The sequence below is a fragment of the Pleurodeles waltl genome, chromosome 12, assembly GCF_031143425.1.
Source record: "Pleurodeles waltl isolate 20211129_DDA chromosome 12, aPleWal1.hap1.20221129, whole genome shotgun sequence".
NCBI lineage: Eukaryota > Metazoa > Chordata > Amphibia > Caudata > Salamandridae > Pleurodeles > Pleurodeles waltl.
In genome coordinates, this window is record NC_090451.1 from 373,685,252 (window position 1) to 373,757,340 (window position 72,089).

Sequence of the window (72,089 nt, forward strand, 5' to 3'; positions counted from 1 at the left end):
TTGTAAACACATATTGATGAGTTGGACAAAGGCTGAATAAGATTAGGTAGAAAAGTAATATGGTAGTTACCTGCCACTATGTGAACTGTGAAACAACTAACACACTCATTGTGTTATGTCATCAGTGATGTTGTCAATGATGTTACACTTGAGATATTATCAGAGATGTCATAATGATGTCATAAACCTTGCCATGAGTGATGTGATAAGTGAGGTCATAAGAAATGCATGATGGGGCACAAGTTATACTATCTAAGCTAACTATAACTGGTGAATTTCGGTGTTTTTGTTACTTTAAAACGTTAATGTTGTCACTGACAAATTCACCTAACTATAATGTTACTTTAGCTTTGTTTTTTCCAGTGAATTCCTAAGATTTTCTCTTTTAACAACAGATCTTTTTATCACACCTAACTATAACATTACATTAACATTTGCTTTTTAGTGACTATATATACAGAGATATATAGATATTTCACTCAAAAACACAAAGGTTAAAGGGACGTTATAGTTAGGGGAAAATGTCAGTTAACGGATACTGTTTAAACCTACAAACCACTAAAATGTACCAGCTATAGTTATCTCAGGGACTATAACTCTTTCCATAAGGTAACTATACTCTTACCCCCTCCATGCACTGTTTTGACATTAATTATGTTATTGTACATGTTTCTTTGATATCATCAATGATGTCATTGAAAATATTATGAGTGATGTAATATGTGGGGTAATTAGCAGTGCATAACAAGGGTGTGAGTAATAGCTACCTTAGGACATGAGTAATTTAACATTTTTTTTAGGTGTTTTGTGAATTATCTTTCCCCAAGTTCCCCCTATTCCTTCTTGTGGAAACTGTCTTTTCCCTTACTTTGCTTTACCTGTACCCAATCCTAAACCCTATAATTAACCTTAGTACCCTATACCTTTACCTACCATTTAACTAAGAATTCACCCTTAACTCCCTTTACATTGCTGCATCCCTAAAATAGAAATTACCTTCACCTGTATTTAACTCTACCCACTCTAAGACCCCAAAATCACCCATACCTCAACCCACCCCTTAATCCTAAAAACACCTTTGTCACCTTTAACACTACTGTTTGGGGCTAAAATGCCCAATTGAAGACCTATTAGCTGATATTTTAGGTTTTATTAGACTTATGTAAGGAATCCTGTCTTGGTGTGTCTGTTATGATAGGGCACAGTCTGTTTTTGTAGAGTGCTGCTGTGAGCACATTAATACCCTACTGTGAGAAATTTGGACAATCAGATGTTACAGAGCCTCTAGTGGAGTCTTTTTACCTCTGGTTTCCTGGGGATTTTATACCATGGACCCTCAAAGTAAGGATCAAATACTCAATTCAGCACTTGCCTCACAGAAAAGTAAAGTGAGACTAATCCAAGGTTTACTCCAGTAATTGCTCTGGGCTATAAACATCAGGACATATGAATATTGTTTAATAAATCAATATCCTGCCAGTGCTTTTACTTTAAACAGAGGCATGGGCTTAGGAAAACAGGGAAAATAAAGCATGAAGTGGTAAGGTAGAAAGAGTGTAAGATGAGGTAGCCTATGGTGGATGGGGGAGGGGAACACACTAAAAGTGTTAGTAATGACGAGGAAAAAGACTGATAAGAAGAGATAGAATTGGAACTGCTTGGAAGAGAGGAGCTCATTGTCTTGGAATAGATAAAATGATCAACTGACAAGAGGAACTAAAGGAGAAACTGCCACGAAAAGACTGAAGTGGGCTCATCACTGAGAGACAGGACCTTTGTTGGAGAGAACTAGCTTGCTTATTTCTCCGGATCTATCAGGTTTATGGTGCTTTGTGGAGAACTAAGCATTAGGGCCAGATGGAATTACAATTCAGCTTGCGGAATTTGTGGAATTTGGGTAACTTCGCACTACGTTTGCAATGTGAATTTCCTGCCAAATTTGGGCAATCAACACATGGCAGAATTGTTCTGTTGTTCATGGCGCTCAGGAACAATGTAAGGCTCCATAATGCATGTTTGCGGACACGAGCAAGATTTGCCCGCCCCAGCATGATTTCCAGCTCCATGGAGCCTTCCAGTGCCATTTTATAACACTGGCAGATATGAGCGGTGTGAGAAGGCTGCCATTCAAGTAGATTTGCTGGCACTTGAGTAGGTTTTCTACTTGAGTGGCAGCAAAATCAATTAAAATAACTCCCCTAAATTCCGTGGAGGGAAACTCTGTAAGTTCCACCCACTCCGGCTAACCATTCTCTAGTGGTCACATTATAGTGCTAACCTGCCTGATAGGTGCTTAGCAGTTAGGAAGTTGATATCTGATTGTGAGCCCTGGTTCACAAGGAGTGGTTAATCTCAGTTTGCCCATCAAGAGGTGAAGAATGTGTTTCACTTTTCCTGTCTGAAATAAAAGAAAGTGCTTAGGAGCCAGCTATTCTACTTTTGCTAAGCTGTACTAGTAACTAAGCAATTGCCTGTGTTAGAAATGGGGTCTTTGGTTAACAGTCAGGTTATCCCCTGTTCAAGCAAGGACCCTCACTCTAATCAGGGTAAAAGAGAATCACCCTCAGCTAACCCCTTCTAACCCCCTTGGTAGCTTTTCAGAGCAGTAGGCTTAACTTTAGAGTGCTAGGTGTAAAGTATTTGTACCAACACACACAGTAACTTAAGGAAAACACTACAAAATGACACAACACAAGTTTGAAAAATAGGAAATATTTATCCAAAACAAGACCAAAATGACAAAAATACACAATACACAAGTCAAGTTATCAATTAAAAAGCCAAAAGAGTCTTTATGTAGTTGAAAACACGCACTAACACTGTTAGCGTGAAAATGTACCTTGGGTGCGTCAAAAATAACCCCACACGGGCGAGTGTGCATCAAAAAGGGCTTGCGATGCGTTGATTTGACTCACGAGCGAGACCTTGCGTTGTTTCTCCTTTCGTCAGGTCGAGCGTGTCGTTTCTTCTCTCCGCAGGAGAGCGATGCGTCGATCTGGTCAGCACTCTCGAGTCTGGGCAGGTCTTGCATTGTTTTTACACGTCCAGCGGTACTTGCATCGGAAATTCAGCCACACAATGATCCGAAAACCACGCAGCATGGGTTTGCGATCTCCCAGCCTCCGTCAGCGATGCAGACCGTCGTTTCTCCAGCTACGTTCGCCGATTCTTCGGTCGCGTTTCCGGCGAGTGTCAATTTTCTGCCGCGGAGCCGGCGACGTGTCGTTTCTTCAGCCGCAGATCGGAGTCGCGTCTATCTTTTCCCCGAACGGCGTTCTGTGCGTGGATTTCCTCCTCTTAAGCTGCCAGCTTCTCCTTTCAGGGTCCCAGGAACTGTATGGGTACCACAGGGCAGAGTAGGAGTCTCTCCAGAGACTCCAGGTGCTGGCAGAGAGAAGTCTTTGCTGTCCCTGAGACTTCAAACAACAGGAGGCAAGCTCTAAACCAAGCCCTTGGAGATCTTCACAAGATGGAAGGCACACAAAATCCAGTCTTTGCCCTCTTACTCTGGCAGAAGCAGCAACTGCTGGATAGCTCCACAAAGCACAGTCACAGGCAGGGCAGCTCTTCTTCCTCAGCTCTTCAGCTATTCTCCAGGCAGAGGTTTCCCTTGTTTCCAGAAGTGTTCTAAAGTCTGTGGTTTTGGATGCCCTTCTTATACCCAATTTCTCCTTTGAAGTAGGCCTACTTCAAAGCAAAGTCTCTCTTGATTGTGAAATCCTGCCTTGCCCAGGCCAGACCCCAGACACTCACCAGAGGGTTGGAGACTGCATTGTGTGAGGGCAGGCACAGCCCTTTCAGGTGTGAGTGACCACTCCTCTCCTCCCTCCGTCCATGGCTCATCAGGAAATGCAGTCTACACCCCAGCTCCTTTTGTGTCACTGTCTAGTGTGAGGTGCAACCAGCCCAACTGTCAAACAGACCCAGACAGGTAATTCACAAACAGGGAGAGTCACAGAAATGGTATAAGCAAAAAAATTCTCACTTTCTAAAAGCGGCATTTTCAAACAAACAATTTTAAAATCAACTTTACTAAAAGATGTATTTTTAAATTGTGAGCTCAGAGACCCCAAACTCCACATGTCCATCCGCTCCCAAAGGGAATCTACACTTTAATCAGATTTAAAGGTAGACCCCATGTTAACCTATGAGAGGGACAGGCCTTGCAACAGTGAAAAATGAATTTAGCAATATTTCACTGTCAGGACATATAAAACACATTACTATATGTCCTACCTTAACCATACATTGCACCCTGCCCTTGGGGCTACCTAGGGCCTACTTTAGGGGTTTCTAACATGTAAGAAAAGGGAAGGTTTAGGCCTGGCAAGTGTACCCTGTAAAATCTAATTTACAGTTAAAACTGGACGCACAGACACTGCAATGGCAGGTCTGAGACATGATTACAGAGCTACTTATGTTGGTGGCACAAACAGTGCTGCAGGCCCACTAGTAGGATTTGATTTACAGGCCCTGGGCACTTCTAGTGCACTGTACTAGGGACTTACTAGTAAATCAAATATGCCAATCATGGATAAGCCAATTACATACACATTTTGTAAAGGAGCACTTGCACTTTAGCACTGGTTAGCAGTGGTAAAGTGCCCAGAGTAACAAAAGCAGTAAAATCAGAGTCCAACACACATCAACAACCTGGGGAAGAGAGGCAAAAAGTTAAGGGAGACCCCGCCAAGGATAAAAAGTCTAACAGTACCATTATAATATTTGCTCAAACACAGTAGCGGTTTGTTGTTTGCTGAATCGTTTGGTGTAAATCTGTTCAGCAGTTTTGGAAACATCTACAATAAAATATTAAAATAAAATATTGACAGTTTGGTTTGAGATAGGATTATTGAGCTCAAATTTAAACAAATAGAATGTGATTGTTTTTTTCACTCAAGTACTTTGCGGGTTAGGAAGCCTTAAGTGAAAAGTTGAGAAGCTTATGGCTGAAACTACAACCCAGTCCCATAAGTTAGCAGCTAACTGTGAATCCCCATTTTTTGTCACAGTTCCAACATTTCTAGTTCATGAGTCACATTAATATAAGGGAGTGAGAGGACCGCTGCAAGCACAAATGTTCCACTCAAATTTTAAAACTTGCTCTAGTTGCACTTCTCATGGAAATCAATGCACATAAGAGCAACTGACTTGAGCCTGTCACTAAAATGTACATTGGCTCCCGGGAACCACATAGATGGTCGAGGATCCACAAATAACAGCAGGCGCACACCTTGCACCCACTTCACCTAGGGAGTGCACACAACTCATATGGCTGTTAAATAACCTATTCGGTTTAATGCCTCAAGTTCCATTTCTACAATGAAACCCCAAATACCCTCACAGAGACACAATTAAAGAAGAAAAAAGTTTAACCATGAAAGGGTCTGCATATTCCTGTTAATGAACCAGAAATACCACAACAGTACACTACAATGAAGTCTAGCTATCTCCCTGTTTGCTCAGTGACCAAATTCTTGCTTTTGACCTAATACAGCTATCCATTGCCCTTTAGGCTACATTTGCATTGTGCAAATACCACAAGCGTTCATCCCCACAAGCAAAGGTTCTGCAACTAACTACACTTCCCATATAAAAATAAATTAGAAACCATGCCTCTCACAGGAGAATTTCAGGGAATAAAATGAACGGCACTTTTGAGTTTCTTTCAAACTCCTGAAGTTTGTGAACATTGAAAGGGAATGAAGAAACAGAGTGAAGTGTTGAACCAACAGCACACATAAAAGGGTTGGCACCCAAAGTGTGTTTCCTTTTTTCCACCCACAGCCTACTTCATACAGCTGATGCTTGCACCCACAAACTCTACGGTCCGGGCTACAGGGCAAAGACAGAAGTCATTCCCAATTATATCTGAGGGTAGGCAACAGATTCCGGGCATCTGATAGCCACAACCTGCATCCAGCACCCTCTAAGTGTGACCAAAGGTTTGTCCAGAGGGCTTTAAACTTTAAAGGCCAGGTCTCAGGTATGGGGAACTGTCAAGCCAAAGCTCTTCAAACAGAACCGGAGAGTGAGAAATTGAAGTATTAGCTGAGGGGGGTAAGTGCTCACCTCAGTTAATAACCTCAACCCTTGTCAGAGTGAACCACTAAAAGTAAATAAGCTTGAACTCAACCCACTGGTAGCTATGACACAGAGCAGACAGGCTGAACTGATAGGCAATGTGAAAAGTGTTTATGCAGTACTAAAACAGTGATAAAGTAAAAACACAGAGCAAGAAAAGTCACAAACCAAAAAAAAATGAATACATTTTAGTAAAAATGACATCAAAATAAAAAAATTCAATCAGGGAACCTGGAGTTATGATTTTTTAATGTTTCAATCTAAAAATACCATCAAAAAGTGTTAAGTGCAAAATCGGTCATCTAGGTGCACTTGATCGGGACCCAGGCGTAAGTTAAGGTCGGCTGTGATGGAGCACAGGCGGGATTCAGAAGCCAGGTTCAACCTATTCAGAAGTTTTACAGCCAAAATAAATGTCTGAAATGGAAGTCAAAAATCCTCAGCGGGCAAGGTAGAAGGCTGTGTCAGAAGAGTGCTCCATGATTTCGGATGGCCTCTGGGTCAGGTCCGGGTGAAGTCATTGACTTTTGGTGAAAAAGCTTTGAGCAGAAGAAATTTGAAATTTGTGACCAAGGAAGGTTACTTGCCAACTGACTGATACTTTTGGAACTTTCGCATCATTAAGATTTCTACCTTTGGACTTAGTCACGTTTTCAGAAGCCAGATTTTTCCACTGGGGCAAAACTCTAGCCAAAGAGAGCTCCAGACAGCTGGATACCTTCTCTGTGAAGTCCTGCTAAATCGGATTTGCACACTGCAATACACCTTTATCAGATTAGCTTGTCAGGTTGTTCCCGGTCGCCCAGAGGTTCTTAAAGCCAAGTGTTTGTAAGTCCCAGGTCTCTGAAAATGTTAGGAGAAGGACACTTTGACAGAGCCAAGGGTCCAGGACCTTGTGGATGGTTGACTGGGGTCAAGACACACTCAAGCAGAGAACAGCAGCAGGATCCAGAGAAGGTCCTAATGGAACTGGTCAGCTGGACAGTTGCTGAAAAAGGCCCTTTGTAGCTAGTTGTGTCACTGTAGGTTGAAAAGGTACTCAGTATTAAGACCCTTGGAGTTCACCTCTTGGTCCTGGGTACAAGAGGGAGAGCAGGTTCAATTTTCTAGGCTCTTTTCAGGTCACACACAGCATATCCAGTCATCTTCTGCTCAACCGCACAAGTCCTGAAAGAATTCCAAGGAGTGTAGTTTATGTGCTACATTTATGCCTGACACTTGTCTTTGGGTGGGAGTGACTCCTAGTTTCTCCCTAACCAATGGGGTGAAACTTTCCAGGGAAACTGTACCCACTTTTGCAGCATTAACTCTGTGCCCTATTGCAAACAATCCACAGTGCCCCTCTCGCTCTCAAACCAGGATGGCAGAGACCTTCTTCCTGTGTGTGACCTCCCCAGCAGGGAAAGAGCCCCACTACTCCATGGTCACTATAAACCAGTTCTGAGTAAGCATCTCCCCCACTGGGATTGATGCCTGTCTTAGGGAACAAAGGAGGGTCCTGCCCAAGTGTCAGCTAACATTTGTCTGTGACAGGGTAGGTCTCTTTAAAATTAAATAAGTTCCTGGGTTTAGCCCAGATGGTCACCCTGACGGAAGAACAGACATACTTTCCCACACCCAAGACCGTTCTCCCACTCTGATAGCAGTTCCCATACATCAAGAAGGGGATTATTGAGCTGCACATTGACAATTGGAACTTAGGCAAATGAACCTCCAGAGGCTTTAGGGATGGAAAATGTACCTTTGTAAAAGTCCTTTTTCCAAAATATTTATTATAAATCGGACTTTACCAGTCAATTGTGAATTTTATAAATATTTCAAAAAAGCTTGAGAACGAAATTTGTAGCAGTGTTCTACCTAGATATATTTACTACTGAATCCCAATGCTTTCCTTCGGAATTGGCAGCTTTCCGTCAGCGAAAATAGCTTTTGAGGCTTTTTCACTGTACGGACATGTGCAATATTAAACTCTTTTATGACCCTCTTTTAAATATTATGAACCCTGCTTTATGACCTACTTACAGGTGACTTAGCATTATTTAGAAGAAAGGGTTTCACCTTTCAAAAAGGGGTTATATTGACAGGTTGAATCTGAAGGCTATAACTGCACAACCAGACGACAAATAATAGGCTTGCAGTCATGTTTGCACTCTCACTGCATAGGGTCATGCAATGGGTGCTGCAGCTAACAAGCTCTCTAGTGACATTTAAATTACAGGCCTTAGGTACCTTTTGTACCATATACTGGGGATTTATAGGTAAACTGAATATCGCAATGAAGGGTATGCATGTTTCATTATGTTGAACACAGGAGCGCAGACAGATCACTATTGGTAAGAAGGGCTATAGTGCAGCGCTCTATAGCCAGCAACAATAGTCAATTCAAAAATCCCAGAGGAAACCGTGCAAATTATGGTCATTTTTAACACTGAGGAATATAGCCAGTGCTATACATTGCAGTCAAGGGGGGCAGCATCTGGGTAGAGGGCAAGGCCAAAGTCCATGTCCTGTGTTTGGTCACATTAGACACTGCAGAGGCTGGGTTGTTGGGGCACAATCATTAGGCATAGGTTGTAGTCAATTGCTAAAAATACTGCCTCGTTGTCTCTGAGAGCAAAAGGGCCAAGATGTTTTGTATGTCTTAAAAGCAAAAAACACATCTACCGAGTACTGTGCAAAAACCAATGAAATCCACCTAATAATCTTTATACACTTTGGATATGGTTTGCTATTAAAATTGAATTTATTTAAAATTAAAATTCAATGATAGAGTCCATTCGTCCAGTTATACTTTTGAAAGGCCAAATGTTTGTTTCATCAGCAATCCCTGTCTTCTTTTAGAAACCAGTGAGTATTTGCAAGACACCACTCATATGCATTGTCAAATGATGATTACCAAAGCAAAGTCATATACAGTCAAACACATTATGCCAAATGTAATTTTTATTATTTACTTCAAAATTCATGACCTGGTACTTTTCTTTTCCTACAATAAGCTTCAAGGAGAAGCACACACAATTACACCATTAATTCAGAGTGGCAGAAAAATAGGTGCAACTTTTGGGGCAGGGAAGTAGTAATGTCTTCCTTCTGCTATGAAACATGTACTTGTTTCACATTTGTTGGGTACAGCTGACATACTTTAATCACCTATAGAGAAAGGATAGAGCAAGATATGTGTCATGCACGTTTCTTTCTATTTATGAAGTCCAATGACTGCTAAAACTGGCCCCTGAGGTAGTCCTGCAAAGTTTGTGATGGTTCATCATCAGACACTTTATTCGGTATGAGAATATTGAACCATAAAAACAAATAACAATACAATACATAAAACCAATTAACAATAAGTCAGTGTATAAAAATGTCAATCCAAGATTCATTAAAAAGATAAAACATCAATATTGAAAATTATAAAAAACATTCTTAAAAGTGCTCTAAATTACTGCGTCAAGTGATAGCTCCCTTCAGAAAAGATCCCAGCCCCCGCCACACCAATACATCAAAAGACATTCCCAGCCACAAAAGGGCACGGCGATATTGCACAAAATCCTTGGGCCTCAGCTGGGGGAATAAATAACAACGCCTAAAAGGTGCATAAAAAATACAAAACAATGTAAAATGAACCAAAGTCTGCAAAGACCCACTGTCACAGGGACAAGGTCTAATAGATTTTTCATCATACTGGCCTAGCAGGAAGCATAAATTACTTCTAATAACCCCAAGGCGAAATTGTGTAATGAGAGTCCTTTCCCTCACATCACTTATCTCTAAAAGATAGGGCTCAGGGCCTGACCCCATCTTTAGCAAGATAAAATCCCTAACAGATTTTTTCCTTAAAACCTCCACCTCTCTTTTGGCCCCCAGGATTCTCAGAAAATTATCCTTTACCCAGTTTTTATCACGGCTTGTCAGACCCTCGGGAGCCTCAAACATGTCAGGTCGCCCCAGTTTGTAGGCCACCTTTCTTATATACATCAGCCAGGGAATATTCTTCACATGGTCACAAGCCAAGCAATCCCATAAAATCTCTCCATTAAAAGAGGCACATTCATTAATCCAAATTGAGATCCATAACAAGAGGAGAGCAAGCTGGATGGTATCTTGTAGAAACTCAAGATCTAATTCCAAGTGAAGGCAGAAACCAGAGGTGTTTTGACCAACTCCCAGTATCCTTCTGCAGAAACGATTTTCTTCTATAGCAGGGGCTCGGGTGTCCATATAGCCCCAAAGTGCAGCAGCATACAAAGGGACTGGGAGACATTTATGCCTGTAAACTTCAAGCAAAGACTTAATGGGTTTGTTTCCTACTCTAGCAGCAAAGTCAAATGTAGCACCAACTGTAGCTAAGAAAAGCGTTCCTCTTCTGGCAATACAGGTTTTCCATGTACCTTTATCATCAAAGATAACCCATAAATATGGGAAATTGTGGGCCCTGCTAATACCTTGCCCTTTGATCTTCAACTCCCCCACCCTGCTAAGAGGTTTTCCGCAGACCATAAAATGTGATTTTTTACAATTAATCTCTAAATCCAGAGCTGACATAAAAGAAACATAGGCTCTAACTGCTTCACGGAGGCCATTCATAGTGCAGGCCATAAGGACCGCATCATCCGCATTAATCAATACATGGACACTATTACCATTAACTTTGGGTACATCCCTACAGTGTTCCACCAAAAAAATCAAACAATCCATTTGTATATAAAAGAAAGAGAGAGTAGGGGCCAGGACACATCCCTGGTGTACACCCCTATTAAGCTTGAAAGCATCCAAACACTCCCCATTTGTCCCCACCCTCACATTTGCATTCATTCCTAAGTGGAGGTACCGAAGCAACTCCACAATCTTAGGATCCATCCCTAACTGATTAAGCCTCTCCCACAGTATAGCCCCATTTACCTTGTCAAAGGAACAGCTGAGTTCCATAAAGGCAAGATAAAGGATGCCCTTCATGGCTTGAGTATATTTCCCAATCACCATCAGCAGATTTTAGCACTGTTTCCGGGAACCAAGCCCTTCCCTAAAGCCTTACTGGGCCCGGCTCAGGATTTCATTATCGGCCATCCAAGCCTCAATGCACCTTAAGATAATCCGGCCCATGATTTTCGCTGAAGAATCAAGGAGGGAAATAGGGCGATAAGACTTGGGATCATTCCGGTTCCCCTTTTTAACCAATGGAATGATACAAGCCGATCTCCAAGAGGCGGGAATTCCCACAGTGACTGCTGCATTGAGAACATTTAGCAGAATAGACGCCCATAACTGAGGACAGGATTTATAAAGATCCCTGGGGATCGAATCCGGGCCTGGAGCTTTGTTGCTGGCGGTACCCTGGAGTGCCTCCCTGACCTCATGAAGTATGAACCTAATAGCTAGATTGGGAGACACATCAAACTCTCTATCCCAGTTATTTCTTAAAGGGCTTCCCAGAAAATTTCTACAGAAATAATTCACCCAGACCTCAGGGGCAATATTGCAGCCCAGGCCCTCAGATGTTTCAGTTTCAAAGGAGCTCCTATTTACCACCTTTCAAAACAAACCAGGGTTCTTCAGCACTGTTGCGCGCTCCAATTCCTCCTAGGCTAATTCCTTAAGTTTTAGCTTTCTGTCCCTCAGAGCACTTTTCTACTTAATCCTTGCATTTCTAACATGGGCCATATCTCTAGGGTGGTCTTTTAGGGCCTTCTTCAAGTTTTTCTTAGCATCATAACAGGCCTTACTGAACCACCCACACCTATGCTTACTGGGGGGATGAACAACTGATAACAGAAGTCTTTAAAGGCTATGTTTATACTGAGCATCGCAGCCATAACTTCCTTTAGAATGGGAGTCTCTGCCAGAAGTATACCTGTGATCAGATTTAGGATGTCACCCAGAACCCTTTCTACAACTTGCTCAGTATTTATCTGTTTCTAACCAACTCTCCTGCCCTGATCTTTTATCCTCACTGATGCAGGCACACTCCGTCCTAGTTTACATAAGGCCCCTGGGAGATTAAAGCAGACTGTGAGGGGGTTATGATCGCTAAGGTGCTTCCCTAGCACCTCTCCTCCTATCACCATATCTTTTAGTGGTGGGGACACAATGATATAATCAATTGTTGAGCCAGACCTTCTACCTACAAAAGTTGGGAGCTGGTAAATGTAACCACTTCAATGTCACAGATATTCAGAAGGCCCATCTTCCTTATACCCTTAATCAAAACCCTACCTCTAGAATCCTGTACACTTTCAGCCGAGCGATCCTCACAATCAGACTCAAAAGGATTTACCACTGTGCTATGCTGTCCTATCTTTGCATTAAAATCTCCTGATACAATAGCACAGAATTCCAGCCCCACCTCCTCCATTCTACACTTCAGTACCTGAAGAACTGAAAAAGAGCCCTGATTTGGCACCCCACATCCCATACAGCATTATAAAAATTAACCAAGAGAACATTGAAGCTGTTTGGAAAAATTACCCAGACAAGCAATATACCCTGATGGTTACAGTTAATGCACCCACTATTTTGGAAAAACGGATTAGGGTAAAGAAACCACCTTTAGAGCGGCCTCCAAGAGACCGAGCAGCCGGGACTGCAGATCTATTATATCCATCCCATGCAGCCTGCCCATCTGACCAGGTGTCTTGAAGCATAATAATATCATAGTTAGCCAGACACCTGACCCATTCCTAATCAGATAGCTTAGCATCATACCCTGCAACGTTCCATGAGATAAGGCAATACTGCATAGTCTTCCCCTCCTGCGCCACCCTAGACATATCAGCATTAGGGGATACTGCCAGGTTCACTGTATGTCTACTAGCACATCGTCAATCCACCCCTTCCAAGTCAGGGTCTCCAATGAAATCGACTCTCCTACTGCTTGACTGCTGGGCACTCTGACCTTGGGGGGGTTTCCTACCGATTTCAGGTAAAAACTCAGCACCCTGTCGCATATGATTATAAAAATAACGCAAAGGGACCATGCCAATTTTTCCCACTCTTGAGGAGGCCATGCTATATGTGGAGAGAAGCTGTTGGGCCAGGCCGGGATATATATATATATATTATCTTATAATAATACAATCCTCCTTACCCTCTTTTTTTTGGGGCCCAACCCAGTCAATTCTTCTAACAAACAAAATATCCCTAAGGTCCTTGCATGCAAAGTCACAATTTCTGCTCAGCCAATGGCCAGTCTTATTTTTTAGTTGGTCCGTGGATTCACTGGAGCCAGGGGCAAGAGCAGGAACGTTTGTCAACACCACCACATAGGAGGCACAGGCCGGGGGAGCTCCAAACGAACCAACGGGGAACGCTTCTTCAACAAGTACTGATTGTGATTTCTACCATTCTGTTGAGATTCCCACCAATTGCCACAAACCCACTATCAAGTTGAGTGCCACCACTAGATCTAGTTTCTGCCCTCACACCTGTTGATTGAACAATTGGCGGGGCCAGCACAGACTCAACACAGGTGCCCTGTGCCCCAAGGTTTGCAAAATTTTTCTGTTGCTGTGTCACTCTCTCCAAAGCCCCAGAAGCATCCTCCTGCAAAAACACCTCCTTACTTGGTTGATTCAAACAGCTGGGGGCCAGGTGTCTGCCTGTGAATTGGCTGGACGTCTCCTGCTCACATAACCGGGAGACTGCTTTCTCAATAGCCAGTAGTTTTGCCACAACTGGAGTCAAGCTGGCCTCAATCATCTCCTTAAATCTTAAATTTTGACAGTAAATTGGTTACATCACAACCCGAGGGCTAGCAAGAATCAGTACCATTATTCAGCCCCATAGAGCTTTCAAAAAGGGATGATTTCACTTTGGTCCCCGCTTTCTTCAATACCTTTTTCTTTCTCGGGGAGGGCTACAGCTATCCAGAGCCTCTTAATTTTCCTTGAAGGCCCCAGACCGCCAAGATCCCCTATTACAGCAGGTAGGGTGGTCTCAGGAGCAGCGCATTGTTCTCTCCCAGAATGAGCAGCCTCCTCATCCAGGGCCCCCGAGGCATCACTAACTACAGAGACATTGCGCCAATCGTCCATCTACATGGAAAGCCTCCTCTCTGCCATATCGATCTCCTTGGTCACAACCCCAACGGCTCTGGCGAGTAAGGAATCCAGTGTGGTATTTAAGATCCCCTGCCTTCCACCACCACTCAGGGCTCCAGTTTGCTGACCCCTTTTCCTACCCATCTTCACAAGAGATGCGTCCTACCTGGACAAGTCTGCAACAGTCACAAAAAAATGTAGTCAATAACTTAAATCTCACAAGGGATCTCAGGCACTAATAATAGATAGAATAGTCACAGACTCACCTTCCACATAAGAATTAAGGGGGGTGGCCCAGCCTGGCCTCTGTCGGTCGCTGACGGGTGAAGGACGGGCCCGCCCTTGGTCCAGGCTTCGCCAGGCATGGCCTGCACGAGTCCTGCGTGGCAGTGAAATGTTTTGCGCTATGTAGCGCTGACAGGGCTTGCTCCACCCCCTGCCTCAGCCACCTTCTGGGACACTGAGTCCCTGCTCCCAACAACAAATGCGCATCCTGCGCGGCGGTGAAAAGTTTTGCGCTATGTAGCGCTGAGAGGGCTTGCTCCGCCCCCTGCCTCAACCACCTTCTTGGACACGGAGTCCCTGCTCCCAACAACAAATGCACGTGTGATGATTAAAAACTTTATTTTACAGCCTCACTTGTATTGCAGCTCCCATAGCCACCGTCCAGACTGCCTGTCTCTTCTGAGCAGGCCCCTGGAGCGAAGGATGCACTTTTCTCTCTGCACCATCTGTGCGGAGAATATTGCATAAGCCCCAGCAGGCCACTGTTTTTGCTGCCTTCACTTAAGTCTCAGCAGCCCCATCGCTAGTGCAAGTCTTTTCTACAGCAATCTGCTCCCTGGGAGGTCCATGTCAGTCTTTGTCCCTTCCTAGGTTCTTTTCCACAGACTTCTCTAGGAAAGGTATTGATTCCCAACTGAAGATGGCCACCTCCATTCAGCCTCATATGTCTTTTCCAAAAACTTATGGACACTCTATATGTCTTTTCCTCACTTGTTGGTATTTTGCTATTAAATGGGAGGGAATGGGTTACTCCTTGTGTCACAAAGCTTCCAATAGTTGCCCTAGTATTTCCTAGTGCCAGGCTTCCTGAGGTTTCATGGGTTTCCTATTTCCAGTTCTTCTTGTGCCAGTTCTTCCAGTTTCAGGTCTTCTCCAATCAGCTGCCTCATTTTGAACCTTCACGACCTCAGCAGTCCTTCCTGAATCTTCAAGCTGGGCCAGCCTGCATTCCACTTTGCAAGGCTTCAGGAGGTTTTTTGCCAGGCCTATTGCCATGTTTTGCACTTAGGCTTGTAATCATTTCAGTACAAAATGCCTACTATGGAATCAAATGCTTATGAATACATGTTCAAATATGATCTAGTCCACCTTTAGGTGAGAGTCCTGGGTATCATTATAAAGGAATCCCTTATAGCCAACAAAACATATGCAGCTCTGCATTATAAAATGTATTTTTGACCCAGTTAAAAACATGCACAAATAACATTATTTTATCAAGAAGCTGTAACCACGGGATCAATATATCTGGTAATCTAATTTGTATATTTTAAACTGAGCTGATTTGAATTCAAAATTGATTTATATTTGTGCTGTCAATATTGCTATGTAGACTTCTGCCCTTATTTTTTACATAAATGTTGGTAATCTGCCCTCTCTGAAGGATCACTCCAAAGCATTTTCCTTACTCCACCTCTTTTTCTGACCTTGTTTGTGTTGACTTCAGGGATCTGGACACTTTACGACTGTGAACCAGTGCTACAGTGCATGTGCTCTCTTCCTAAAAGATGGTAATGATTTATTTCTAGAATCATAATCCATTTTTCTAGACTGGTGTGGAGCCTTTTCATGATGTTTTCACTGTGTTGCTGTATGAGTTTCTGCCAAATTCTTAACACATTGCCTTCTAAGTTAATCCTGCCTGCTCTGTGCCAAGCTACATGAGGGTGACCACAAGATAATTTAGGTTGTGTTGTGACTTACCCTGACTAGGACCGTGCTCCCTTCTTGGACAGGGAGCATAGCTCTGTGAACTAGAGATCCAATTTCTAACATTGGTGTTCAGAGGAGAGGATAGGACTTGTGTTTGTGCAGTGCCTCACAGTGACTTGTTGTACACTACCATCCACATTTAAAGACCATTACAAGCTGTTTTCTCCTTTTTCTCTCCATTGGTCCTTTTTTCAAGTTTGATTACTACCTCTGCTTCATAAACCTGCAACTCTTTTTGCTGCACCTGTGATACTTGGCAGATTGGAAATAGATTCCAGCTTTGCAGCAGATTACAATGTGATAGAACTGATCCCCATTGAAGCTCTAAGCAAAGTTAGGGTGAGGAAGTTCTGCAAGGATAGAGGGCTGGCTGTGAAAAAGTGGTTCGCCAAGTAGGTCCTGCAGGATGCCCTATATGCTTTCGAGTAAGCACATTGGCTGAAGGCTGCAGCAGAGGACCAAGAGGGTGATGACCCTGAAAAGGATAAGGAGGAGGAGGAGGAGGAAAATGACTTAGTAGTGGCTCCAAAGGAGAGAGGGGAATCCAGAGAGAGGAGGTCCCCTGCTGGATCATATGGAAGAAGCAGTGTTATTCCCACACCCTGTCCTCTGAGGAATTGAAGGACCGACAGGCTGAGAGGGACCTGAGGCTTCAGCTGGCCCAACAGGTTGCAATGGAGAGAAGAGCTGAGACTGACAAAGCCCTGGGGGAGAAGAGTAGAGCTGAGGCTGAAAGAGCCTTGGAAGAAATGCAAATCTTGTTGGCTCATGACCTGAGTCTAAAGGAACTGGACTTAAAAGCAAAGAAAGTAGAGTCCAGTGGTGGAAGAAAACGTACCATGACCAGTGCTGAAGGAAAGGTCAACACACCCAGAGGTTTGGTGCCTGATGTAAAGGAGAGAAATTACATAGACAGGTGGTTTGAGGTGTATGAGTTAATCCTAAAAGTGCACAGGATTTCTGAGGAGGATTGGGGGGGTATCCTATGGAGTCATATACTTGGTGATGGGTAGGGTGCCCTACTGGCCCTAGATGGGAGAGATAGGCTGAGGTATCCCACCATGAAGAAGACCCTTGACAAGAGATATGGCTTAACCCCAGATGAGTGCAGGTTGAGATTCAGTTGCAGTAGAAAACTGTCTCACAAGTCCTGGGGGATTTTGTGGGTCATGTTTGCAGTGCACTGGATTGTTGGGTGAAGGGTAGTATGGTAAATACTTCTGAGGGGCTACACGATTTGATTGCCAGAGAGCACATGTTCAGTCACTGTTTTCCAGGGCTACACCAACACCTGAAAAAAACAAACCAGTGGTGCACACCAAGCAAAACAATATCTCTACTTAAGAGATAGTCAAATATCTTGAAGAAACCAATTAACATATCATAATAAATTCCCCTAGAATGCTTGTTTGGTCCTCTCTCTTCCTTAAATGAACTAAACATTCATAAATCTGACCAGAACATACTGTAAACAAATATACAACTAACCAAAAGATGAATATGTCCATGCGAATATAAGTTTTAATACAAAAAGGAAAAATCTTCTTAAATACATAAACATATACATATATATACAAAACATGAAGAAAATAAATGAATAGCCATCAGCCGACACGTGTTTCGTCCTGACTGGACTTCTTCAAGGCTGAGAAAATCACAACAGACAACAATCAATACACGACAAACATATATATACAATTTTACACAAAAGTTAAAACATATTTACATTTTATCCTATTGTTTTCCAAAATCACCAAACAAAGGTATTCTTTTGGTCAGTTAGGTGTCCAACATATTCTATACAAATCATATTTATAATATTGATTTGAATCTAAACCAGAAACTACACAGGAAGAGAAGAGAACCACCACCACATAGTTTTAGTGGCAAAGTGTTATTTAATGTCCAAAGATATAGCATAGAATACTCCCCACGTCTCAAAAAATTGGTATATCAAAGCCATATCCAAAGTTCAACATGCCACATGCACACCCAAGTGTAAAAAGACTTCTTTTGTTGGCATTCTAACAGTTCATATCTAGAATTCATATTTAGTTAATATTAGACCGCTCAATGCCTCAAGTGACCCCTCCTTATACCATGGTGTAGAATAATTATGTACCTTTGCTCACTTCTATGTCCGTTATATTCATATCACATCTACCATACTCTATAACAAGAGGGGGGAAAGAAAGACCATTTCATTAACCTCCTTTTGCTTTGTCCAAAATACTCCTAAAAAATGTGGAAGTTACTCATTATAATGCCATTACTGACCTGTTTCAAAACCACAATCAATCACATCTTTTCCTTCTTCATAATCAATTTAAATACTGGACATTGCTAGTTTCGTCTATTGGTGAGTCAACTGGAATAAAGACAAATAAAATATCTCTAGTAACCTTTCTACAAAACCAAATAGCCTTTAGTTTCTATCTACGTCCATTCACCTAACAGAATTTATATCAGTGTCTCCATAGTTTCCAACAATGAAACAAACACATTAATATGGCTCAATTTTTCCATTACTTACACTAAATACCATTACCAACTAACGTGCTATTAACTTACCTATTCACCCCTCTTTCTATTCTTTTTGTTTACTCTCCAAGCCCGTCTGCTGATAAATCTCGGCAAAGAAACGTCGAGGGAAGTATGTGCCTCCTGTAAGTCTTCTGTGGGCCCGAAAATCAATATGAGCCCTTCGCCGGCATTAGTGCATGCCGCGTTTTTTCTTCAAAACGCGATCATATATAGCAATGACGGAGGGAATCGTGTGCCCTCCGTTAGTCCTCTGGCTATTATGTCCTGCCTGTAACCCCCGTGCCGGCATTTAAAATGCCGCGTTCAATTTCAAAGCAGGCTAATGAACAACAAAGCCGGACTTCCGCCTGTCCGACAGGACTATGGCGGCCATCTTAAAAAGGGTTCATTACTGAAAATAGAATTACTAAACAGCAAGGAAGGACTTGCCGTCTATTTATGTGTATATATGGCGGCCATTTTGATGTGGCAATTCCAGTCTATGGACATATTAAGTCCAAGGCATACAAGTACGGCGGCCATTATTATATGGCAATTATAGTACATTGTGTTATTCAACAAGTACCCCAGCCACAATGACAGGAGAGATTTCGATACAAAGATCATATGTATCTCCAAACAATCGCCGTTTTTACTAAGCCGGCAATCCACTTAAAGTATATGGAAGAATGCCAATTAGATCTATTTGCCAACAAAAGAGATCAATTTTCCCTTAGCTTTCGGACATCAAGTTCCATAATTACAACAAAATAAATGCCCCAAATGTATATAGAAGTGTCAAAATTAATGCACATGCAGAGTGAGGAAGTAAAGAGTCCCCCCAGTATATAGGGAAACTAGGGTGAAAGAAGGAAAAATCCCCCCAAAAATATGGTAGTACAATGTATATCACCAGAGTAAGTTGCTCATACATATGTATGTTATTCTTCATCAGTAGTATACCCAGTGAATACATTCAGAGGAAATGATACAATTCATCATCCAAGTTCATGCCCATTTCGATCGTTCTCAATTTAATGATCCATTTTGCCTCATTTTTTCGCAAATCCAATGTTCTATTGCCACCCCTAACATTTGTTGGGATGTGATTTATACCCATGTATTTTACTAATGGGACCTCAGTTCCTGGATGTTTATCATTGACATGCCGTACTAGTGGTGATGCTGTATCATAATTTCTTAAGGCTCTGATATGTTCTTGGATTCGTTCCTTTAAGGGCCTGATTGTACTGCCCACATATATCTGGCCACATATACATTCCAATATATATACCACAAATTTTGTATTGCAGTTGATAAATGTGGATATTTTGTATTTGTCACTACCATTGTAACTGAATTCAGAAGTTTTATGCAGTGCCATGTTGCACATATTGCAATTCCCACACCTATAGAAACCCACAATTTTTTTGGGAAGCCATGTTGCTTTGCTTTCCATTATCGGTGGTAAGAAACTTTTGCAGACTTCATTTCTAATAGTTTTGCCTCTTCTGTGGACCATTTTTGGTTTCTTAGGAAGTAGAGCAGCAAGTGTCTCATCTGTCTGTAGTACGTTCCAATGTTTACATAGAATACGGTGTATATTGTGACTATTCTGACTATACGCCGTACAAAAACGTATTGCTTTGTATGCTGAGTTATCTCGCATTTTCATATTTTGACCCAAGAGAGTGGATCTACATGTTTGATCAATCTTTTTTCTTGATGTTTTAATGATATGCTTTGAATAGCCTCTCTGTGTAAACCTATCCTCCAATTTATTTAATTCCATGTTACATACATTTGGATCACTACAATTTCTTTTTAATCTTGTCATTTCCCCAAAGGGAATGGCTGAAATTTGACTTTTGGGGTGCGCACTTTCTGCATGTAGTACAGAATTGCAGGCTGTTGGTTTGCGATAGATTTTTGTATGGATCTTGTTGTCTGTGATGGATATCTCTAGATCCAAAAAACAAACTTTATTCTTACTAAAATCATACGTCATTTGAATGTTAAAGATATTGCAGATGATATATTCATAGAATTCCATTAATAGTTGTTCAGATCCAGTCCAAATCATTAAGACATCATCAATAAATCTTCCCCAGAAGAAAATGTTATCAGTAAATACAGAAGGGCACTTTTTCCAAATATGTATTGCCTCAAAGAAACCCATATACATATTTGCATACGATGGAGAGAATCGTGAGCCCATAGCTACTCCTTGTGCTTGCTTAAACCATTGTCCCTCATGTAAAAATACATTATTTTCCAATGTAAATTCAATCATATACAGTATCATTTCAGTGTGTTCCATGTGAGATGCCGATCTCCCAGACAAAAAGTGTTGCACTGCTTGTAAACCTTTGTCTTTGGGGATACATGTATATAGAGAAGATACATCTAGAGTGACCAACATCATATCTGGAGTCCAATTCACGTCCTCCAGTTTACGTAGAACATCCTTTGTATCCTGTAGATATGAAGGAATGTTTTTGACAATCGGCTGCAAGTAGCTATCAATGAACTCAGAAAGTCTTTCCGTAGGCGATCCGATTCCTGATATTATAGGTCTGCCTGGCGGTGAAGTCGCACTTTTATGCAATTTAGGTAAAATATATATACATGGTGATGTAGGATAAGGATTAAAAATATATTTTAATTCTAGATCGGAAATCAAACCCTGATCACACCATAAAGATAACAATTTCTCCAATTCATCGACAATCTTTTTAATGGGATTACCTTGCAATTTCAAATATGCACTACTATCAGCCAATTGTCTATCAATTTCTTGAACATAGTTCGCTCTATCTAAAATCACAATATTACCCCCCTTGTCTGCCTCTTTGATCACTATGTCTTGGTTGCTCCCCAGTTCCTTCAAGGCCAATCTCTGTTTGTTAGTTATATTAAATGATTTATGAAAGTTGCCACATTTGATCTGTTTTTGAAGTTTAAACAGATCTTCTTTTACTAATCTCCCAAACACTTCTATGGCGTTATTACCAGGTAACTTGGGGGTAAACATAGATTTTGGTTTGAGGCCACTATTTATAGATGTATCCTGAACAATTTTAAGGTCATTTAGTAAGTCTAGCCTATCCATGTTATTGTAATCCATATTTTCCAAAGTCAGTAAAAGTTCAATGTCTGCAATATCTTTGATAGTATAATTACTCATTGTAGTACTCGTTGTAGTGTCAGGTGTTGCTTCTGTATGTATTTCTGTCTTATCTGCAAAATATTTTTTAAGTTTCAATTGTCGAAGAAATTTAAAAAAATCGATATGTACTTGTGTCATATCACAAAGATTAGACACACAGTAGCCCAATCCTTTACCTAACACTTTTAGTTGATCTTCAGTAAGAATATGTTTAGATAGATTTACAATCGAGATGCTGCTACAATCCTGTACGACATCTACCATGTTTTTACTGGATGTGGATATCAATTGTTCTTGATTTTGTTCCTTGCTGCTCTGGTCTGCATCCCCGTCACTGGCTGATTTTTGGCTTCCTCTTCTCCTTTTGCCTCTACGTGTTTTGGCCTTACATTTTGAAAAGGTTGGTTGTAAGCATACCTCTTGTTTCCTAATCTGTACCTTCTTGCTTCCTGTAAAAAACTGGTGGTGGGCATTTGGTCATCATTGAGATTTGGGTTAGTATTGTCACTAGAAACACTAGTGCTGTCTGATTCATCTGACGTAATTGAAATGTCAGATTCGTTGGTTATAGTTCCCAAAGTGCCCTTCACACTTGCAGTTTGCCCTTTATGGATGAAGTTATCAAATCTCCTGGCAAACGTGTATACCCTACCACTTTCATAGTCTCTATCATCTCTTCGTAATTTTGACATTTTTTTATTCTTGATATATATTTGATGTTTGTCAAGCATTTCTTTCAAAATCTTATCATTTTTTATTTTAACATCTGGCAAGTTTAGGGCCTTAATTTCATTCTCTAATTCCTGTATGTCTCTTAGTAGTTTTTCCCTTTTTTCCTCCGCATGTTGTATTAAGATTGTCATCATGCCCTTCGAAGTCTCGAAGAGCAGTTGTTCCCACTCCAGCATGTGTTTGACTGACAGATCGTCGAAAGTAGGGAAAATAATTACCCTAAGGCCTCGGGGGACCTTTTTTTCAGTAATGTATTTTTTTAGAACCGTGGCATCCCACCATCGGGATAATTCCTGTTTCCTCAGTTTTTCTAAACGTAGGTATTTAGATTTCATACCTTCTGGATGGTTACCTATACCTTGGGAAGTGTTACTAGTATTTGGAGTATGTAAGAACATTTCATGAAAAATTTTATCTCTCTCATCTTCAAACATCGCCATTTTATGGATTGCCTATTTAGCAACCCTTACAACATTGATCTAGTACTTTTTGAAGTGCAAGGATTCAATATGAACATATATAATCAAAAACAAATGGCAACTCATTAGTTGAAATCAATGCACATTCGAATTATGTAAGAAGAAACTTAAAATGGCCGCCATATATACACATAAATAGACGGCAAGTCCTTCCTTGCTGTTTAGTAATTCTATTTTCAGTAATGAACCCTTTTTAAGATGGCCGCATTAGTCCTGTCGGACAGGCGGAAGTCCGGCTTTGTTGTTCATTAGCCTGCTTTGAAATTGAACGCGGCATTTTAAATGCCGGCACGGGGGTTACAGGCAGGACATAATAGCCAGAGGACTAACGGAGGGCACACGATTCCCTCCGTCATTGCTATATATGATCGCGTTTTGAAGAAAAAACGCGGCATGCACTAATGCCGGCGAAGGGCTCATATTGATTTTCGGGCCCACAGAAGACTTACAGGAGGCACATACTTCCCTCGACGTTTCTTTGCCGAGATTTATCAGCAGACGGGCTTGGAGAGTAAACAAAAAGAATAGAAAGAGGGGTGAATAGGTAAGTTAATAGCACGTTAGTTGGTAATGGTATTTAGTGTAAGTAATGGAAAAATTGAGCCATATTAATGTGTTTGTTTCATTGTTGGAAACTATGGAGACACTGATATAAATTCTGTTAGGTGAATGGACGTAGATAGAAACTAAAGGCTATTTGGTTTTGTAGAAAGGTTACTAGAGATATTTTATTTGTCTTTATTCCAGTTGACTCACCAATAGACGAAACTAGCAATGTCCAGTATTTAAATTGATTATGAAGAAGGAAAAGATGTGATTGATTGTGGTTTGGAAACAGGTCAGTAATGGCATTATAATGAGTAACTTCCACATTTTTTAGGAGTATTTTGGACAAAGCAAAAGGAGGTTAATGAAATGGTCTTTCTTTCCCCCCTCTTGTTATAGAGTATGGTAGATGTGATATGAATATAACGGACATAGAAGTGAGCAAAGGTACATAATTATTCTACACCATGGTATAAGGAGGGGTCACTTGAGGCATTGAGCGGTCTAATATTAACTAAATATGAATTCTAGATATGAACTGTTAGAATGCCAACAAAAGAAGTCTTTTTACACTTGGGTGTGCATGTGGCATGTTGAACTTTGGATATGGCTTTGATATACCAATTTTTTGAGACGTGGGGAGTATTCTATGCTATATCTTTGGACATTAAATAACACTTTGCCACTAAAACTATGTGGTGGTGGTTCTCTTCTCTTCCTGTGTAGTTTCTGGTTTAGATTCAAATCAATATTATAAATATGATTTGTATAGAATATGTTGGACACCTAACTGACCAAAAGAATACCTTTGTTTGGTGATTTTGGAAAACAATAGGATAAAATGTAAATATGTTTTAACTTTTGTGTAAAATTGTATATATATGTTTGTCGTGTATTGATTGTTGTCTGTTGTGATTTTCTCAGCCTTGAAGAAGTCCAGTCAGGACGAAACACGTGTCGGCTGATGGCTATTCATTTATTTTCTTCATGTTTTGTATATATATGTATATGTTTATGTATTTAAGAAGATTTTTCCTTTTTGTATTAAAACTTATATTCGCATGGACATATTCATCTTTTGGTTAGTTGTATATTTGTTTACAGTATGTTCTGGTCAGATTTATGAATGTTTAGTTCATTTAAGGAAGAGAGAGGACCAAACAAGCATTCTAGAGGAATTTATTATGATATGTTAATTGGTTTCTTCAAGATATTTGACTATCTCTTAAGTAGAGATATTGTTTTGCTTGGTGTGCACCACTGGTTTGTTTTTGTAGTATTAGAACGGGTTTACTTAGAAACTCGGTTTTACACATCAGGGCAACGATGTGTTTCAGTGTATGAGCACCCATAAGTTTCTTCTTACATAATTCGAATGTGCATTGATTTCAACTAATGAGTTGCCATTTGTTTTTGACTACACCAACACCTGGTTGATTGTAAGTTCTCTGACCCCTAGGAGCCTGCAAAGGATGCAGACGTTTGGTTGAGTATCAGAGTGTCTGAAGAGGTATTAAAGAGTGATCCTAAGGTGGGTGGTTTAAGTCCCCTACAACAGATTGAGAGAGACGGACACAGTGACCATGACAGGTCCCAATATGGTAAGGGGGAAAAGGGTCCTGTGTTCCTTCTAAAAGTAGGAGGAGAGTTGGGTGGCCAGAGACCCAGGGTGTCCTATTTCCAACCCCAAAGCTTGCAATGGCCTCGACTGGTACCAGTTCAGGGTTCTGGGGGTACCACTCCCAAATAGATGATACAGGGTCCCAGCTGGAGGAGCAGGGTGAGGAAGAACTCACCCTGACCCCTGCCCAGCCTTAGGGTACAGGCCTTCGGTTGATTGGCCAGTATCAGGATACCACCCCTGAGCTGGAGGTTGGTAGAGTCGAGAAAGGGTGCAAGTCATCTGGGGCTACTGCCCCCCACTTTGAGAAACTTTAGAGGTCAGAGAGCCCTGCATGGTCTGGGGCCTGGCTCATAACACTGACAGCTGTCAGTGGCTTCTCTTGTTTGATGTAATTATGGACAGAGTTTTCCATGGGTTGGGGACACAATTCAGACCCAAGGGGTGGAATGGGCCCCATCACAACGTAGGCCATGATGGTACTGTCTGCCTACTGGGATGCATCTGTTAGCAAAATAAGGTTAGGTGCTTAACAGATGTGTTCCACAGATCAGGAGAAGGGTTCCCCATGAGTAAGTTCAGTGGCCCCAGAGAGTAAAGATAGAGTGATTCAACAGATCTCAGAAAGGCATAGAACTGGCAAGTGCCCCTGCAGAAGTGGGCCATTGTCCACATTCTGACACCCTAAGCAGGGAAGTCCATCAATGTATTGATTAGTCTACCCTGGTGTTAGGCTAGAGGGGGTTGTGTTAGAAAATGGCCCTCTCTGAATGGGTCACCCCAAACCTTTTGCCTTACTTTACACATTGTCTTCTAAGTTAAGCCTGCTTGCTCTGTGCCAAACTACCGGAGGGTGAGCACAAGATAATTTAGTTTCTGTTGTTACTTACCCTGACTAGGATTGTGCTCCTTACTTGGCCAGGGTGCATACATCTGCTAACTAGAGACCTAGGAGCAGATTTATGGAAAGTGGTGCTGCACTGAATGTAGCACCACTTTCCCTGCACCCCTTAGCATCTCCCTACCACCACCATGTGTGTGAAGCACACCATGGTGCATCGTAGGGGGTAATAGCAATAGCATCATTATTCATGACACTATTGATGTACTCTGCAGGAGTAGTGCCAAAATATTGGCACTACTCCTGCAGAGTACATAGGGCCCCACTCTAAAAAATGGAAGGCCCCTTTTAACGCCTGCTCTAGAGCAATAAAAATGGCATAAGGAAATCTCATTGATTTCCTTACGCCATTTTTTCCAGCTCCCCTAACGGTGGAACGCCCCCTTTGCATACATTATGCCTGGCGCAGGCATAATGTAGCGCAAAGTGTTACAGGGTGGCACAATGCATGCAATGCCATTAATGTTGTGAAAGTTGGCGCTAGGGCACTATAAATATGCCCCTTAATTTCTGACAATAACTCATTTATTGGGCAGAGGTGCAGAATACCAGTTTTCAGAGCAAGGAAGTTTGGATAATTACTCGTCAACATTGAAAAGAAAATATCGACCTCCAGATGGTCTTTCATTGCTGGCATGCCCAGACCAATGCACGTCCAATCTCCCATCAACTTATTTAAACATCTAATAGGGGTGTAAAACAACATCCAATTGTTATAAAGCTGAATTCACTGTAGATTGACCCGATGAATATTTCTGGTGCATGTGGCAGAGATTATGCCACTCATTGACTCCCAGCTTAACTTCTCGAGATATACTCATGTTAGCCCTTTGAAATGATTTCTAGGCCAATAGCCATGCAGCTTCATTGATTTATTATGTCTAACGTATTTATAACATTAACACATTAGTCTTATTTTCAGGGAAAGAATCCACACATGATAGTCTTGATGTGATCTGTGACAGAGCTTCAAGAGGCCAGATAGTGTCTGACTGAAATGAAGAAATGATGATCTGTGAGAACATCATCATTCCTCAAAAAATACATATGGTATGCATTTAACACCTAGTCAAGTAACATCACAGTTAAAAATTAAAAGCTAAATAAATAACTAAAAGTTTCTAACAAGATAGTTCATAAGACAGAAATAAAATATGTGGTAGGAATTGCATCTTAATGAAACCGTGATATAGAGAGTAAAAGGGCAAATATGTGAAGAGATGTAAAAATGTGCCATAATATTGACTAGGACCTTTTGTAAAGTTCATATCCAACCAAGACTTGTGCATGAAAGTCTCAAACATAGGCTAGATATACAAGGTCCTAAAGCCACTGGAGCATCACTTTTAGTGAAGCTTCAGTGGCGCTATGCACTGTGCCATATTTACAAGGTGGCACTAAACCACCTTGTAAATACGGCCCCTTCACATGCAGCACTTTGAATGGAAAGGGCGTGCAGTGGGTGTTGCTGTGGCTGTGCCACAGCAACACCCATTGCATTTTGATGCTGCCCCAGATTTAGGAGTTTTCGTAAACCTGAGGAAGAGCCAAAATCTAACGCCCCCCCCAGGGGTGACGTTAGCATGGTGCAATGAGGGGAAATGTTTTAATTTCTCCTCGTTTTTTGCTCTTTCTATGTGTGCTGCAGAATGCAGCACACATAGAAAAAGTAAATTGCAATTGAAGATTGTTTTTGTGCACGAAGTTGTCCCTCCCCCCTCAATTACAAAACCACCCACCAACCCTCTGTGCCAAATGTACAAATAACCCTCTCTGGCTTGCCACATGTCTTCTAAACTTACTGGGTCCACAGTCCTTGGAAATGGCATGTGGAGTACTGGGAACTGACAGCACTACAAATCACAGAAGGCTCTATTCCACCATAAAGTAAACCAGAACAGCGCACTACATTAAAAATTTCCTGTCTGTGAAACTAACAAGCAATGTAACCCATCATGAATGTTATACTATGAAACAGTTTATGGTAATGAGAACAATGCAATGACTCACTCCCACTACCATTACAAGCAAAACACAGCTACAGCTGAGTGCCCAATGAAACTGACCTTAGAAATAGTACACTAAGATTAAGATTTACTCACCTGGGTTGGAAAACTATGGCCCATATTTATACTCCGTCATTTTTTTTTACGCTAATCCAGTGCAAACTTAACACCATATTTAAATTTTAACGCTAGATGCGTCTAGCATCAAAATTTCTGAGTTTGCATCATTTTCTGGATGCGTGAAACCGCCTTGTGTCAAAGAGATGCAAGGTAGGTGCTCCGTCCAAAAAATGACTCAAACACCGTGCGCCATTTTATCCAACCGGGCAAAAATGACGCACAGCTGGGAAGCGGACCCGGAAAAAGGCGCAAATTTGCATCAAATTTTAACGCCTGGGTCAGGGCAGGCGTTAAAATGGGGCAAACACACCACTACATAAGGAAAACTCACACAAGCAACATAATTGCTCAAGAAGGGCGACATAGAGGTGCTACTCATGCAGGATGCCAGAAGACGCAGAGCACAGTACCAACAGTAGCAGCTACCACCACACCAACGTGGACCCCAAAGGCAATGTTGAAGGCTGGAGAGGCTTTTCAGGACCAGGACTACCCTCCTGGGCCTCAGGGAACATGATATCATCTAGAGATACAGACTCAACCGGCAAGCCATGCAGCATCTGCTGTGCCAAACTGAGCCACAATTAACAGCCAGCCTGCAGACCCCCCACATTATTCCACAGGAGACCAAGCTGCTAGCTGTCCTGCACATGTTGTCAAGTGGCTCATTTCAAACTACCGGTGCCCTGGTTGCCGAGGTCTCACAGCCCTCATTCTCCGCCTTCCTTCCCAAGGTACTTGATGCCATCATCTCCCTCACACCCCACCACATCAGCTTCCCCAACACACAACAGAAGCAGCAGAAGACCAAACAGGGGTTTTACCAAATTAATGGCTTCCCGCACTTGCTTGGTGCCATTGACTGCACACATGTCCGGATTGTGCCACCTGCTGCAACCGAGCACCTATATCGCAACATAAAGCATACCCACTCCATCAATGTCCAGGCCATTGTTGATCAGTAGGGATTGTTCACCAACATCTTGGCAAAGTATCCTGGGAGTGTACATGATTCCTTCATGTTCCGCTACAGCACCATCAAGCGGCACTTCCAGGATGGACGATATGGCAATGGCCTTCTTGTTGGTAAGTCCAGAAACCTAGTAATATACACACAGCACAGCAACCCTGTAGGACACACAAGACATACACCACTACATTGACACGTGGGCAGGAAGACACTGAGGTGTGACACTGGTAGTTGTGTTTGATATCTCAACCCAATGGGATTCACACCTATGGACAAATGACGGCTGCCAATAACAATAAATGCCTCCCTAGAGCCACAAGGGACCAATTTAAAACCACACAGTGACAATGACATGGCCTTAACTGGCAGTACAACTTGAAAGATTAACCATTCAATATCACATAAGGCCACATAGTCAATCCCACACCCTTCCAAGCAATATGTACTGTGTAAGGGATGTGCAATGTGTGTTGCTGCAGGTCAAACACCATGAGACACATAGCATGATGATGCTGACTCAAATGAAGGTGACATGGAATTATTGAGGCAGTACCAACATCTCACATCACTCCTGGGGTGACATTGCCAGCTAGCAACAAGGAAGTGGACTGTTCAATAAAAACATGTTGATGTGACACTAATGCAAAGTGCACACTGAAAAGACAATTCCCCATTTACATAACAGATGTACAGGGAGATGGACCTTCCCACACAAATACATCCACCTCCACAACCAAGTTAGCCAGCTCACCTGGAGCAAGTTCAGTAGTGTAGGTGCATGGTTGCACATGAGCCAACTGGGTGAGGGAACAAAAACAGGTTTGCATAGAACTAGTCACACATGGGACGATTGTGCACTGTCAATACTGAACACCTCAATGCTGCCAACTTATGGAGATGTGTTGTGCATTGTCACCCAGCCAAACTAATAGGCCTCACTGTTGCATTTAATCTGCAATTACATATGTCTAATTGGATGGGATGTCCAGGCCATGTAGTGGAACCATGTTACCACCACAGTGGAATCTATTGTGTGTGTGGAAGTATCATGTCACCTCCAGTGAATGCACACAAAAACATCTTGCTGGCTACATAACACATGGGAGATACACAATGAACTACAAGTTTAAAATATACCAGATATATCAGGTCAATTAGCCAAACACAAGTTTTTAAAGTCAAACAACCCAATGCAGAAAGAACCTCACAGAAGCCTAGGATCCCACACAATACCACAAACACATATGAGTCACAGACAACATAAGATAAGAACTGCCATGCAAAATGACATTCCTGGTGCAAGCAACCACAAAATACTTACCCCTGTTTTCTCTTTCAGCTGATCAGGGTTATGGGATCCAGCCATGGATCATGACCCTATTTACCAACCCAAGCACAGCAGCAGAGCGTGCCTATAATGAGGCAAATTGGAGGACACACACCATAGTTGAACGGACGTTTGGCATCCTGAAGTCCAGATTCAGGTGCCTGGACATCACTGGAGGCAGCCTCCTATATTCCCCAGAAATGGTCTGCAAGATCATTTTGACCTTTGCCATCCTGCACATTTGTGTTAGGAGGAACATTCCCCTATATGAACCTGAACAACAGTTGCCTGAAGAGGAGGAGGATGCTGTCTGGGAAAATGAGGGGGAACATCCTAACACAGCTTCAGGAATGTGTCACAGACAACATATAGTACAACAAATGTTCCAACAATAGTCACTATCACCACTTTGTTACAAAATGGAATTAAACAGCTCACCTTCTCAATCATGCTCTGGGTAATTATTTATGCATCACATGATCTCTAGGAATCAAAATCAGAGTATTACCTCAGGGAGCATTGCAGAAAGACAAATTTGCATACTTCTGATGCCACATCACATTTGATGGGTATGAATGTACAGCAAACATCACACACAGTTGTTATGAAATAAATATCTTCTATTTCAGATTTGAAGGGCAAATTCATAGGACCACAGCTATGAGACACATCCATGTTGCCAACATGGTCCATTGCTGCATATGATACCCAACTATGACACCATCAATCATAAGGTAAAAAAGTGCATCATACATGAGGCAGTGAATGTGAATTTGCATTGGTAACAGGAATCTATGACCAGATCCTTGACAGCAGTAAGTGTGACATCAGCTATGTCTGCAACAAGCATGTGTGACAAGAAGTGCATCAAACCTGAAAATGGATAGCATGAGTGCCCCAGGTATGACATGCAATGCTCACAAGACATGCCCTGCGCAGTCCATCCCAGGTAATAAGTCCTGCCACTGCCACGTTTTATGTCTCTGCCCTCCCTTCTCTAGGGGCACTGTAAATGGACTATATGTACCCGGGGAATCATCATCTACACTCACCCAGACTCCCATTCTGACTCCTGTGTGCTTCCCTTGTCAGCATGGCTTGCCATAGTTCTACTTCATCAGCCTGCGTGGACTTCAGGTCCCATAATGCACTGCCTGATAGTCGGTAAGACCTGTAGTCTGTTGTCCATTGCTTCCCATGGGAAAAGTCCAGTTGTCCCCTTATACTGCATTCTCACCTCCAGGACTTGTGAGAGACTGAAGCTGCACACACCTGTGAGGGAGATTGGGTGACAAGTGGAGCATCAATACTGTAAATGGATAGCACAAGTGTCCCAAGTATGACAAGCAATGCTCACAAGACATGCCATGGGAAGTCCAGCTGAGGTATTAAGTCCTGCCATTGCCATGTTTTAAGTCTCTGCCCACCCTTCTCTAGGGGTCGCTGTAAATGGACTATCTGTAGCCTGGGAATCATCATCTACACTCACCCAGACTCCCATTCTGACTCATGTGTGCTTCCCTTTTCAGTATGGCATGCCATGGTTCTACTTCATCAGCCTGCATTGACGTCAGGTCCCATATTGTACTGCCCGGTAGTCAGTAAGACCTGTAATCTGCTGTCCATTGCTTTCCATGTGATAAGTCCGGTTGGTCCCTTATACTGGATTCTCAACTCCAGGACTTGTGAGAGAATGAAGCTGCACACACTTGTGAGCACTCTCATGCAGCCCAGCCATTTGACTCTGCCCTGTCCTTGCCGCTGCCTGGAACTGCCTAGATGCTGCCATTCCCTGAAGCTCTTGTTGTGCATTGCAGAACCCTTGTTGGATTGTGTTACAGTACTGAGTACACCTGAAACTGCTCTTTGTTTCCACAGTGTTGTTCCTGCTTATTCCAGTCAGACTCTGCTCACTGTTGTTCTGCCTTGTTCATGCATGTTACTGACAGAGCCTGCTTCCTGTTAGCCAGACTGGTTCCAGTCTTTGCGTTAACCAGAGACTGCGTCTACATTTGCCTCATAGTTGGTTTACATGGCCTCTATTTCCTCTTGGGGTATTGTGTCTGGTAAGTCTACGATCAGTCCTCAACTGTATAGAATAGTTTAATTTGTTTTCTTATTTTTTTTTGTTCCGGGACATGTTTTCAGGGGACAAATCCAGCCCCCATACTTTGTCTGGTTTTGCATGTATTCATTAGTGCCAAACAGTGACAGTGTGCTTTGGCTGTATTCCTGGTTTTGGTACTTTGCCTCCAGCCCAACAAACAAGAGCAGCTAATGTGTATGTAAGGACAATACATGTTTGTACCCTGACGGTCCAGACACAGATTCAATTTTGCCGCCACCTTTCGATGGGGCTTGCGTGGTGACTAGCTGTGAGATTAATCTGCACAGAGGCACTGATGTTCCCTGTTGCTGTGGAAAGTTCAGAGCCCTACCCTGTGTACAAATGTAGTGATGAAACCTGCCTGTTTGTCTATTACTGATCCATAACATATTTGACCACAACAAGGTTGCTCTGTCATCACTGTTCTGTAATTTCTGCTCTACCATAGCTGCCCTATCCTCTTGTATGCCGTTAGCTTATATTTGGATTTAGGTCAAATCTGCTTTGAAGGATACTCTGTTCATTCAAGGGTTGGCTCCACAGACTCCTGACTAGACCTGCACGTAACCGTTACACCATGGAGGCCAATACTCACACAGGGTACACATGGCCACACACTTGAAATGGACACTTTTGTGCAATGAACCATGGGAAATATGTGAACACATGCAGCCTGGGCTGCTGGTCCACCACAGCCACAGGAGCAACCTAGGTCATTTACATTATCAAACTGTGGTGTACATAACAATGTTATGATTAGATTTGAGGCTCTGAGTCACAAACACTGTACCTACCTAACATGTTCAAATGCCTGACTCATGGGTAGTATACACACAAGTGAGTATGAAGTGGTAGCCAACATTTCATGACAAGTGAGGGGTAACATATCTGACATAGCCCTCTTCAGTCATCATCAATCTTTTCTGTGTATTGTTTGTCATGGGAAATGTATTGTCCCGAAGTCAAGCAACTACACACAGCAAAAGAGGCAACAGATATTACAAACACATATCATGACTGTTGTACCTCATTGATTGGCATCTGATGGTGATACCCATTTGTAACACATTCACACATGAACATTACACCAAACGTATTGCATGTTGTTCAAACAGAGGCACACAAATAGTTGTAACAGTCAATTCACACAAAAAACACACAGGCCATGATTCATATTTTTGTATCGTAGCCTTGCTGTCCTCTATTGATGCAACACCTGCGCAAACTTAAAAATTCAATTTTAATTTCCAAAGTTTGCACTGCTGTTGCATCAATTAAGAGAGCTAACCCTGCACACCGATATGAGTATTGTGGGCCGCAGTAGCATGGTCTGCCACATGTGCCCATACACTAGAACACACACTGCAGGTCATACCATCAAATCTTTGTCTAGTTATAGGCTGCATGCATGCTAAAATTTGAAAAATGACGCAAACACAGTTTGAGTCAGAAATACTGACACAAACGCGTCACAAAATGACGTGAACGCACAATATATATCAATGGGTCCCTAGCGTTAATTCCACCAGCGCACCCCAGGCATGCGGATATCCATTGAAAATGTATTGATCCATGAATGGGTGGGATTTTGACGCATATGCGTAAAAAATTGACGCAAACTACGGAAGCGTCAACAATTTACACGCAAGACAAAAAAACGGGCCGCAAATGAGACAGGAAGTGATGTAATAGGATATCCTGTTTGCAGAAATGGTACAGTGGGTGTACTTTCACTTTCACTTTGCAGTCTGTGATTTTTCTAGACTGTTTAGTTGTGTGTTGGATTGTTTCTCTGTGGAGTTTTTGATTTTGTCTCCTGTGTGATCTATATTTTGTCTTCTGGTGTTTAGTAAGTGTATTTTGTATCCTGTGTAAGTGTTTTTGTGTCTTTAATTGTAGTTAGATTTGTATTTGTACTGTTGGGAGGCTGTTGGTGGGTAGGATTAACTGGGGTAGTTTGGGGCTTTCATTGGGTTAGATAAGTTTCCTTTTTCTACCTCCTTTCCCTGTTTTTCCCTCTTTACTTTGGAAATACTGTTTTGTATGATGTCATGAAGGCCACGGCTAGGGCTCATGAGTGAGGAGGAGCTTGGGGCATTTGTGTGGCTGGTGTGCCACTGCCTCCCCATGATGTTGGAGGCTGGGGGCCGTGTGATACAGGGGTATTACTGGGAGGCAATACGGCTGCGGTGGGCAAAGGTGCTGTTCCAAATGAGGCAGATTTTCAACACGCAATTTAATGATCATTAGCTGAAGCATCGCTGGGCTGATCTGGTGGCCCGAGAGCAGGACCTGCTGGACCACCTGAGTGTGGTGTTGGTGAGTACCAAATTGACTAATGTGTACAGTAGAATGCTCCGGAGTGACAGTAGCAGATGTTGTGACATGCTGCATGCAACGTTTGTGGGCATGTGGAATGCAAGTTGAACAAACTATAAGTGTACCAGGAATGTGATGTATTACACATGGTAATACAGGGTAACAATGCAGTCCACAGTTTTGTGGAACCATGTCCGAACAGTACTCAGGGCCATGCGTACCAAGCTCTTCATAACCTTCACTATTATCTTAGGCCCATATTTCTACTTTTTTTTGCACTGCATTTGCGTCATTTCAGGATGCAAAAGTAGTGGACATTTGCAACATGCAATTTTTTTTTTTAAATTGCGCAGCTGTTGCATCAAAAAATGAAGCAAATGCAGCACTAAATAAAAATATACATCTGGGCCTAAGTTCACTGTATCCGTGTGTTTACATCAGGACAAATAATCATTCACGTGGCCAAACCCAAATGGGCCATTATGCAATAAGATTGCATTATCACAAAACAGGGTCTTCTAGTGGCACTTCAGATTAGGCGTTAAAATCCTATCATTGAGTAGCAGGCCCCTACGACATTTTTTGCTTGGCCACAATTGCCGGGACTGAGCTATTGCAGTTACCATCTGTGTCACATTGGTGCCAACCCATTTTCAAAAGTGAAAGGGTCAGCATGGGATCCCTGCTCTTTGTGAATGCATGGTCACACACTATTTCTGAGCATGAAGATGTGCAATGGACCACTGACTGCTTCCATAATACTATTTTAGTGAATAAATAGGTTGTTAAATTACTTTCTGTACACCCCTGCTGAAATATTGCAGCATTTCTACAAATGTAAACATCTCAGTATGAAGGCAGTCACAGACATGGTGGTCTGCTGAGCTGAGCAGGCCAGCATTCCAGTGATTGCCGCCATTCCCAAGGAGTTTTCAAATAGAGACCTACCTCATCATGATTGAAGAAGTAGGACCTTTGCTACCCCATTTTCCATTTACAAACAGTGTCATTTTGGTGTTCTACCTCTGATTATCCAACTTGCTAGTTGCTGAGCTTTGCACTGTGTGATTCACAGTACCTGATATAGGTACACATGGCCCTGAGTGACACATTTCAGGTGCAATGACTACACCGGTGCCCATGCATTTTGTCAACGATGATCAACTAAGACACTGTCAGCATACATTATTTTGCAGTTTTGGAAGAGAAAAGTGGCCAATCCATGTTTAGCGTTACATTGTCATCATGTCACACACAGGATCCCTGCCATTGTGTTGTCATAGAGGGCATATACGGCTTAGGGGACACTACCAATGTGGAATATGTAACCTACATATAACACTGGCATACCTATTATGGACCACTGAAAGCATAATAATTCCTGAAAGCAAATCAACCCACATGTCCATCACACAGTTACTCATTGTCCGTTGATGCACAAGCCACAATACCTGAGTCACTGGTATTGCAGTGCACCAGGAATGTGGCATTGCATGTTATTCTCCCAATTACAAATGATGAAATGGAGTACCATCTGTAATGTATTATCCACAAAATGTTGTAGTCAGGTTTGGCACCACATGATTGTTAGGGCCAGTGCATGTGTGCATATGTGTGTCTATCACTCACTGGAGTTACAGTGTCAATGCATGTTTGCAGTGGTATGTATGTTGGGGTGTATACATTCCGGATGTGCAGCTCTATCATATAAAATGTCACACACAGTGATTTGTTGTTCCCACGTTTGTACAGTGATCAGACATTGAGCATATCACCCTTCCATGTTTTACAGGTGGACCAGCCCCCTACACCATAGGTGAAGTGGCTCAATTCGAGAACCCAGACGTATCCAGTAAGTGTGAAAATGTTTGTCTGTGTTGTGTTTTCAGCTGTTGTGTGATTGACTCCTGTGTGTTGGACTCATTGCAAGATATGATGTGCTGGAACGTGATCTGATATGTGACTTGACAGGAGATTTACATAGTGTTCCATGGAAGAGTTAGACATTCACTGGCAGAGAGTCATATATTGGGAGTCTAGTGCTGCGCAATAGGCATGGGCAGGTGAACAAGGTGATTTGTAGCCACATGTATGCCCACAATTGATTTGGAGGTGGCCAGCATCATAGTTTAGTCAGCAAGTCATACCCTAATTCACACAAAACAGTGATAAATCAGTTTTACACACAAACCTGCTCATCCCGGTAATGTAATGAACCTGCAGGACTGTATGAGTGACTGTCCCCCAGCATCTAGCCCCACATGTTGTACTCCATTTACATGGCACTTAAGTGATATATTATAGGCGTGCATGCAGGTCAAGGCCAGATGTGAGTTTGCATCAATGTGGTGGATTTAGGAAATGTGTCAGTGAGATTTGATGTTGATGGTTGTCCACAAATGGAAACATGAATGTAGATGTGATTGACCAATGGTTGACTCACTCCTAGTTGACAAGCCTCCTTACCTGTGTCACACTGACTAAATCCATGTACAGCTGGACAAAGCTTCATGGTTGTCCTTGACTTTTGAAAAATGTATGGCATGCCCATCCCCCCTGAGGCACAGGGTTAGGGGGAGAAAATATATGTAGCTAGGTGTGATGGTCACAGTGGAGATGACAGACATGTAATTCAAGCATTCATTTGTGCCAAACTACAATGACCCCTTATGATTACCAACTGCATACCTGTCTGCCAGGTCCATGTACAAATCACAGGTCTTGTGTGCCTTGAAGTTGATCCAGAAGATAGGGATTAGTTGGCCTGGCACATGTCGAGTACTTGCAGCATTTGCAATGTGACCAATAGCACTACATAGAGGCACAGATCAGTTAATTAGTACACACCTTGTTGTGCATTGCAATGCTGTTAGATAGTTGATGGGTAGGCTGGGTTGGCATGTCATTCCTCAGGGACATTCTATCATCTGTACTGTGATTTGGACTGCATGTGCTATTTGTGAGGAAGTGTTAGATTATCATCTGTACATGTATCACATAATGATGACGCTAATGTTTGCCTGTCTCTTTTTTACAGCTGCCCACATGAATGCCCAGGAAATTTGTGAGTTTCAGAGGCGGGCAGTGCGGTACAGGCACATCCTCGATGTGGAGGCTGGGTACCACATGATGGGAAGGTGGTATCATCACGAAAGAGCCACAGGTGCATGGAGGGCTTTTAGCCAAGGGGGGGCCAGCATTGGCCACAACAGCCATCACCACACCGACTGCAGCCACAGTGGACACTGGGATATCAGCACCTCCAGCTGGACCCTCAACATCAGCAGCACAAGGCCCAACTGCTGCACCATCTGTACCACCACCTCCAACCACGGCACCAGCACCTGCAACAACGAGTGCAACACAAACCACCACAGCATGTGTTATGGACATGGCAGCATTGCACCACCTAAAACGGGACATGCAACGGATGATGAGGCACATGGACAGTCTCCAGCAAAAGGAGGCCTGCAACAGCAGGAGACTGAGGTCAATCAAAACAATTCTGAGGAGGACAAACCTCTGAATACATTGTTCCTCACCCCTAATTCCATCCCCTCCCTCCTCTTTCCTCGTACTGTTTTTTAGTGGATTTAGGGGGTTTAGTGATAGGTTAGAGTAGGCTATTAGTTTAGTTAGGATAAGTGGGTTGGGGTGGAGGAGTTATATTATTACATGTTGGTTTGTGGGTGGGTGGGTGGGGTTTGATGTTGGGGTTTATGTGTATTCCCAAAAAAAAGCAAAGAAGAAAAGAAAAAAAAAAGAAAAAAAAATACAAACAAATATATATTTGTTTAGGATTATTTAGTATGTGTTTAGGTTAGTATAAGTTGTCCTACACGTGTCTCATCATAAAAGGGGGGTGGGGAGTTGATATTTAGAGTGTTTAGTTACATGTGGTAAGTAAGTTTAGCATAGGGTAGTTAGGGCCAGTTGTGGGTAATGTATAGTTAGGATAGGTTAGCTTAGTATAGGTGTTTGACATAGTTTAAGTTTCCTTTCAAACAGCTTCAAGCATGGTGTATAGAAGTAAAAAATCAGAGTCTTATCTTGTTCTAACTGAGAATTGGTAGAAGCTGTCATTATCAATTCTGGGGATCATGTTAATGCAGTGTGAGCATCTCACTCAACATCACTACTCAAACTTAAACATCACTGCAGCAATTTTGTGTTCCACTTTTCCAACAAGTAACCTTGCCTTTTGCCACCATGGAGAGGATGCCAGAGACTGCCATTAACCCTCTTGATGAAGACCCGAGTGAGGTCAACACCCCTGGATGTTTGGACACTAATGACGAAGCTGGCCCATCAGGGACACCTGGTCAGTCTACAACTTTCAGCCTTGGCCTGCCCACATTTACTCCTCCCAGCCCTAGTAATGATTCATCAGGCCCTTCAACAGCTGCTAGTGGTATGGAGACCCTACCAGGGGAAGGACATGCCTCAGACACCATCCCACTAAAGCAGAGGAAGTGAACCTCTCCTGATGGGTTCCCCTTGTGTGCCACAGATACACCCTGTTGACAGTTCTGAAAAGTAAGTCAATTTTCCTATGGTGCTAGGACACTGGACATGTGCTTCCAAATGGTGTAGCAGCTACCCTGATGATTTCTTCCGCCATGACTGAACCATTTACTGTTTACGTTCTTTAATTTCTGTTTCAATTCACCCATATTGTTTTGCACTCACCAATAAATACTACTTAAACCCAGCTCTTGTGTAACTGTCAGGTATCAACCATGTACAACTGTCATGTATGACAACTCTTGTACCAAAATGTCCTTCTGTATTGTACAACCTTTGTTATGGTTATCACATGTGTACTGTATAACCAGGATACACAATACATTGGGATTGTAACACGGACATGAACACATTCAGCTGTATTATACATCTCCAAACATTTATTTGTAGATTTTATATCAGCAGATAGAGTAGTACTATCGGTGACTTCAAAATGTCAGCTTAGGTGTCATACACTACTAACCCACAGATACTGAAGCGAGGGACATGTTAGCCTGTCTACAACTCAGGAGGCAGGCAGGTTGTTTCCATGTATCACCAAGTAAAGCCTTATCACATACCCATACCTTAGCTTCCTGATAATCATACCCCATGATACAGAGATCAGTAATGATCTCCCAGTCCTGGAACATTTCACTTACCATGGTCAGGTACCTGTAGGCTTGCCACTCACCCATGTCAGTCCTTAGAGACATTCACATTGGGCTACAAAGTAGTAACACACTGACAGTATTGTACAAGGTAGGTCATATACAATAGAAACCATTGTGTTGGTAGAGGCCTTGGTTCAACATTTTGACATGTGTCAGACACATATGGACACACATGGTACCATTTGACCACCTCCATTGCCAAACAGGTCTTATTGGTGGGAAAACACTCTTCTATCACAGTGTCCTGACAGTCTGCCCACATAAGTGACAATCCACAAGCTCATGCTAAACAGTACCTGATGTCATCTATGTCCACTTCTCATGTCTGCCTGCAAACCCCATCTGCCTCTGACACTGTCAGTGATTTACCAATGAGATTGAGCCAAATATAAACTCAGCTAATCTGTGATTGACAAGGAAAAGGAAAATGACATATATGTAAACATACATCACTTTGACAAATTATCTGTACAAGTGTGACTGCTTGTGCAGTAACAAATAATTACACTGTATACCACACTGTTTAGTACACAATGCCAAGTAACAATCTGCATACCTGACTCTTTGGCATTGGCATTGGCATCTGACATATGGTGGTAAATGGGAGTTGACATGCCAGGCATCAATTGTACAATACACTATGGAACTCCACATTTAAGAACACATCCCAAACCTTACTCATTGGTGAGATCTACCCTGATGTCTCTAGCTTCATCTTCATCATGCTCGTCCTCACTTGGCAAATCTGCATTTTCACCCACAGGTTCTGCCTACTCCCGCTCATCAAGTATGTATAGTATCTGACATCTCGGGGCAAGGTTGTGGAGCATGCAGAAGGCAACAATTACCTGACATATCTTCTTGGGTGAGTAGAGGAAGGCACCTCCAGATCTGTCCAGGCTGTGAAATCTTGCCTCCAGGAGCCTAAACGTCTGCTCCACGACACACTGATGGGAGGTGACCTCTGATGAGGTCAGCACACTCTTGCATGCTGATGTCATCAGACGTCACTGGGGGGGTCAGCGGGGGTCGGGGTGGAAGGGGAAGCGATTCCCCTTCCAGCCCTGACCTTGGCTCTCAGGGGAGTGCTAGCACTTCCCCCGAGGGCTGGTAAATGGACGTAATGGTGACGTCCAAGGCGCCTCACAGGCGCAGCCATGGACGTAACCATTACAGCCATGGCGAGCAAGGGGTTAAAATATAATAGCCTGTGTTTCTTATATTAGAGGCAGATCTTAGAAATTCTTGCTGACTTTGAGGTAAGAAGACGCCCTCAAACCCCTGATTATCTCCACTGCAGAGGTGCCAAACCTTTATGCCTGTGCATTCCTTTTCTCTCAACAGACATCTTCATTTGGTGTTCTGAAGCTGACATTTTACCTGATTTGCTTTATTTAAATGCCATTCTCATCCAAACCTTCTTTAATTCATATTGGGGATATTCCTTTTTGCGTACACTTGTTGCATATTTTACATTCTATTTGTTATTCCTATGAATATGCTATTTTATCTTATTCTGAAATATTGACTTTTAGAGTGTGTGTACCTGTAGTAATGAGATATAAATTTGAATACTTAATGAACTAATGATTGGTTTGAAATAATGTGATAAATAAATCCCTTTAAAACTAATTTCAATCGTCTTTGTCATTTTCTCTGCAGTCTCAATTGCTCTTCACTGTTATGGTAATTAATCTAATTGATAGCTCCTTATCACCCTCCCTATAGACTAAAAAAAAACATATGACCAATTGCAGAGGTTATTTGATGATTATACCTGCTGTCTGAGATATCCCCATTCCGGCAATCCTGATGGTGGGTTTTTGCTGAAGTGAGTTTCGGTCCATAAGTGTTGTCCCTGAAGTCATGGTTGCCTTAGAAGAGACCATGAGCAAGTGCCTCATAAAGTCTGAAATATTGGGACTCTTAACATTTTTGGACTTCCAAGGCCTCTGACGAGTCAGCTGGCCTTCATGAAATAAGTGGTAGATTTTGAGAGGACATAGGGCCTGATTCTAATGTTGGCGGGCGGCGGGAGCCGCCCGCCAAGCTACCGCCGCTGAATGACCGCACCGCGGTCAAAAGACTGCGGCGGCCATTTAGACATTTCCTCTGGGCCGGCGGGCGCTCTCCAAAAGAGCGCCCGCCGGCCCAGAGGAAATGCCCCTGCAACGAGGACGCCGGCTCAGAATTGAGCCGGCGGAGTTGCAGGGGTGCGACGGGTGCAGTTTGCACCCGTCGCGTATTTCAGTGTCTGCTTAGCAGACACTGAAATACTTTGCGGGGCCCTCCTATGGGGGCCCCTGCCGTGCCCATGCCATTGGCATGGGCACGGCAGGGGCCCCCAGGGGCCCCGCGGCACCCCCTAGCGCCATCCTGTTCCTGGCGGGCGAACCTCCAGGAACAGGATGGCGGTAGGGGGTGTCAGAATCCCCTATGGCGGCGCGGCAAGCTGCGCCGCCATGGGGGATTCAAAGGGCAGCGGTAAACCGGCGGGAGACCGCCGGTTTGCCTCTTCTGACCGCGGCCAAAGCGCTGCGGTCAGAATGCCCTGCGGGGCACCGCCGGCCTGTCGGCGGTGCTCCCGCCGACCCTGGCCCCGGCGGTCCGCCGGGGTCAGAATGACCCCCATAATCAGATTTGGCGGCCTGGATATAGGTGGTCCAACCACCAGTGCCGTCAACACTGTGACCACCCATCAAGCATACTACAAGCACACATTTGCGTGGTGGTCCCTTCATGGCGGTCAGCCAAGGGTGGTCAGAACCACAGCAGTTCATGGTCAGCTAAGTAACAGACAAGTGACACACATTGCCACAGGGGGGACACCTGCAAAAGACACTATAAAACACACCTCTTCCCAGATCACAATCCTTTGCACTTGCACAGCAAGACACTGAAGCCAGAGCTCCTTTTTTCCACAGAGTACATATGTTAGGCACCCCTTTTTTTCACCATCCCATAAAATAATCTGACTCACTTTTGTCCATTCACACCCGTTTGCACTTCCCCTGTTTAGTAGGTCACCATCCCCATGTCGCATTAAAAAAATTTAGGTTTTTCAGAAGATGAGTTAAGAATCATGGTGGATGAAATCATAAGAGTACAGCCACAATTGTTTGGAGCACAAGTCCAGCATACTTCTCTCAGCAGGAAAATGGAAATGTGGGACAAGATCATTGACAGAGTGAATGCTGTAGGCACAACTCTGTGCACAGAAGAGGACATCAGGAAGAGGTGGAACGACTTCAGGGGCAAGGTCCATTTCCTGGTCTCCAAGTACCAGCTTCAGGCCAAGAAAACTGGTGGTGGCTCTTTACATCACTTTCCCTGGAAGAAGAAGGTCTTGGCTGTCCTGCATCATGAGGGCTTGATAGGAATACATGGGGGATTGGAGTCTGATAAGTCACAACACAAAATAATGTCACCAAAACACAATGTCATGCCTGCTCATAGCTCACCTTTACACGTTGTCTTGTTAATGTACCCCACCAACATTCAATACCCAGAGTATCTGGGTGTTGACAATATCAATCTATATTGTTGGACCCAACATCTTAGCTACTAAGGCCCATCACATGCCATTGGTCCAAATGGGGCCTGTATGTCTTTCAATATAAAATAATAATCCCAGAACTCATGGTATGTCTCAACAGGTAAATGTATGCCCAAACCTAAATGCAGTCTGCATACAGATATGTAAACCCATCATTTGGATAGTATTTGCAGTAGAGAGAGTCACCTGACTGCAATTCCCAGGAGACACTGTTTCTCTAATTCCAAACACCAGCCCAATGTTTACTTGTCTATAGACAGTTTCTGTCAACTCTCAATTGAACTTTTCAGACCTGGGAGGATACCGTATGTATAGTGAATGTAGTACAGGGAGTGACATGACTGCTAAGGCCACGAGGCTCTGTTCCTGTAATTCTAACTACCAGCTCAGTGTTCAATTATCCAAATATTCTTTCTATTGATGTGACTAACCTGGGAGAATACCATGTGTATAGTGTGTGTAGTAGAGAGAGTGACACAAATGCAACTCCCAGCAGGCACTTGTTATGTACCTACAACAATGTACCTTCACTTGCCCGAATACACCTGTTAGTGAACTCTCAAATGAAAATGACTGCTAGGGACAGGTGGCTCTGTTTCTGTAACTCCAAACACCAGACCAGGGGACACTTTTCCATATACATCTGTTTGGCAACTCCCAATTGAAGTGTATTCATCTGGGAGAATACTATTTGGCAAGTGTGTAAAGTAGAAGGAGTGACCTGCCTGTAACTCCCATGAGGCCCTGCTACTCTTACTCAAACCACTAGCATGGTGGCCACTTGTCCAAATACCCTTGTTTGTCAACTCTCAAATGAAGTATACTCACCTGGGAGTGATCAAGCACAGATCATGCCCAAATCAGAGATGTATCTGTCAAAATAGCTCCACCTTGACTTGCTAACCCAACATGAAATATTTGAGGACAGGTATGACACCTAACCCAGTGTGAATAACAAGCACTCATAAGGCCAGAAGAAGCCTCAACAGATTGGGATTGGCAGCAGACACATTCACACTGTACTGTGCACATGATGACTCCAGTCACATATGCAACAAAGACCTGGGTTTGCCTGCATCACACTCAACTAGGCCTCCAAATGAGCAAAGCCATATCTTGGCTGGTCAGATGGCAACAGTGAGTGTCACTGTGCCCACAACTTCACTTCTCAGCTCAGGTGCCTCAACATCACAGGCAACCATTCGTCTCCCAACCTGTGTACCTAGCACTGTGTCTACCATCTCATGCCCCACATGGCCTGAATCCTGAGTTGCAGCACAACACGTCTGATAATGAGGATCCAGGAACAAGTTAGAGTGGGCATCCTATGTCAAGGACACAGGCTCGTGGGGGTGGGATGTGTGGGAGGGATGCTGTGGGCCAGCAGGGTGAGACCACTGGGACAGCTCTTGGCCGGGACACCATCAGCCACATCTTGGGGATCTATCAGGAGTCCTAATGCGTGATGGGCCAGGTGCTGAACGAACTCCGGGAAATCAATCAGCACAGAGGGACATGCACAGAGACATGCAGAAACAGATGGAGGCCCACAATAACAACATGACCTCCCTAACAGGTGTGCTGAGATGCATACATGCCACCCTGAGCCGGGCTTTTCAACAACAGTCTACCCCTTCCTTTGGTTCATCAGCACCAGACACATCAACATTGGTGCCTGACACTGGAAGGGAGGCCCAGCCAGAGTAAGAACCAGTCCCAGACACACCTGCCTCTGTAGCAGCAAATCCCCACGCAAGTGGGAACGTCCAACAAAGAAGTCAGGAGGTGCAGATGGCAAGACACCCACCACTGCTAGCAAGTGACCTCTTCCAAAAGAACCTCCTTTGTGTGCCACATATTTACTTTGTGGATTGATACGGAACCACCTACTGGTCCCTATGGGAGGAGTACTCTGGACTTTGGTCTCCTAATGGTGTGGCATCTACTCCAATTATTTCATTCACTATGACTGACCCCTTCAATTGACATTTTAGTTTCTTTCTGTCCAAAATGTATTTTCTGCATTAGCATTGTAATAAATTCACCCATCTCAGACTCATTGTCTGCTTGCTTAAACTTCTCAATTAGCTGTGTAGAAATGTAAGACCATGTAAACCATACGATGAAGATACAAGTTACTTGTGCAAGCAGGGATGTGTTCCAAGTACACTATGGCCCTCATTACAACCCTGGCGGTTGGTGTTAAACCGGCGGTAAAAAAATTGAATTATGACTGTGGCGGAAATTGCCAACATAGACAGCCACTTTAACATTCCGGCCGCCACGGCGGTACAAACAAACAGCATGGGGGTCACCGGCAACAGACAGGTGGAAGGCAATGTCCCGCCCACACTATTATGACAGGCCAATCTGCCACCTTTTCCGGGGCGGATTCAACACAAACAAAAACACTGCAGAAACAGGCATTGGAAGGGGAAATACTCACCTCTACACATTCCACGAGGAACCAGGACGCCATGGAGCCTGAACTCCAAATACTCCCTGCGATTGTCTTCCTGCTCCTCTACCAGGAGCACGACCGACGGCGGCGACGACCACGGTGAGTACTGCACCTATGACACAAGGGAGGGGGGAGGGAAAAGAGAGTGACACACACACGCAACACGCAACACCCCCACCCTCACCCACAACAACACACACACACCAATATATGCTGAAACATTACATTTACACCCCCCAACCCCTCCTGGAAGATCGCAAGGACAAAAGGAAATGAGTTGAACGATTGTAATCATGTAAAATCCATTATTCAAAAATGTATATACACTATAAACAAATATGTACACCAAGAATTAAATTCCAGGTACTGCACCAATATAGTCCGTGGACCACTGGGCCCAAAATGCATGGGCGAGGCCCACACAAGATACCCGATCGAAACGGAGTGAATACTGCAGGGGCATCAGATCGAAAAAAACACAGGCACCTCAGGGGGGAAGTGAAGGGGGGGCACCTCAGCTGGATGAGTGCACGACACCACCTCCACGAGGGGGCTCCATGCCCATTTATGTATCCTGGGGAGTGCAAAGCCACAGTCTCTCAAGTCCCTCCAGTGGGTGGTTTGCCCACTGCTTTATCCTGGGGAGTGCAAAGCCACAGTCTCTCAAGTCTCTCCAGTGGGTGGTTTGCCCACTGTTTTATCCTGGGGAGTGCAAAGCCACAGTCTCTCAAGTCGATAACAGTCTCCACTGGTTCTGGAGGGGGCTTAGTGCCTAGAGTGCTTCTTCCTGCCAAGGACTGAGGTAGTGGATGCCTTTCTCCACTGGTTCTGGAGGAGGCTTTGTGCCCAGAGTGCTTCATCCTGCCAAGGACAGAGGTAGTGGATGCCTTTCTTCACTGGTTCTGTAGGGGGCTTTGTGCCCAGAGTGCTTCATCCTGCCAAGGACAGAGGTAGTGGATGTGATACTCCACTGGTTCTGGAGGGGGCTTTGTGCCCAGAGTGCTTCATCCTGCCAAGGACTGAGGTAGTGGATGTGACACTCCACTGACGGTGGTGCAACATGCAAGAGGACCAGGGCCCTGGATCTGACCACCAGCCTCGTACGAATGACCACAGGGGATGGCAGCCATGTCTGCGGTGGTGCCACTGGCTCAGGATGTGGCGTGTCCGCTGGCGGTGCTGGCGGCGGGCTCAGTAGCGGTGACGCTTGCGGCGCTCACTGGGCAGCGGTACTGGTGTGGGGCTCACTGACCTCGGTGCTGGCGACTGTGTCCTGAGCGGCGGTGCTGGTGGGGGGCTCACTGGCGTCGGTGTTGGCGACTGTGTCCTGAGCGGCGGTGCTGGTAGTGGCCTCACTGACCTTGGTGCTGGCGGTGGTGTCCTGAGCACCAGTGCTGGTAGTGGGCTCACTCACCTCGGTGCTGGTGACTGTGTGCTGAGCGGCGTGCTGGTGGTGGGCTCACTGACCTCGGTGCTGGCGACTGTGTCCTGAGCAGCGGTGCTGGTGGCGGGCTCACTGACCTTGGTGCTGGCGGCGGTGTCCTGAGTGGCGGTGCTGGTGGCGGGCTCACTGACCTTGGTGCTGCTGAAGGGCACAGTGTCTGCGGTGCAGGTGAAGGGCTCAGTATCTTGGGTGCTGGCGATTGTGTCCTGAGCAGCGGCGCTGGTGGCGGGCTCACTGACCTTGGTGCTGGCGGCGGTGTCCTGAGCGGCGGTCCTGGTGGCGGGCTCACTGACCTTGGTGCTGCTGAAGGGCACAGTGTCTGCGGTGCAGGTGAAGGGCTCAGTATCTTGGGTGCTGGCGGCAGTGCCCATGGCGGCGGTCCTTGTGGCGGTCTTGACCGACGTTGACTTGCCTTTCTTTTTCTGGCCCTTCCCCAAATTGGATGGTGGCGCAGCTGTCTTGCCACTCCCAACTGTTGTCCTGGCTGAGCCCTTAGTGGCAGGTGTTTTGGCCTTCTCCCTCCGGGATGTGGGCAACTTCTTCTGTTTTGGAGGTGGCTGAATGTCCTTGGCCTCGCTCCTTGGGACACTGGCAGCCCTGCTCCTTGGTGCACTCCAGAATCCGGTTACTGCTGGCACCACTGTGCCCAGTGATGTGGTGGCTGAGGTGCTGGGTTGGGACCTGGAAAGGCGGGCCCTAGGCGATGGAAGGGGTGGGGGAGTTGAAGGGAAGAGGTCAAGGTTTGACAGGAAACGTTTCTTAGATACACTGGGACGGGTAGAGGTAGTGGTTGTAGGAGGTGTTTGTTTTCTGACTTTGGGTGAATGGGCTGGAGGCTGTTGTGAGGTGGATGGCCGTTGGGTGGGTGTGTGACTGCGTTTGTGTAGTTTGGGAGGAGGGCTCACAGACACACTTGTAGAGGACACAGGGGATGTGTGAATGGTAGTGGGGGTGGTGAGTGCACGTGAGCGGGGTGTGGTGATGGGCGTGCTGGTGATGGAGGTAGTTGCTGAGGATGTAGTGCATGCAGGTGTGAGTGGAGATGTGACAGGGAGGGAGGAGGGATGGGTGGAGGAGGGGGACACAGTGGAGGCAGTGGATGTTGTTATGTGTGCATGGGTATGATGCTTGTGTGAGTGCCTGTGGGATGTGTGGTGCTTATGTCTGCCAGAGCTACCCTTGTGTGTTGAGGTGTGTGCATGCTGGTCTGATGGTGTGCTTTGGATAGGCTGAGGTACTGAGGATTGGGTCTGGGTGGAGGAAGTTGGAGGGGGGAAGTTGGACACAGGGACAATGGCTGCCATCAGTGCTGAGGCCAGAGTCTGAAATGCTCGCTGTTGGGCTGCCTGGCCAGAATGAATGCCCTCCAGGTATGCATTTGTCTGTTGCAACTGCCTCTCTACACCCTGGATGGCATTCAGAATGGTAGACTGTCCAACAGTGAGGGATCTCAGGAGGTCAATGACCTCCTCACTTAGGGCAGCAGGGCTGACTGGGGCAGGGGCTGAGGTGCCTGGGGCAAAGGAGATGCCCACCCTCCTGGGTGAGCGGCCACGGGGCACACGCTGAGGGGCTTTAGTGAGAGCGGTGCTGGTAGGGGGGGTGGCGGCTGTACCTGTAGATGCGGGGGGCACAAAGGGGCCTGCCACCGCAAGGGAGCTCCCATCAGAGGAGTACTCATTGTCACTGGTCTCTGCTCCAGTCCCCGCCGTGGAGCTCCCCTCGCCCTCCGTCGCACTGGTGAATTCTGACTCTGTAGTGTCGCCCTCCAGGGCCATGTGGGATGCAGCTCCCTCATGCTCCGGTGGCACAGCTCCTCCACCTGATGATGCTAATGCACACAAGAACAGGGAGACCACAAAAAGGGGGGGGGGAGATGAAAGACATGTTCAGTGCATGCAATACCGCTACCGTTGGCGGACACTACAGACACAGCAGCCCTCTGCACTACGCCATGCACTTAGAGTTCCCTAATTATTCACAGGGACATGGGGTACGAAGCCTATGCCCGATTGCTGCACACATGGAGGTCACAGGAGCCTGACTAAGTGTAGATGGCTCTTACCACTGGTGGGGTTGGGGTGCCACATAGCTTGCCTCACAAAGGGTCCTTGCCTACCAAGTTTGCCCTGGCCTAGGGGTACCCACTGCCCACCTCCCCCACCCAGACACCTCCTAATGCCCGCAGAGTCAGCTGAATGAGAGTATACTCACTTCCTTGTGGCTGCTGTGATGCACTCAAGTGTCCATCCAACTCCGGATATGCCACCGCCAGGATCTGGAACATCAGGGGGGTCATGGTGCGAAAGGAACCCCTCCCATGTTGGGAGGCCATCCCCAGCTGGGCCTCCGCTATCTTCTTGCTCCAGCGGCGAATGTCCTCCCATCTTTAATGGCAGTGGGTGCTCCGTCTGTGGTGGACCCCCAGGGTCTGGACGTCCTTGGAGATTGCACTCCAAATATCCTTCTTCTGGTGGGCGCTGACCTACAGGAATAGTACTGTCACAGTCATTGGCCCACGTTCCCACCCTTGCTCTGACGCACATACACTCACCGTCGGATCATGCACGCCTCACCCCCCCATCTCCCGTCCACACCACTCCAAACAGGCATTGCCCATACAGCATGCTCCCAGTGTACTCACCTGTTTGTCTGGAGGACCGTAGAGTAGTGTGTACTGGGGGAGGACCCCATCCACTAGTTTATCCAACTCCTCTGATGTGAAGGCAGGGGCCCTTTCCCCAGACACATGAGCCATCGTCGCTTCCAGACTGAGGTCACAGCAGCACTTGCAGTGTAGGTCCTCTCCTGTAGAAGATCAGGTATCAAGATGAGTGAACAGATAGAAAATGGCGGTCACGTCTGCGGCGGTGCGTACCGTCACCGCCGGCGTACATCGTCATTGGCTCCTGGGACCCATAGGGTCCAATGTTAACCAATGCAGGACTGCGCTGCGGTCTTCGACCGCCTACCGCGACGGTGTACAACGCCAGCGCAGTTACCTCATATCCCTTTGTCCCACATTACAGGTCAAGCAGCCGCCATTTCAGGGGGCCACATGGCATGATTTTTAAATGCGTCACACATATCTAGGCCTTGCATACACACTAAGACAGGCACATTGCGGATTGACAAATGTGTGCAATAAAGTTGTTTTAGTAGCTCAGTGTTGGCTGATCCTCTGCTCGCTGTTCTCATCCATAGGGCACGTCCACTGGGGCAGGTGATGAGATGGCGCCATCCTCCGGCGTACAGACCGCTGGTGGACCTGTCGACAATGGAAGAGCGACATGTGATTGTCACCTACAGACTTGATCCTGCCACAATCCAGGAACTGTGTGCGCAGTTGGAGCCAGACCTAATGTCAGCTAACCGCCATCCCACAGGAATGCCCCCTCTAGTGCAGGTCCTGTCAGCACTCCATTTCCTGGCATGTGGGTCTTTTCAAACAACAGTGGCCATAGCATCAGGGATGTCCCAGCCTATGTTCTTAAACATGGTGTCCAGAGTGTTGTCTGCCCTGCTGAAACACATGCCCAGCTACATCATTTTCCCTCAGGTGGAGGATTTGCCTACAGTGAAAAGTGACTTCTATGCCCTGGGACATATCCCCAACATCATAGGTGCCATTTATGGGACACATGTGGCCTGGTACCCCCTGCAGAAGGGAACAGGTGTACAGAAACCGGAAGAGCTACCGTTTTATGAATGTGCAGATGGTGTGTTTGGCCAACCAGTACATCTCCCATGTGAATGCCAAATTTCCTGGCTCAGTGCATGACGCTTACATTCTGAGGAATACAGGGAGTGCAGAATTATTAGGCAAATTAGTATTTTGACCACATCATCCTCTTTATGCATGTTGTCTTACTCCAAGCTGTATAGGCTCGAAAGCCTACTACCAATTAAGCATATTAGGTGATGTGCATCTCTGTAATGAGAAGGGGTGTGGTCTAATGACATCAACACCCTATATCAGGTGTGCATAAATATTAGGCAACTTCCTTTCCTTTGGCAAAATGGGTCAAAAGAAGGACTTGACAGGCTCAGAAAAGTCAAAAATAGTGAGATATCTTGCAGAGGGATGCAGCACTCTTAAAATTGCAAAGCTTCTGAAGCGTGATCATCGAACAATCAAGCGTTTCATTCAAAATAGTCAACAGGGTCGCAAGAAGCGTGTGGAAAAACCAAGGCGCAAAATAACTGCCCATGAACTGAGAAAAGTCAAGCGTGCAGCTGCCACGATGCCACTTGCCACCAGTTTGGCCATATTTCAGAGCTGCAACATCACTGGAGTGCCCAAAAGCACAAGGTGTGCAATACTCAGAGACATGGCCAAGGTAAGAAAGGCTGAAAGACGACCACCACTGAACAAGACACACAAGCTGAAACGTCAAGACTGGGCCAAGAAATATCTCAAGACTGATTTTTCTAAGGTTTTATGGACTGATGAAATGAGAGTGAGTCTTGATGGGCCAGATGGATGGGCCCGTGGCTGGATTGGTAAAGGGCAGAGAGCTCCAGTCCGACTCAGACGCCAGCAAGGTGGAGGTGGAGTACTGGTTTGGGCTGGTATCATCAAAGATGAGCTTGTGGGGCCTTTTCGGGTTGAGGATGGAGTCAAGCTCAACTCCCAGTCCTACTGCCAGTTCCTGGAAGACACCTTCTTCAAGCAGTGGTACAGGAAGAAGTCTGCATCCTTCAAGAAAAACATGATTTTCATGCAGGACAATGCTCCATCACACGCGTCCAAGTACTCCACAGCGTGGCTGGCAAGAAAGGGTATAAAAGAAGGAAATCTAATGACATGGCCTCCTTGTTCACCTGATCTGAACCCCATTGAGAACCTGTGGTCCATCATCAAATGTGAGATTTACAAGGAGGGAAAACAGTACACCTCTCTGAACAGTGTCTTGGAGGCTGTGGTTGCTGCTGCACGCAATGTTGATGGTGAACAGATCAAAACACTGACAGAATCCATGGATGGCAGGCTTTTGAGTGTCCTTGCAAAGAAAGGTGGCTATATTGGTCACTGATTTGTTTTTGTTTTGTTTTTGATTTCACTGGTAATGATAAATAATTGAAATGGGTATATATATTTTTTTTTGTTAAGTTGCCTAATAATTATGCACAGTGATAGTCACCTGCACACACAGATATCCCCCTAACATAGCTAAAACTAAAAACAAACTAAAAACTACTTCCAAAAATATTCAGTTTTGATATTAATGAGTTTTTTGGGTTCATTGAGAACATGGTTGTTGTTCAATAATAAAATTAATCCTCAAAAATACAACTTGCCTAATAATTCTGCACTCCCTGTAGCAGCATCCCTTATGTGATGGGGCAACTCCAAAGGCACCCTGTGTGGCTATTAGGTGAGGACAAGGACCCTATACAATGTGAATAGTTGTCTGGATCTGGGGTTGTCCCCAATGGTTAATGTGTGTCTAACAGTTGTCCCTCGACATTTGCAGGTGACTCTGGCTACCCCAACCTGTCATGGCTACTGACCCCAGTGAGGAATCCCAGGACAAGGGCAGAGGAACGCTACAATGAGGCACATGGGTGAACTAGGAGGGTTATAGAGAGGACCTTCGGCCTCCTGAAGGCCAGGTTCCGGTGTCTCCATATGACAGGTGGTTCCCTATACTACTCACCAAAGAAGGTGTGCCAGATCATCGTGGCCTGCTGTATGCTGCACAACTTGGCTTTGCGATAACAGGTGCCTTTTCTGCAGGAGGATGGTCCAGAAGGAGGTCTTGTGGCAGCTGTGGAGTCTGTGGACAGTGAAAAAGATGAGTCAGAAGAGGACATAGACAACAGGAACACAGTGATCCAGCAATACTTCCAGTGAGACACAGGTAAGAAGACATCACTGCCTCCTACATCTGATAAAATTGTTCGATCTATCATCTGTCTGTCACATTCACCCAGTGTCTGGACCCTAATTTGTCACTTTGCCTTTCGATTTCACAGATGTGGGTCCCACTGTGTGACCTCTGCTATGTTACCTCATGGACTGGAGCTATGTGACATAGGTATGTTGACAATAGAATGGACATTGCTATTTTCCTCAGTTATTGCAAATACACATTTGTGAAAGCACCGACTGACTCCAGATTGTTTTGTGATTCAAGGGTGTTTATTTAAGTGCTAAATAGTGGAAGGGGTTGTAAAATGGGTAGGGGTGATGGTGGAGATATGTCCATGGCAGAGTCCAGTTATTAGTCTCACAGGTGCATTGTCCAAAGGGGCATAGGAAGTGGAGCTAGGGTAGTTTAAGGATGACAGGGTGACAAAGTGGGACAAAAGGATGACATTCAGGGTGGTCTCATTTTTTGGCGGGGGTCTTGGCATTTTTCTCTGTCTTTGTCCTGGATCTCAGGGACCGCTTGCGGGTTGGTTCTCCATCTGCAGGGGGTGGGGTGCTGGTGTCGTGGTCCTGTGCCGGTGCCTCCTGTCCACTAGCGCTGGCGGAGGTGGTGGGCAGTTCAACATCCAGGCTAGTGTCAGGGGCCCCTTGTTGTGCCACAGTGTCCCTCATGGTGTTCACGAGGTCCTTCAGCCCCCTTACAATGGTGCCGAGGGTGGTGTTGATGGACTTGAGTTCCTCCCTGAACCCCAAATACTGTTCCTCCTGCAGTTGCTGGGTCTACTGAAACTTGGCCAGTACCGTTGCCATTGTCTCCTGGGAATGATGGTACACTCCCATGATGTTGGAGAGGGCCTCGTGGAGAGTGAGTTCCCTGGGCCTGTCCTCCCCCTGTCGCAAAGCAGACCTCTCTGTTCCCCGGTTTTCCTGTGCCTCTGTCCCCTGAACTGTGTGCCCACTGCTGCTGCCCCCAGATCCCTGCTGTTCTTGGGGTGGTGGGTTAGCCTGGGTTCCCTGTAGTGGTGGACATACTGCTGCTTGACGTGTCCTGGGGACAGAGGTATGGGCCCGCTGGGTGGGTGCTGTGCTGGTGTTTCCTGAGGGGGGAGGCTCTGTAGTGGCCTGTGACTGTGTGAGGGGAACCGACTGTCCCGAGGTCCCAGATGGGCCGGGCTGGTCATCTATATCCAGTTGGACAGAGCTGCTGTCATCACTGTGGGCCTCTTCTGTGGGGGTAGTGGACATGTCTGGAACCTCCTGTCTGGTGACGTTGGGTAGGGGTCCTGCAGTGGTGTAAAGGCATGATTATTGCATCTGTGTGCCATGGTGTGCAATGGGTGGGTTACCCTGTACCCCAGTGCTTACATTCTTGTGTGGGACCTTGTGTGATAATTGTTTAGAGGTCTGTGTGGGTATGTGTAGTGGACATGCATTGGTGGTGGGTGTCCATGCTTTGTTGTTGCATGCAGGGCTTGGTGTTGGGATGTGTGGTTTGTGATAGTGGGACATATGTGAGGAGTTCAAGTGATGGGGGTGAGGGTGAGGGTGAGGGTATGTGATAGCATGCAGGTAGGGTTGGGGATGAAGTAGTGAAAGAATTGACTTACCAGAGTCCATTCCTTCAGCTACTCCTGCGAGGCCCTCAGGATGCAATATAGCCAAGACCTGCTCCTCCCATGTTGTTAGTTGTGGGGGAGGAGGTGGGGGTCTGCCGCCAGTCCTCTGGACCGCAATGTGGTGTCTTGAGACCACGGAACGCACCTTCCCTCGTAGGTCGTTCCACCTCTTCCTGATGTCATCCCGTGTTCTTGGGTGCTGTCCCACTGCATTGACCCTGTCCACGATTCTGCACCATAGCTCCATCTTCCTAGCTATGGAGGTGTGCTGCACCTGTGGTCCGAATAGCTGTGGCTCTACCCGGATGATTTCCTTCACCATGACCCTGAGCTCCTCCTCAGAAAACCTGGGGTGTCTTTGCGGTTCCATGGGGTGGTGTGAGTGATGTGTGAGGTGGTGTGTGTTATGATGTGTGCGGTGATGTTTAGGGGTGTGTGTTGTTTTGTGCGTGGATGTGTATGGGTGATGGTGTTGTGTGCCTCTGTCTGCTAGTGTGGTCTTTGCTTTGCTGTCTCTCTGCTTCTTCCAAATTTTTAGTTGTAAGGGTTTGTGGGTAATGTGGGTGTGTGTTTTATATTGTATTGGGTGTGTGGGAGTGGTGTATGTATGTGTATCAGGTGTGTGTATTTTGATTTGTCCAATGTGGTTGTGTTTTGTAAATGTGTGTGCATTTTGAGCCAATGGAATACCGCGGTTGAGAGACCGCTGCGTGGGTTCGTGGGTCGTGATAGTGTGGGCGTATTCCTGTTGGCATGACGGTGGAGGATTTGTTCTTGCCAGTTTCTCACTGACCTTTGGTGTGGCGGACTTGTGTGGGTGTCTGGATTTTGGCGGATTCTGAGCTGTGGGTCGTAATGGCTGTGGTGGGATTCCGCGGCAGCAGCGGTGTGTTGGCGGTATTCTGCACGGCGGTAAGCGGGATTTACCGCCAATGTTGTAATGAGGGCCTATGTCTGGCTCAGGATTAGAACCTTTACATACCATCACATTAGTACAAGTGTCTGGTCAAACCAAAAATGTTATTAGAGTGTTCAGCACATAGGCTGTCACTATGTCTGGACTATTTGAATTCAAGAATGCATGACTCACTCTAAGTACACTAACATATACAGGCAGAAACCCCCATACCACGAAAGGAATGAAGTTGCCAGACGATGTCCTGTAGAATAGGCAAGCATTAAAGTGGTTGATATCAGCAGCCTGAGCCTTATCGCATGATACACCAAAGTAATCTAACATCACATAATCCAAGATACAGACAGATGGCAGTACAGCACTCCCTGATCACAGGGACATCATAATCCAGTTCCCGTGCAACTAGTGGTATGGCAGAATTATATGTCAGTGTTGTGGCACAGGCACTGTGGCCCACAATGATGAAAAACATCTACACCTAAATACAGGTATTACAAAAAGAGTGTGTAGCCAATGTGTAGGAAAAATGACTTGGTCAAAAGCTAGGACTAGATATTTTCTGACCACAAGATGACACACAGGATGCATCAGGCCCACCACAACTCACCAAACAAGGGCAATGGCCACTTCTGTTCCTCCACCCAAACACTTTGCAAACTGTCCTGGTACAGGTCTCCCACATCCAAACTCTGGGATCAACATTACCTGGGACAATCCATGTCCACTTTGGATGTCAGAACAGCATCACATACCTGCCAATGTCACAACTTTAAAATGCCCACATGAAGATGTCATGGTGAGGGTACCTGTACAAAGAACAAAACAAGGAGTATAGGTTTGCAACCATATCTATTGCACATGTTACTTAGCAAGTAACTGGACAACAAAGTACGTTGCAAGAAAACTGATGCAAACAAAGAAACATCATCAAGGCGGGGATGAGTCGGATGTTATCTCATCAAGTAGCCTTCGGCCAAATAAATCCCTAGCTGTTTTCAAAATGCTCAGCTCACACATTCTCACAACTACAGGTCATTGTATAGTCACAATCACATGACATACTTACACTCATGAAAAGTAGCTGTTGATGAGATCTTCTTGCAGGTCAGCTCCTTTCTCTTCACCTCTGTCATCCTCACTTGGCATTTCAGGAGTCACACCTGGTGGCGCTGCAGGCTCCCCCTCCTCTCGGATGTTCAGGATATTCCACTGTAGGGCGATGTTGTGAAACATGCAGCATGCCACAGTGATCTCACACAGTATCCTGGGTGAGTAGAGGAGGGCTCCACCAGTCCTGTCCAGGCAGGGGAATTCGGTCTTCAGGAGCCCAAAAGCCCGCTCCCCTGACCTATGTGTTCTTCCATGGGCCTCACTGAAGTGGACTTCCCCTGCCATAGTTGGATCCCTCACTGGCATCAACAACCAAGCACGGTTTGAATGGGTGGAGACTCCTGTTAAGGAATGGGACATAAGTGCACCACTGAGTCCCGTCACTTCATGATTGTAGCACCTGACATTGCACACAAAGAATCAGGACAGATGTGACTTAACAACCAGCCAGGCCCTCCCTGGGTGCAGTTGTGACATCAGCTGTGGTATGGTGCTGTTCTGTAGTATGAAGGACTCATGGGCTGATCCAGGATAACGGACACAGGCATGACATGGAGAGATCTGCCAAACAGACAACTTTAACATTGATGGAATGGGAGTTCTTTCTGTTACAATAGAACTTGTTCAGTGGCCTACGGTGGTACCAAGCCAACATGTGTGCCATTAATGGCTCCCACCACATCTGGGAGGAGGTCAAAATCATAACAGTCACCCTTCACATTGGCTAAATCCTAACGTTGGGGGAACCTGAAATAGCTGTCAATGTGTTTCAACATTGCTGAGATGAAATCCTTCAACACCACACTGCTCATAGGTCGGAACATACCAGCAGGTATGGTCACTGCATGTTGGAAGGGCCCTGTGGCCAGGAAGTGCACAACTGACATGACTATCACAATGGGTGGTATGCAGGCTGGATGTCTAATAGTTAGCATCAGATTTGGCTCCAACTGATGACATAAGTCCACTATTGTTTGCCTATCCAAGTGGTGCACCATAATTATATGCCATTGCTCCATGGTCTGAAGGTCTGGCAGTAGACAGTAGACAGGAGGTTGTTGCATCCTCCCTCTTCCGGGGTACCTATGTGTGACAAGATATGATTTGTAACATTAGTCAGTGTATCCAGAGCAACATGCATTATGCATACCAATGTTATCATGTGACAAAGCATTTCTTACTTGAAAGACATGACACCCAGTACACATCACCGGTGGCAATTACACAAGGGTCACATGAGTCCCATGGTTGTCAACACATGTGTCCACAACATGGATTTGGAGGAAACTCAAAGATGTGCTACACAATTGCCCTTCGAAATGTTACTGCATATTCTGTCTCCCAAAAGGACCATTGATGGTTGGACCATGCACCACCCTCAAATGCCATCTGTGCTCTGCAACACTCTACACTGGTGGTTGTATAGAAGGACCTACATGCTTAGATGGAAAAAGGACGTTTGCATTTCCACAACACATATATTGTAGTTGTGATGCAGTTTACAAAGACAAATGGAGACTTTCAGGGTGTCAAAATGTTAAATGCCTGTCCTATTCCACTAGACATTAGGAACCACCCACGACTGCCGGTGGGTCGTCACAGCTGTAGGCGGTCCCAAATGCAGTAGACACAGCCATTGGCTGATATTGCTTGTGGCTGTCACTGCCCAATGACTGGTCTGCCAGCAGTGATGGCTGTGTTCGTGGCAGACGTGACCTCCATCTTGTGCACATTCACTCACTTGACTCCTGACAATGCTGCCAGCAACACCTCCAGTACCTGAACTTCTGTATGTCATCTCTGGGAGCAATCATGCCACTTCCAGAAGGTGATACTCCCTTTCCTTCCTTAAATAGGAGCTGGAAAGTCTTGTTGATGGGGTCATACCCCTGTGTTGGCATCTCTATGGCTCCCCAAAGGAGCAGGTAAGATTCTCATAGGCACAATTGAATGTGTTCAACACAATCCTTTCCCTCCACACAGGCTACAATGTGCCCCTGTGTGCCAGTAAAATGACTTCTGCGCCCGTTGTTGCAGTCTGTGTGGAATCAATGGGATGTACATCATGCAGGTGCTGGTGGTCAGTACTATATGTTAAGTTCAGTCACATTGTGTTGTGTGAGGGTTTTGAGGTCTTAGATCCTCCATATGTTGGATGCACGTAAATAGGTAAGGACATTTTACTGCCATCCAATGACATCTCCTTCTTCATGATTGTTGTAAATGTTGAACAACATGTATGTGCGTGACAGCATGAGCCATGTATACATTTTGTATGAGTCATTTGAAGATTTGTAAGCAAAGTGTACAGTACCACAGATCTTCCAAACCACATCTGGCATTGACAATCTGTTGTCTGGAATCCACATCCTGACTCACTCTGCCCTTCAGGTTGCCACACAAACCACATGCCAACTTGCTGATGGCCACATGATGTACTGTCATGCATGGAAGTGATGGGAATAGGAGTGTCATCTAGGTACTTTATGTTCAGCTTGCAGAGACCAGGGCCTGTCAGTTGTGTCTACCAGTATGGGACCTAGTTCAGGCTTTGGGAGAGTCACTATGGCTATGCAACTTTGGCACTGTGCCCACTCCTTGTACCCCAGCAGATCCTGTCATGTGGACAATATAATGCTCTAGTGGCAAAACTTGCCCTCAATGCCTCAGTCCATTGATTCGATTAGGAATGGGTACTGGGATACATCCCAGAAGTAGTCCATATGTGCATTTTGCCTCATTGTCAATGTGTATCTTTGACTCATTGCAGGTCCCTTACTCCTATAGCTCTGTTGTCACTTTTACGGGTCATATTTGTCCTGTACAGGCTTATTGCACTAATGACAGTCTCACAGTGCAGACAGTGTGTTGATTCCTGGGAGGCCATGATATGTGAGTCAGTACCTTGGTCACAGAACAGAAATTGTACAATTAATGCCTTTGTTTGATGGATGGTATCTCTTTAGAATATAAACTTATGTCCAAAGGAGGGTTCTATGGTACAGGTACATACCACAGAACCCACACCCCTGAAGTGGCATGAGTCTGCATTTGGTAGGTCACATGTCAACACATGCACAAGGAATAAACTTTCTGTACCCGCCACGCCTGCCCCTTCATAGTCACTCAAGTATAATGGTGAAGTCTATACTATGGAAGTGGCCGGTAGGGACCGTATGCAGTAGTCAATCTCACAAAGTGTGATTGTGTTGGTCCACTCAGGCCTAAGGACTTTACCCTTCAGAAGCCACATATGTGTGTAGCATTTCATTGTGGCTCAGTACATGTTGCTGGAGCATGGGCTACCTGATGTCGGTAGGCTTGCTTAGCTACCTGAGCAGGGTAGTGGGCTAGCCTGCATGTGGATATAAATGACTGTAGTTATGTCCCTGTACTTATTGACTTATGAACTTTACACTTGTGATGTGTTAACAAATTGCTGATTTCTAGCTTGGTATTTCTGATGTGTGTGACTCAACCATTTATGTGAAAACCTGTGATTATAATCTCTTTATTTGTCTCTTGCATCCATACAGGTCAACGTCCAACAGAAGAAGGAGATATGGAGAACCATCGCTTGGAAGGTGCAGACCCTTGGAGTCCACAGCTATCTAGTACCAACTGTCACAAGAGGTGGGAGGAACTGAGACGCTTGGCACAGAAATTGGGAGGTCCAGCTAGAGCTGTCCTCCCAACGTGGGTAGGGTGCACATCAGACCAGAACCCCCCTAATGTCATGCATTCTGGCAGTGGCGTACCTAGACCTTGATGGGAGTTTGAGGGAAGCACAGCAGCCACAAGAGGGTGAGTACAGGGCATATTCCTGCATGTCACATTACCAAGTTAATGTGTTAGGTTCTTACATCTCCTCCTGACGATTAGGGGTGAGCCATATGTGACAGAGTAAATGAACCAACTATTTGTGTAGATATGTCAAGTGGTGCATACTGATGTGCCTTGCCTGTAGGCCCAGGGACCAAGGACACAAATGGGTACGATCCACAAACAATTTGCTCTCCAGGGACAACACATGGCTGTGTACATTGATCAATCAAGTGATGTTTGTTGTTGTAGTGGGTGTAAATTCTATGCAACAGACCACTACTCCTCAGTGTTACAGGCCAAAGGAAAGGAAGTCTCACTTACTTAAACATTTGGTCAAATAATTTAAAAAGACCATAAAAGTACAAGCACAAAAAACAAATTAATGTAAAGAGGTCACTAATATATAAATAGCTAAAATGTTAAAATATTATCAAAATCAGTTGAAAGTACAAATAATCACAACTTCTGATAATATTCTATTAAAAACCCCAAATCTAAAAAGCACATATTTCCTTCTTATAAATAAAGAGGTTAATAAATAAGTTAAGTCTGCTATACAGATTTCCATAGACGAAATGAGCTGCAGGTAAAACAACCCGTCTATGTGCGATGAAAAAACTTTGTTCAAGAGAATGGGATGCACAAATCTCCATCTGGGAGAGGAATACACAGAACAGAAGAACATGAAATGCACAGTTGATTGCTCTCCTACCCCGTCACAGGGGCACGGTTGTAGAGATGCATGCCACAACCTAGCCACTGGGAAGGCAAAACATTATGCAGATTAAGCCTAAATCAAGTAAGGTAAAATCTATGTTTGTCATTCACATCAGGTAAGGCTCTAAGGAAGACAATGCAGCTATTTGCATATACCTTACTACAGAAGGCATACATAACACACTTGCAAGCCTAAGCTCCTCACTGTTTGACAGATAAGACTAAATCACCTTTACCTTTAAATGTGTGATGTCTTGTTTTGCCTTTTCAAAAAGGTACCCACACTCCACCATATAGAACACCTGTTTTGCATATGTTAACCATGGTATTGGTTACCTAATATCTAATTTCAGGCAATCTGCCAAAACTTGCCTAGAAAAAATGCCCTGGGGAGTGCTCCAGACTTTTACCCATAAGAGCAAAGGCACCAGCATAATTCAGTCTTCAATATAGCCCTCTCCCAATTTTGTATGGGTAATAAAGCTGGTGGTGTCTCTAGTTGTGGCTAATAGCCTAAAGAAAAAACTGTTTTTAAGAGTCTGAAGTTTCCTAGCCCAGGAATAGCCCCATACACCAGCTCCATAGGTCCCGACAGCAAAGCACTTACTCTTATACAACTGGACTAAATAAAAGTAAGGAAGTCATGGACCACTTTCCTCAGCCATGGGACTGGTCAAAAAAGTATATTGGCATCTGCCCCCAGATGCTACTTCTCTTCAGCGTGTGAAGGGTTCTTGTGGCTCATTACTGTCTGTAATCTGTCACAGAGCATACATTGTTCTTTGGGTCAGCTACAGATCAATACTTTCCGTTGGTAATTGGGGAATGTCCATTGACATGATTGTGTACCCTCACTGTTGCCAACATTAATTGTGCCTACATGTTAGCACGTGTCCATTTTGGAAAATGTATATTCTGCAGTTTCATGCATGGTCTACCTGTGTTCATGGGATAATTCCTGTGTTCCCTCACTTACATGAGCATGCCAACCTGTTTTTTTTAATAGGATATTTACAATGGGAGTGCATTTCATGTGGTGCCACAGACAGGAGTGTGCCACCATTAAATGTTGGCTGACACATATCCTCAAACGTCATTGCATGTCATGTGGCATGTACCACTGCTGAAGCCAATTCTGTCCACGGGGAATCAGGATACAAAACCACAGACCAGCCTGCTCCCTCTAAAGAAATATATGCTTTAATGATAATCACAAAGATATGTGTACACGGAGACTGAACATGCAAACCACGCTCGAACAGTCTGAACAAGGAAGTAATACATGATCTTTTATAGAATTAAACCACAGACACATTAATACATTTAATTGGTTCTTGATATTGACGTATGATTAATTTTGCTATACAGCACACGTGATTTATCATTTAACGCTCCATATAAGGGTGAGAACCATAGACAAGAAGCTTGCACAATGTCCTCTGAATCAAATGTCTCGTGATACATCTATATGCGGAGAAAGAGGAACCATGAGTGCATACATTAGTACTTTTAGTAGTGAGGATTTTGCAAGCTAGCATGCGGTGGTGTCTTGTGATGGCTGTCAGTTTAGCAAGCCTTGCAACATAATGTGTTTCAAGCACAATAGACATTTCTTCAAGGCCTAGCTAATTTAACATTGTAAGGCGTTCAACATAAGCAGGCCTGTATTTTCATTGTGTATCACAGGGCCCACTAAGCCCAAGATGGATCCAGGAAAATGTGATTCCATACCACTACAGTAGCAATGAGGGACAAGATGTGTACAACTAGATTTTTTAGCATTTTGCATTTTCAGGCCATTGATGTGGCATCATGTAGCAAAGTGCCCTGCACATGTATAATGGGGAAGGTTTGTAACCTGACTTTTGGTCTACATAATCAAGGAGTGGCTTGCAGATAAGTTGAAAACACATGTGCTTGGGTACAACAATTTATCCACAGACATCTGGGTTTGTAGGACCAAAATGGAGACAGTGTTATAAATTCCCATTGGGCAACGTGTTGAGTGCCTTATACAGGTATTTGCAAATCTCTGGGCCTCTCCAACGTACAAGGGACTAATGGTATCTACTGACGCCATTAGAGTATGTAATTGTAAGGAGTGCCATACATTTGTTGTGATTTCCCTGGGGCTTTCTGATTCATTGTGTTTTGAATTTTAGGGACCTATCTCCCTGTCAATTTGTACATGATGTCTACAGTATCTATTTCCATGCCAAACTTGTGGGATATGAGATCAACATTGGTACTACCATCATGACTCCATTGGGACAACTTTCAATTGGTGAAGTGTTCATTGTTGATATGTTTCAGTTTGACATGAGTAATTCCATGTCACCTTCTCCAGACTACTTTACGGTTCTCAGCAACATGGCATGTCCTGGGAGCATCTTTTTACAGCGTTGTGTTATTCTGTATGTGACCAATAAATGTCTGCATGACCTTGTGTGGGGTTTGTGAGAATGAAGGTGGCATTGGCCTACTATTGAATGACAACAGGTAACTGAGGCATGCTCTCTGAGGCAAAGTATTGAAGGTGATGAGGTATCCTACTTGTTCAATGGTTACTGTGATTGCACAACTTCAGCCATGCAATTGTAGTTGTCTGAGATCCGGATTTTCCTATGGGCAACTGTTGACAGTTCAGATGACATACATGCATAAGGTATGGAACATGTAGGGGTCACTCAGGTAGAGTTTGTTGCTGGAGCCTATTTGATATCATAGTAATGTTTGCTATTCAGAGCTGTTGTTCAAGTGTGATCAGGAATACTTAGTGACCCTTTTTCTCTTTGTATTTTCAGCATCAGCCCAGAAAAGCAAATGGGATAGGACACAACTAAGTGGGGAAGCATCTGCTCTGGTCAAGACACCACCGACACAGAGGGACCCAGTGGCCCAGAGGGGAAGAGAGCGTTAAGAAGGAGACTAGATCTACAGCCTCAATATCGTATTCAATCTCCAGTGGCCACTCCCTAGTGATGGCAGACCCATAAGCTGTTCTCCTGTACATCTTTGTCTGCCACCCCCAGTTCTATCTCCACCCTCCCTGTTGCTCCCTACCCAGTTGGCTGTATCTGCTCACCCAAGAGGGTGGGTGTCTCCTTTGCTGCAGGCACCTCAGCCCCAGTCCCTGTCACCTCTGCTGCCCTGAGTAAGGAGGCTGTTGACCTCCTGAGAAATACCTCTGTGGGTCAGACTGCCTTTGTGAATGCCATCAAGGGGTTGGCCAGCCACCTTAAGTAGACCAATGCTTTCCTGGAAGGCATTCATAGTTCCATGTCTGGCTTACAGAGATATTTTCAGGCTCTGGCATCCTTACTGACGGCACCCCGTCACCCTCCCCGACATTCCACACTTCCTCCTTCTCCCTCTTACCAGTCCAAATCCCCCATTCCCATACCTATCCCAAATACACAGACACATTCACACGCACCTACATCAGCACACACAAGCAGCACATATAAACACAAACAGCACAAGACAGATTGGCATGCAGGCACTCTACATACACCCACACACACTACATCAGGCACCATTTTAGAAGATACCCTCACCGACCCACACACTACATCAAGCATACCCACAGGGACGACTACAACAGGCAGTGACACATCCACCACACCTCGATGCCCAGAGACACCACCCCAACAGATACACAGACATCCACCACATCCATCATACTTGCAGACACCACCCCAACAGACATCCACCACTCCATCATACCTGCAACACCATCCCAACAGACTCACAAACACCTACCACACCCATCATACCTGCAGACATCACCCCAACAGAGACACAAGCATCCAGCACTGCCACTATACCTGCAGACACCACCCCAACAGACACACAGAACTCCAAGCCTGAAACTCCCCTTTTTTTACATATAAGACACCCCAAAGTTATGCCCTAGGTAACCCAGAGGGCAGAGTGCTGTGTAGGCAAACGGCAGGACATGGACCTGTTTAGTTCAACTTGGCATTTAAAAGTCTTGCCAAGCCTCAAGCTCCCCTTTTTATACACATAAGTCACCTCTAATGTGTGCCCTAGGTAACCCCTAGAGCAGGGTGCTGTGTGGGTAAAAGGCAGGACATGTACCTGTGTAGTTTACATGTCCTGGTAGTGTAAAACTCCTAAATTCGTTTTTACACTGCTGTGAGGCCTGCTCCTTTCATAGGCTAACATTGGGGCTGCCCTCATACATTGTTTGAGTGGTAGCTGCTGATCTGAGAGGAGTAGGAAGGTCATATTTAGTATGGCAAGAATAGTGATACAAAAGCCTGCTGACTGGTGAATTTTGATTTAATATTACTATTTTAGAAATGCCACTTTTAGAAAGTGAGCATTTCTCTGCACTTAAATAGTTCTGTGCCTTACAATCCACATCTGGCTGGGTTTAATTGACAACTCCCTTAGCATGCACTCAGACACACCCCAAACACAGTATACTCACTTGCATACATCTGCATTTTGAATGGGTCTTCCTGTGCTGGGAGGGTGGAGGGCCTGCCACTTGCATGTCAAAGGACAGTAGCCTGCCCTCACACAAAGGACTCCACACCCCCTACTGGGACCCTGGCAGACAGGATTGAACTGAAATTGGACCTTGTGCACTTCTAAGCCACTCTTTGAAGTCTCCCCCACTTCAAAGGCACATTTGGGTATTTAATCAAGACCTCTCCCCCTACCAACTCAGACACTTCCTGGAGAAGAGAACCTGAACCAGAACCTTTATCCTGCCAAGAAGACCTGCCTGGCTGCTCAAAGGACTCACCTGTCTGCTTTCTGTGAAGGACTGCTGCCTTGCTGTTGCCCTGCTGCCTTGCTGCTCTCTGGTTGTGGTGAAGAAGTGCTCTCCAAGGGCTTGGATAGAGCTTGCCTCCTGTAACCTGAAGTCTGTGACCAAAACGACTTCATCTCTACAAGAAGGACTCCTTGTGAGGCGAAATTCAATGCACAGCCTGCCAGAAATGACGCACAGCCTGCCCCGTGGCGAAAGTTTCACTGCACGCCGAACCGGAACGACGCAGCCTGACTTTGTGTCGAGAAGATCAACGCAGCGCCAGCGTAGCAACCGGAAATTGGACAAATGGCCCATCAGATCGACGCACAGCCAAGCCGGAATAACGCTGCCTGACTTCCAGAGAGAAATCGACGCAGCACCTGCCATGCAGTAGAAACTTTGATGCAACCACCACCGAATCGACGCAGCTCATGTGACTTCATCCTGCCAGCCCAGGAAATCCACAAATCATCGCCCGGCCGTCCAATAACCCTGCAACCCGAAGAGGATCCACGACTGAGCTCCAGACACCGATGCACAGCCGTCCCTGCTAGAAAACTAAATGACGCATCGCTGTGTGCAGTCCGAGAAATTGACGCACACCCCTTTGTTTCGACGCATCTCCTTCTCTGCGGTTCTTTGCAGAGATTTTGCATGTGAACCAGGTACTTTGTGCTTGAAAGAGAATTTGTTTGCTTTTAAAAGACTTGAGACACTTTATATCACTTTTACAGTGATATCTGAGCATATACTTATTGCATTTTAATCGTTTTGACCTGCATCTTATCAGATAAAATTATATATTTTTCTAAACACTGTGTGGTGTATTTTTGTGGTGCTATATGGTTATATGGTGTTATTGTATGATTTATTGCACAAATACTTTACACATTGCCTTCTAAGTTAAGCCTGACTGATAAGAGCCAAGCTACCAGAGGGTAAGCACAGGATCATTTGGATTGTGTGTGACTTACCCTTACTAGAGTGAGGGTCCTTGCTTGGACATGGGGTAACCTGACTGCTAACCAAAGACCCCATTTCTAACAGTAAGTGTTTCTCCTTGTGTGATCCAATGTCAGCATGCATGGTTTTAGACCTGTCCCCCTGGTATGGATTGTAGATTTGTCTCATGTGTGGCAGCTTGAGTTTTCTTTGTGGAGACATAGAGGGTGTTCAATTGTTCTACCTTTGTTTGCATTTGACTGTGCATGTGTCCATTTTGCAGTGTGTAGCTTGCTGCTACATCATCTAAAAGTATTTCTCATGCTGTTGCTGTCATATTTGCTTTCTTCACTTGCACTTCCACATTATGTAGATGGGCATCTCACTTGGATCTAGTATTATTTGCCCCTGGGATACATGCAGGCCAGTTTCTGTGCAAATGTTGTTTTAGGAGCGTTTGCAAGGTGATATGTGCCCCAGTGCAGCATCCTTCCCTGAGTGCCCCTGATGTCGCCATCCCTACTGTGCAGGTATTGTTTGCATATTGAGCTTTGGATATTTGTCTCTCAGACTAATGTACATCCCATTGTCCTTCCATTGTGTTGCATTGTGGCTAATGTGTAGGTCCATACCAGGGATGTTTAATGGGAGTGGTGTTTGTGTTGCATGACATATCCATACTTATGTGTGTTGAATCTGATGATATTCCAGGGCATGTGTGCAATGTGAATGTGTCAATTGTATTGGTAGATGTGATGTTGCTGTGTTGTTGGTGTTGTGTGACACAATGTTCTGTTCACTTCACTGTCCCTGTGTCTAAGCTATGCAGACGTGTGTTTTGTGTAGTGTTAATGTGCAGTGTGAGTGACGTGCCCAAAGGGGACATTTAATGGCTGTGAATGTGTCCTTCTTTCTGAATGACTGAATGTGTACACAATGACAAGTCTACTTGATGCTTGTAGAGTGACCTCCAGATCATGTGGATGATGGTGTGACAATCTGTTGCCAAGGTTAATGACTCAGGTAGGTGTGTATACTTACTGTTGGGTGTGTCCACAGTAGCATGGATTTTGTGCACCTTCGATGAGCAGCAGCAGTGGCAGGACATGTGTGATGGGCTCCATGGCGGCACCAGATATGTAATGCTGCCTGCAGATGAGTTGCTCCCTCTATAACCTCTTTTTCTGCCTGCTGAAACATCGTGATTGGACTAACACAGTCAAATTGGTGATGTGCAGCCTCATGATGTGTCTAATAGAAACACTGGCTCCGCCAGCCTGTTTATCCTGCCTCGTCACTGCGGCAGTCTGTGCTGCCTGGCAGTGCTGGCAGGGCAGCTGCGTTCTTTGCTCCATAGGTCTGCATGTCTCGTAATACAGTGGCCGACTGCTGAGCTGATGACAGTTGGACCGCCACCCTTGCCATGGTGGCGCACAGACTGCCAAACTCATAATGAAGCCTAAGTCAGGAGATAATATTTTTCACCGGTTTGAGGCATCCAACTTCTGATCAACTGCAGTCACCCTGGTCAACTGGGAGCAGTGGCTTCTGATTGGAGCTTTACTTCCTTATTGCCATTTTTTACCTAAAAAATAGAAATTCATTTTTCCCACTCCCCCTATTTCATTTTAGTAAATTTGGTGTCAGTTTTGCTATTAAAGTTTTTTCTGTTCTGAAAAATTGGTTGTGGTATATGTACTTTGTTGGGTTTGAACTCTTTAATTGTTTTGGTACTCCTAAATCCTGTATTCTCTTTTCCTTAAACTAAGCCTGTATGTTCTATTCCAAAACTACCAAGGGGTTCGTGCAGGTTTAGTTATTTAACTTGTGGGTTGGATCTTGCAGGATCTTGGAACTAATACTTGAAAACACTGACATTCTCCCCCACTTAATAAACCATTTTCTTATTTGCACAATTTGAAAACTATTTTAAAAAGTCTTTACATTTAGGCCAACACTTCTTTTGACAATATTTACCAGATTTACAAAAAAACTCCGGAATTAGCAGCTACATGTTGATGACATTGCATGCACAAAAATCAGCAAATTTAGGTAATTCATAAGGATTTCCAGGAGTATACCTAGAAACCAGTGATCTTTGCAGGTTGAGAACATTAATGAATTCTGAAATATAGACATACTTCTCAGTTTATTTAGTAGTTTGTAAAGCATCATTAAATGACTTCAGAGCACTGGGTGTGGCTATACAGTTACGTAGAAAGGGAAGTAGGGAATAATGGACCCTGTTCTGATGGATGGTTGATGAGAGTAATCTTCTATTGCGTCTCCTGATTTTGTGAATTTTCCAGTTGTAAGCAAGTCCAAAATCTTCAGTTTTAAAAAGGTTCCTGAGTGCTTATGATTGGCTTTAGGACTGTTTGTGGTTCAGAACATTTCAAATTCTAGGTCCTGGGGCTCCTGAGACCTGCATCCATGTTTCACTCTCTCCAATGTCTAATGATTGCTCAAGCAAGTAGATGCAGAATGGAGTTTTCTGGAAAAAGCATAATGAGGTGCTACACCTATCCAGTATGATAGTCTCCTTATGCTTTACAATCAGTGTAGATAAATGTAATTTTGGCATCAACTGGGAGCCAGTGAAGAGCAGTTAGTGCAGGTTTGATGTGGTCATGCCTCCAGAGATTGATGTAAAATCCAGGAGCTCGGTTCTGCAGCCTTTATAGCCGGCTAATATATTTCTTGGGGAGACCAGAAAACATGATGCTACAATAAACCATGGCCGAACCTCTTGAGCTCCAGATTGGTACTATTAACTAAAGCATTGAGCTGAGGAATCAAAAGAAACTGGGATTGTGAGGAGGCATCTATGTTGTATAATTCTACACAGCGTACAATTACTTGTGGGAAAATAAATACTCATATAAGCAATCGAACTTGTTTCCTTTGTTAGTTCCACAGGAAAAAAAAATTCCTGTCCAGAAACTCTTTTACCTGCACCCTCATTGATTTTGAGGATGCTCTGTTCCTAGATTCAATTTCAAAAGGGATCTACTCCACCCGACAACTGCATAGCTCTAAGCATTTCCATCATGGTGATGGTCAGTAATAACGTTTCTGAAAATATAACACGCTCTGTTGATTTTGTGGATGTTCCTAAATTTATCATGGTCGTCGTTGCTCTCAATAGTAATTTTAATTGTATTGGACCTCGGGCATTCTTCTTTGCCTTCGCAATCCCGATAACCTTGCATTTACCTCATGAGTGGCTTACACATGACCTCAACTTCTTGGCACTTGCTACTCACTCTAGATCATTTCCACCCTCCCTTATCATTCTAAACTCCTTCGTTTTGGAGGATTTTCTCAGTTCTGATATCACCTCCAGAACCAAACTTACCTGCAGCCTCGTTTGAATTTCCTGCCTTACCGGACTCCCACATTGTGAGTATTTTTGCCCTTTAAGCGCCCTCTTTTCCTTTACGTCAGTATAGCCTGTCTCCTAAGCTTGTCCTAGTTTTTTGCCATCTTCGATTTACTCGTGCGTTTTTTTTTACTTGTGTGACATAGTCTGGGTACCTTCATAAGAGTTTTCACTCTAATTATCTGCGTTCCCATGACAAACTTTTTCACTATTTCTCTTTTGTTATTCTTTGGCGTCTTTCCCTATAATGCCCAGATACCTCTCTGACATGACCTTACTAATTTATTTACATATAATTATTGAAAAAACGGTTTAATTTCTGTCTTTTTCATTTTATTCAGCGTCTATCGCTGTCTGCAGTGATATTACCTTTGGTCCTGATGATGACGCTTCTTGCTGTTCAGGGCTTAAAACGCTATCGAGTAGCAACATGGCAGAAAAAAGACTCTTTTATTGATAAGAGATCATTTCTCTTTGTGTCGAAAAACGAGACCTATTTTAATACGGCAATGAATTTACAAGTGCCACTATGCCACTTATGAATACCTTGCACTAATAAATCTAGCCATTTGTTTGTGTAGGTTGAACATAGATGTGCAATTAGGTTTGTGAATTGGGGCCTACACTATTTAAAATGTAATTTTAAAAAAAACTGATCCTTGCCTTTTTTTCTTTATATATTGTGAAGTTAGAAATAAGCAGATTGGTTTATAATTTAAAGTTTTCTTTGTTTTTTGATTTTGAGTTTATGAAAAATTGAAGAAATCCTTTTGACATTTGCTGTAAGTTTTGTGAAATGCAAAATGAATCCAAAGGTAAATGTCAGAGGAATGTTGTAATTTTGAATAGCAAGCAGTAAGAAAGAGTATTTTCAAAGACAAGTCAGACAAATGATACATTTTAGGCAGAGTGAAGAAATTAATGCATGTTAGAAATCGGGTCTCTAGTTGGCAGGGGTATGCATCCTGTCCAAGTAGAGACCACAATCCTAGTCAGAGTAAGTCACAATACAACCTAAATGACCCTGTGCTCACCCTTGGTAGCTGGCATAGAGCAGGCATGCTTAACTTAGAAGGCAATGTGTGAGGTATTTGTGCAATAACTCATACCATAACACAAAGAAAACACCACAAAAGACTCCACACCAGGTTACAAAAAATAGATTATCATTTCATAATCAAAACAAGACTAAGATGACAAAAATCCAATACGTATATCGTGAAATATGCAGTTTTAAAGATTTAGGTGAACATTGTTTTTTTAAAGATTTAGGTGAAAAAGGCGCATAGAAGCGCAAAGCGGACCGGGGCAAAGTCACAAGTTCAGGCTGATTGTGATGGAGCATGGGCT